At 40.8% G+C, this 72,089-nt stretch overlaps 1 pseudogene; it reads left to right on the top strand.

Annotated features, from left to right (window-relative positions):
* The first annotated feature begins 11,108 nt into the window (after positions 1–11,108).
* Positions 11,109–52,547, top strand: LOC139019324 (ribosomal L1 domain-containing protein 1-like; annotated as a pseudogene).
* The last annotated feature ends 19,542 nt before the right edge of the window (positions 52,548–72,089 follow it).

Below are 72,089 nucleotides of genomic sequence, written 5' to 3' on the forward strand. Positions count from 1 at the left end.
GCTGGCGATCGGGGCCATCTCACCCACTCCCGATCGGGGCCAGCCGGCTGCGTGGAGGGACCATGGGAGGTTGGCTGTGGGAGCACACTGACCACCAGGGGGCAGCTCCTGCATTGAGAGTCTTCCCCCTGGTGGTCAGTGTGCACCATAGCTACCTGCCGGTCATCCGATCATAAAGGTCAGTTAGGCTTTTATATATATAGATAGATGTGTTTTGTAAATATCTTTTCCCATGAAGTGGTTTGGCTTTTTATTCCCTTGTGAGTTGCTTTTGCAGCACAGAGTGTTCTAATTATTAAAAAGTCCAATTTATGACTTTTTTCCTTTCATGGTTATGCCTTTTGCGTTGTATTTAAGAAGTCATTCTTATATCCAAGGATGCCTAGATTTTTTATTATGCTAGCTTCTAGAAATTGTATTATTTTTCATTAAACATTTAGGTTTATAATCTATTTTAAATTAGTCTTTTGCTAAAAGGTGTAAGTCCTGTGTCTAAATTGAGTATTGTGTTTGTCCAATTGTTCCAGCACTATTTATTGAAAATAATATTCTTCATTCAAATTTGCTTTTGTTCCTTTGTCAAAGATTAGGTCACTGTAATTGTATGAATCTACTTCTGGGCTCTCTATTCTGTTCCATTGGTCTATTTGTATAAATATATATTTTTTCCAGTACTGCCCTATCATGATTATTACAGTGTTACAGTAATGCTTACATTTGGATAGTGTCAGTCCTTGGACTTTGTTCTTCTTCAACATTGTGTTTGAGATTTTGATTGCTTTTTCTTTGCATATAAACTTTAGAATTAGCTTATTAATTTGTTAATCTGCACAAAATAACTTGCTTCAATTTTGACTGGGATTGTGTTGAAGTTGTAGATGCAGTTGGGAAGAAGTGGCAGCTTAACAGTACTAAATTTTCTATTTTGGGGGGTTGCTATGTAAATGATGTTTATTTAATTTCAAATTCCAATTGTTCATTGCTGGTATGCAAAAAGGCAATGGACTTTTTTATGTCAGACTTATATATTGCCAGGACTCGGTGTTTCCTACACAAACAATCATGCCATCTGTGAACAAAGGCAGTTTTATTTCTTCATGTCCAATTTGTGTACCTGTTATTTCCTTTTCTTTTCTTATTGCATTAGCTAAGACTTCCATCATGATGTTGAGTAAGAGTGGTGAGAGAGGATACCCGTGACTTGTTTTGGACATGAGGAGAAAAGCATTCATTTTTCACCATTAAATATGACAATTGTTGTAGATTTATTTATCTATTTTTTAAATCAAGCTGAGGAGGAACCAGTTTTTTATTTCTTTGAAATCTATTGATTTCCTGTTTTCAATTTTATTGATTTCTGCCCTTTCACTATTTGTTTTATCCTGCTTGTTTTAGATTTAATTTGCTCCTATTCTACAAGTTTTCTAAAGTGGTAACTTATATTATTGATTTTTATATCATCTTTTTCCTAATATTCATATTTGATGCTATAAATTTCCCTCTAACACTATGTTCATAGCATCCCAGAATTTTGATAATTTGTATATTTATTTTTATCAAGTCCACAGTATAATTTATCTTGATAATTCTTTTTGTTTGTTTTGTTGTTGTTTGTTTGGTTTTTTTTTGGTCACAGGTCATTTAGAATGTTGCTGTGTAATCTCCAATTATTTGGAGATTTTCCAGCTGTCTTTCTGTTATTGATTTCTAGTTTAAGTCCAACTTGGTCCAAGACCACATGTTGAATAATTTTTATTTTTTAAATAATTTGCCATGGCCAGTATGGCTCAGTTGGTTGGAATGTAATGACCCTTGCACTGAAAGGTTGAAGGTTCGATTCCAGGTCAGGGCACATACCTAGCTTTTGGGTTCAATTCCTGCTTGGAGCATGTATAGGACACAATTAATCTCTCTCTCTCTCTCTCTCTCTCTCTCTCTCCCCACCCCCACTCTTCCTTCCTCTCTCTCTAAAATCAGTAAAAAACATATCCTAGTGTGAGGATTAAAAAAATATCTTAAGTCATGTTTTATGGTCAGAATATAGTATAGGCGGCGAACAGTCCATGTGAGCTTGAGAAGAATGCTTATTCTACTGCTCTCAAATGAAGTGTCCTACAGGTGTCAGCTAGGATCGCTGATTAATGTGCTGTTCAGCTCAACCACAGCCTTCCTGATTCTCTGCCTGCTGGGCCTGCGAATTACCAATGCAGGCTCCCAGGACAATGGTCCTTCCATCCCAGCAGCTTCGCCTTACATGTTTTGATACTTTCTTGTTGGGTTGTGCACATTAAGAATTGTTATACCTTCTTGGGTTTTTGCCACTTTTACAATATGAAAGCCCCTCTTTATCCACAATCATCTTTCTTGCTCTGAAGTTGGCTTTGTCTGAAATTAATATAGCTACTCCAGCTTCCTTTTTATTACTGTTGGTACTAGTATGATATATTTTCTCCATTTCTTATCTTTAGTCTGTCTCTAAAAAGTCACTCTATAGAGTTTCTATTTGAAACTGTGAAAAGTCATTTTTTTTTGTAGAGAACATCTAATTGGGTCTTATTTTTAAAAATACATTCTGACAATCTCTGTTTTTATTTTTTATTTTTTTAAATTTCTTTATTGATTAAGGTATTACATATTTGTCCTCATTCCCTCATTACCCCCCCCCCCAACCCCCCCCCATGCCCTCACCCCCCCCCCCCACCCCCGTTGTCTGTATTCATTGGTTAGGCACGAATACAAGTCCTTTGGTTGATCTCTCCCCCTTACTCCCACCCTCCCCTACCTTCCCTCTGTGGTTTGACAGTCTGATCGATGGTTCTTTGTCTCTGGATCTGTTTTTGTTTACCAGTTAATCAGCATATTTAGACCCTTCAAATTTAAAGTGATTATTGACATAGTTGAATTAGTATCTACCACTTTCTGTTTTATTTTATTGAATTTATTTTGGTGACATTGGTTTGTAAAACCATACAGGTTTCAAGTGTACAACTCAGTGAAACATCACCTGTACACTGCATCTTGCTTCCATTGTCCCAAGTAAAGTCTCCTTCCATTCTCATTCCCCCTCACCTTTGCCCGCCTCCATCTACTTCCCACCTCCCCCTTCCACCCCCTCTTTCCCTCTGGCTATCACCATAATGTGCTCTGTGTTTATATAATGTTTTTTGCTTGATCCCTTCACTTTCATTCAACTGGCTCCCTAAACCCCCTGCCCTCTGACCGCTGTCAGTCTGCTCCATGCATCCATGCCTCTGGTTCTATTATGTTCGTCAGTTTATTTTGTTCATTAAATTCCACATCTAAGTGAGATCATGTGATATTTGTCTTTCTCTAATCGGCTTACTTCACTTAGCATAATAATCTCCAGGTCCATCCATGCTGTCACAAAGGGTATGATTTCCTTTTTTTAAAATTTTTTATGGCCAGGCAGCATTCCCTTGTGTAAATGTACCATGGCTTTTTTAGCCACTTTATTTATTGCCCTTGTTCTTTGTTTCTTTTATTAACTTTTTACCCCACTTTTTTGACTTATCTGGTTTTTTTTTTATCATTTTATAAGACTTATTTTTCTTTCATTTTTTTGTAATATAAATTATAACACTTTTAAAACTTTTTTAGTGGTTGCCCAAGAATTTGCAATATACATTTATACTTAGTGTACGTCTACTTTCAAATAACACCATACTGCTTCACTGGCATTGTAGGTAATTTATAACGGAGTATTACCAATGCCTCCTACCCATTATTTTTTATTAATTTTTAAAAAAATATTTTATTTTATTGTTGATAGTATTACAGATGTCTCCCACTTCCACCCCCTTTACCTCCCTCCACCCAGTCCTCCCCGCCAAGGTATTCATCACCCTATTGCCCATGTCCATGGGCTATGCATATCTATCTATCTATATAGAAAAGCCTAAGTGACCATTATGACTGGCCAGTAGCTATGATGTGCACTGACCACCAAGTGGGCAGATGCTCAATGCATGAACTGTCCCTGGTAGTCAGTGTGCTCTCACAGCCAACTTCCTGTGACTGGCCAACCTCCCACAGCCCCTTCCCCCAGCCGGCCGGCCAACCTCCTGCAGTCCCTCCCCCGAGCCAGCCAACCTCCCGTGGACCCTCCCCCTGGCTGGCTGGCCAGCCCAGTTTGGGACTGGGCAAGACGGCCCCAATCGCCAGCCAGGCCAAGGGTACTCACCCATACATGAATTCGTGCACCAGGCCTCTAGTAAGTATGTAAGTTCTTTGGTTTCTCTCTCCTCATCCTCTGACCCCCACATGGAGGTATGTCAGTCTGTTCCATGCCTCCCTGCTTCAGGTCTTATTTTTTTGGTCAGTTAGTTTTGTTCATTAGATTCCATAAATAAGTGAGATCACGTGATATTTGTCTTTCTCAGATTGGCTTATTTCACTTAGCATAACAGTATCCAGATCCATTCTTTGTAATATTCTTGTCATTCATTTAACTTATCCACAAACTTCATACCAAGTACATTGTTGCCATTGTTATTTTAACCACACTGTTATCTTCTAGATCATTACAAATAAGAAAAATAGATTTTATTTTACCTTTATTATTTCTCAAACACTTTTCTGTATGTAGACCTAAGTTTCTTCCTTCCTTCCTTCCTTCCTTCCTTCCTTCCTTCCTTCCTTCCTTTCTTCCTTCCTCCTTCTCCTTCCTTCCTTCCTTCCTTCCTTCCTTCCTTCCTTCCTTCCTTCCTTCCTTCCTTCCTTCCTTTCTTCCTCTTTCTTTCTTTCTTTCTTTCTTTCTTTCTTTCTTTCTTTCTTTCTTTCTTTCTTTCTTCTTTCTTTCTTTTTTTGTATTCTCATCTGAAGATATTTTTCATTGATCTTTTAGGGAGAGTGGAAGAGAGAGGGAAAGACGGGGGGTAGAAAAATCAGTGTGAGAGAAACACATCAACTGGTTGCCTCCTACACACGCCCTGACCAGGGCCTGGGCCAGGGAAGAGCCTACAACCAAGGTACATGCCCTTGACCACAATCTAACTTGGGACACTTTGATCTATAGGCTGATGCTCTATCCACTGAGCCAAACTGGCTAGGACTGTAGAATGTCTTTTAATAATCATTGCAAAGTAGGTCTACTGTTGACAAATACATACAATTTTTATGTATCTAAGAAATCTTAATTTCTCTTCACCTGTGAAGGATAGTTTTGCTGGATACAGAATTTTGGTTTGGTGGCTTTTACCTCCCAATATATTTAATACTTTACTCCAATATTCCTGCTTGAATGATATCTGAAGGCAGTGTGTTGTAATTCTTATCTTTGTTTCTTTGTAGGTGAGATTTTTTCTCCTTTTTTTTCTTTCAATATTTTCTCTTTGTTTTTATTTTAAGTTTGAATATGATATCCCTAAGGTATATATATTTTGATATTTATCCAGTTGATATTCTTGCATTTTCTTGGATCTGTGATTTAGTGTCTGTCATTAAGTGTGGAAAATTCTCAGCCTTTATTTCTTTATTACTTCAAATAGGTTCTGCTTTTCTCTCTCTCTCTCTCTCTCTCTCTGTCTCTCTCTCTCTCCTTTATTTATTTACTAGGGGGTCCCTCAGCCCAGCCTGTGCCCTCTCACAGTCTGGGACCCCTCAGGGGATGACCACCTGCTGGCTTAGGACTGTGCCCCAGGGGATTGGGCCTAAGCTGGCAGTCAGACATCCCTCTGGCAGCCCGGCAGCCCTCGGGGGATGTCCACTTGCCAGCGGGGAGCAGGCCTAAGCTTCAGTTGGACATCCTTAGTGCTGCTGAGGAGGCGGAAGAGGCTCCCACCACCACCACTGTACTGGCAGCCGTCAGCCTGGCTTGTGGCTGAGCAGAGCTCCCCCTGTGGGAGCACACTGTCCACCATGGGGCAGCTCCTGAATTGAGTGTCTGCCCCCTGGTGGTCAGTGTGTGTCATAGTGACCAGTCATTCCCAGTCTTTTTGCTGTTAGGGTCAATTTGCATATTACCCTTTTATTATATAGGATAGAGGCCTGGTGCATGGGTGGGGGCCAGCTGGTTTTCCCCGAAGGGTGTCCTGGATCAGAGTGGGGGTCCCGCTGGGGTGCCTGGCCAGCCTGGGTTAGGGGCTGAGGGCCGTTTTCAGGCTGGCCACACCCCCTTCAGGGTGGGGGGTCCTGCTTGGGTGCCTGGCCCGTCTGGGTGAGGGGCTGATGGCTGTTTACAGGCTGGCCACAGCCCCCAGTCACCCAAGCTCCCAGTGGAGGCTGGCTGGAAGCAGGTATCTGGGATTTATTTATCTTCTATAATTGAAACTTTTTTTCCTTGAGTGGAGGCCACAGCCAGCCAGGGAAGGCAGGAAGCTAGGCTTCCTTCATCGTCAGGGCAACCAAGCCTCCTGCTTGCTCCAGCTCCGTGGCTGCTGGCTGCCATCTTGGTTGGGTTATTTTGCATATAGTCACTCTGATTGGCTGGTGGGAGTGGCTTGGGCATAGTGGAGGTGTGGTTAATTTGCATGTTTCTCTTTTATTAGATTAGATTTACTTTTTGGTAATACCATTATACATAACTTTTGCAGTTGTCCCACAGCTCTTAGGTATTCTGTTTCTTAATTTTTTCCCCCTTTGCTTTTCTATTTGGAAACTTTGTATTGACATATCTTTCAGATCACCAATTTCCCCCCTCAATTATGTCTATTTTTCTACTGAGCCCATCAAAGACATTCTTTATTTCTGTTATTGGTATATGTTTTTAGAATTTAACTTCAATTTTTTTTCTGAAGATTTTTTATTTCCTGTATATATTATCCATATATATTTTCATGTTAGACACTTTTCTATTAGAACACTTTTAAATTGCTGGTATCAAATTCTTGCATCCATATCTGAATAGGTTCTAATGTTGCTTCGTGTCTTCAAACTATATTATTTTGCCTATTAGCATGACTTGCAATTTTTTTTTGTTGAAAGCTGGGTAAAAATGGAGCTAAACAGGCCTTAATTGTGAGGTTTTATGTATCTAGCTAAAAGTTAATCCGTGTTTACTGTTTACTGTGCCTCTAGGTATGGGAGCTTAAAATTTCTTCTGGTGTTCTTATTTTTGCATTTCTTGTTTTCTAAGTGTTTCCCTAAAGAATTCTTAAATAAGACTTGAGATGTGCAGTGCCTTCAGCTCCAATCCTATTGTTATACAGGAGCCCTACTGATGTGGTGGTGAGGTATGGGGGAGGGGAAGCATTCAGTGGCCCTGTGGCGAGGGCTCAGTCTCAGTGAGCTACTCCTTTAATTGTGAACTTCAAAGTGCATCTCAGTTTTCCTCATCCTCAGTGAAACAGGAAGCCTGGAGAGGGTAGGAGTTAGGTGTTTCCCTTTCCCCAGGCTGATTAGGCTCTGGTATAACCCATTTCTGTTAGCTCATGTGATACTATACAGGCCTTTGTTAAGGAGAACAGAAGGCTCTGGGCATATTCCAAAATGGTTACTATTCTCCTCTGGCACCAAGTGTCAGGGAATTTTCTCTGATGTTCACTCAAAGAAAATGATGGGGCTCCTGGAGGTAAGTCTTATGAAAGTGTGGGATCACTTTTAAGTTTGCCTCCTTAGCCATTTTTATTTCTCAAGCTAGTCTGCACTTAGTTTTCAATAATTAGTCAATTACCCCATCAGGGTTTCTAGGAGTTGCTAGCTCCAGCACAGTTTTTGGCTTCAGCTCCCAGCAAACTGTGATTCTTTTTATTCCACTCAATCTCGTCAGTCTTCAGGGTGGTGGGTTGCCTCATGAGCTCTGTTTCCTGATAGATCAGAGATCTAAGATTAGTTTGTCCTGCCTTTTTATTGTTGAAATGATGGCAGGGATGCCTTTCAAAATTTTAAAGATCAGACTGGAAATTGGTAGTACTTTTACTTCTATTTTTTAATATGTATACATTAATGAAACATCCTATATAATAAAAGGCTAATATGCAAATTGTCCCCTCGGGAATTTGACCAACCATGAGTTTGACTGCTCACTATTACGTGTGCTGACCACCAGGGGGTGGCATGGAACAAAGGAAGGCCCCGCCTGGCAGCCAGCAGCCGGCAGCAGGGGGAAGGAAGGCCTGGATCGGCCCTGATTGCCAGCCAGGTCTAAGGACCATATCCATGTATAGATTTTGTGCACCGGGCCTCTAGTTGTATTATAAATCCACAAACACAATCTCCATGAAAACATATAAGTCCATTCTATAGTCATATGTATTATAGCAAAGTGATAAGGAGATGTGAGGAAATGATTTTGAAAATTCAAGTTAGTCTATCCTAAATATATTAGTGTATATGTAGAACAAGCTATGTATCACAAGGACCTCAGGAGAAGAAAGTATTACCTTTATGTGGTTCCTTGATTTATATAAATAATAAAGAGACTCTAAATAGTTCATAGTTTACACAATCACTGCCACATATATATGAAGGACCCAAGAACACCTTTATTGCTCTGACTTGACAGTTTCCTTACACAGATCTCTCTTCTGGGTCAGTCTGAGCATTGTCTGGAGTGAGAGAGAAATGAAGGAGGAGAAAGCCAGTAGTCCAGGACACTGACAACTTTCTTGCAGTGATCATTTATTTTCTATCTAATTAGCATTGGGGTGGAAGATGCTTCCCAGGTACCATGGACTTATACGTAAAATGTTTCTAGGTGGTCAAATCTGCTGCTCCAGAAAGTCTCCGAGGGAAGAAAGCAGATCTCCTGACAGAGCAAATCCAAGGAAGTGATAAAAGGGGAGACTTGCCCAATCTCATATTAAGTATCTTTTTGGATGACCTTTTAAATCTCTATTGACATGAACTTTAAAGCTGGAGAGTACGTGGCTTATACAAAAAATACCCATGTCGTGTATAATAATGCTCTTTAGTGCAGACCTAAATGCTTAAATATTTTATTTTTATGGCTTTTCTCTCCTGATTGAGGAAAACAGAAGAATTCATAATAGTAAATAAGAGTGACATACATTTTTTTCTGTAACAGGGTATATATGTTTCTAATTACAAAATGAGTGTGTAACTCATAAAATATATGAAACGGAGTCTAAGGTTTACTTTTGTACAATTAATAAAAATAATCTGAATAAAAATAAATTCCAACAGGGAGACCAATAGGGTTAACCTGAAGTCCAGATAAATGGCTAGATAAGTGCAGCTGAAAATTGCACAACTGCATCCTTTATTGTGTAAGTTTTTATAAAGTGTAAGTCATAAGTCAAATATAAATATTTATTATTATTTTGCAAAATGGTCATGTCTAGTACACTGTATAAAGCCAAAGTAACTATGATTAATGTACAATCATAATCCAGTGTGATTATGGCTTCCTGCTACCATTTACATATTGGCTTCAATTTATTAGCAAGCAACCACCTCTTACTTTTATTAGATTGAATAAATCATAATTTTAAATGCTAATAATCAATGTGAGTTTAACAAGACTCATATTGTTAAACTGTATGTATATGCTTATGATACCATTGTATTAGCTAGTTATTAATAACTAGGGGCCCAGTGCACGAATTCATGCACTCTGAAAGGAACTGTGGGCCGCAAGGCTGTGGTGGGCACAGGGGCGGGTCTTGGACCATCCTCTGCACCCCTGCCAGGCCCCTCCCACTGCAGTCCCTGGTCCCTGTCTGCTGGCAGCCCTGCTCCCACTGCCGCTGCTCTCACACGCTGACGGCGTCAGCCCCACTCGCTCCCACTGACAGCATGGAGTGATTGGGGCTGGTACCAGCAGCGGGTGCAAGCGGGGCCAGCGCTCTCAGCAGGTGCGAGTGGTGGCTGCTGCCCTGATTGCGCATCAGAAGCAGGGAAGGTGAAGAAGCCCTCAGGGGAGATCTGGGAGGACAGCCGCCACTCGCACCCGCTGAAGGCACCGAGTGATCGGGACTGGCGCTGGGCACCAGCAGTGGGTGCAAGCATCGACTCTGGTGCCAGCTGTGGGTGGTAGTGGGGCCAGCACTGACAGTGGGTGTGAGCAGCAGTTCTGGTGCTGGCAGTAGATACGAGTGGGCCATTGCTGGCAGCGGGTGTGAGAGGTGGCTGCTGGCTCTGATCGCCCCTCAGGAGCAGGGGGAAGTGGAGAAGCCCTGAGGGGCGATCGGCGCCAGCAGCCACTGCTTGCACCCGCTGACAGTGCCGAGCAATTGGGGCCAGCACCAGGAACCGGCAGCAGGTGAAAGTGCTGGCTTGGGACTGTGGCATGTGGGAGGGAGCAAATAATTTTCAGTAACCACTAGAATCTCACCCTGATGACAGCGACTGTACCCTGCTTTGGTATGGTGCCCCCATTCACCCTCTCCACCATCCCTCCATGGCCGATGCCCACCATGTTCTGCATTCTGCCACCTGCTGCCCACGCCCACCATGTTCCGTTTGCACCCCTGGTGGTCAGTGCACGTCATAGCAACTGGTTGTTCAGTTGTTTGGTTGTTCCGCCATTCAGTCTATTTGCATATTAGCCTTTTATTATATAGGAAGGAGGAGGATAGAAAAAGAACAGAGAGGGAAACTAAACATTATAGGCATGTCATTAGGCAAGTTCACCAGGAAGCTACAAATTTGCACTCCCCACGAAATCACCAGTCTATTCCCTGCAAAACACTGGACAAAGGAAGGGTAGACACGTGCGCAGGAAAGTAGGGGTGGCATAGGGAAGGTACTTGCCTGTCAGTCATACCTGCAAACAGAAACCATTGGCCAAAATGGGTATAGCCCCTGCAAGTGTGCAAAAATCAGGGGAGACATGATCTCTTTAACAAAGGAGCTCTCTGGCTGCTCTTAGCACTCTTGGCTGTGACTCTTGAGTTCCTTGCATTTGCCAGTATGGCCCGCGGCCCTGCAGATCCCACATGCAGTGGACTGGTGGACTGCAGTGGAGACACCACTGAGCCAGCCTCATGCTGGACTGGACCCAGCTCAACATGAAAGGGAAACTCTGGACACTGGTCTGATCTCAGCCCCAAGAAGCCCAGCTGCACTTCTTCTATGACTGACTAAGGCACATGGGACCTTGGAAACCCAGGGGTGTAATTCCATAGGAATACAACTTTCTATGATATCTCATCCTCCCGTGTGAGTCTCAGAACGTTCTTTTTCTTGGGATGTCGCAAGAAATCCACTGCCAGCAGAAACCAGGTAAGATGAGGCCCTCTCCCCTCTGATGACATATCCTCTCCTTAATTTCATCAGAGTAGTCATTGTATCAAGTCTTGTTACTAGGTACATAATAACTAATAAAATTCATAATAATTCTATTTTTTATCGAATTTCCTGTTGAAGCACTTTTTATAGCAAGGATGTGGCAATGATAAGAGGGAAAATGTAGTGGCATTTTGGGTGATATGAAGAAACTCTGGTCAGCTTCTTTCTATTTTCATTTCTGCATTAACCCATTAGATGACTTCACAGCAATCATTTTTTTAATATATATTTTATTTTAATTTTTACAGAGAGGAAGGGGGAGGGATAGAGAGTTAGAAACATCGATGAGAGAGAAACATCAATCAGTTGCCTCCTGCACATCTCCCACTGGGGATGTGCCCGCAACCAAGGTACATGCCCTTGACCAGAATTGAATGGGACCTTTCAGTTCACAGGCCGATGCTCTAGCCACTGAGCTAAACCAGTTAGAGCTACACCAATCATTTTTATTTCTCCTTCTAAATCTGTTTCCTTGTCTTTAAATTTAGTTGAACAAGTCTTTAAATTCTCGTCTGTTCAAAAGGCTGTCTGAATCTACCAGGTTGCTAAGATTTCTCCCATCTCCATGGCCACCAAGTTAATGTGTGCATTACTCATGTGGGCTTGAAATATAATTTATATTGAGGTTCACCAGAGAGTTAGGTTTCATTTCCATCACTTCCTTCCTTGAGTGCTGAACACATATAAAGTCCCAAAAAGTTAGTCTAAATGAGGAAATTAATTTGAAACAAAGTGAATGTGTTGGAAGTGCTATTGTTTAACATTATGGGTAGGTGGAGCTTGCACCCATTCTTGTCCTGCATTCAATGTAGTTTGATTTTATAAGACCCACTAAAAAAATGCAAACCTTTATTCCAATCGGCAGCACCACATACCCCTTGCGAGTGTTTCACACAGGTCAGCAGGGCTGTGACCTATTGGGGCACACTTCTATAGCGTGTTCTACACTCTCAATGAATAGTAACCCGTATTCATTGAACAATCTGCATCAAGCCAGGTTCTATGTTTCCATGTAGTAACTCACTATAAGCCCTGACAATTGACTATTTCCCCCATTTTATTGAGAAGGAAACACAGAGATAAAGGGTCTAATTTCTTGGCCCAAATTACTCAGCCTGCAAGTAAGAGAGCCAGGCTTTGAACTCATAGTCTGGTGCTGAAGTCCATAATTATAACTATTACTAGAGGCCCAGCATGCGAAATCGCGCATGGTAGCCCGCCGCTATTTGCAGCCCTGCCCACCTGCCCGGTGCTGCTCTCTGCACTCGCCACCCTGTCCACCCACTGCCTGCCTTGCTGTGATTGCGGGGGAGGGACCAAGAGGTGCTCAATGCACCTCATGGTGACCGGTCATTTGGTCGTCCTGGTCATCACAACACTGGCTTTTTATATAGAGAGATATTTCACCATTTCTCTGTATGTGATCTAAATACTCTGGTACCAACATATTCCATGAACTTATAAGTTAAACTCACTCAGGTAGTTATCTATGAATATACTTCTGGAGATTTTTTATTTTTTTAAACTGCAGTCTAAATTATGATGTTTTTTAAAATATAATTTTTATTGATTTCAGAGAGGAAGAGAGAGGGAGAAAGAGATAGAAACATCATTGATGAGAGAGAATCATTGATTGGCTGCCTCCTGCATGCCCCCTACTGGGGACCAAGCCCACAACCTGGGCATGTGCCCTTGACTGGAATCGAACCCAAAACCCTTCAGTCCACAGGCTGATGCTCTATCTACTGAGCCAAACCAATTAGGGCGAATTTTTTTTTTTAGTTTGAAATGGATGCAACTCACACTACAAAAGAAAAAAAGTTTCCTAATAAATACTTAAACATCGTATATAATAAAAGCCCAGTGACTGTTATGGCGTAACAACCAGAATGACCAACGACCAGATGACCAGTCGGTAGCTATGGGGAGCACTGACCCAGACCTTGCTGTCGGTGCCCTGACAGCCCCGAATCCCATTCACCAGCACTCCAGACCCTGACAGCAGGGAGGCGGGAGCCCCGTTCTTTGCGGAATTGGCCATTGGTCAGCTTGCTGTCTGCACCCTGACATCCCAGATTGCTGTTCACCCGCACCCCAGACCATGTTTTAATGTCCTTCTGATGCAGATAAATTATGGGATGAGAATGAATCTCATTTTATTGAAGATTTTTGTTGGAAATTAAACTGAGGAGAAGGTGCCTGTGTGAACTGTGAAATGCATGCCCTTAATGAAATTCAAAAAGTATTCACATTGCATGGAATGAAATTTTCACATTTCAAACTTTCAGACTATACTTTATTAATGAATACAACTACATGTGATGAATTGTATGAGCAACACAGGCAGAGGTTTTGATAAATTCTCTGAACATTGAACAGTTGGCAACCTTTCATACTATAACTTCTGCCATCAAAGATCAAACTGTACACCCCAAATGCTTTTTCTTGGATGGTCCAGGTGGTATTGAAAAAAACATACCTTTATAAAGTTTTAATACAGTATATTACAGGTCATGGTGGTACTGTTTTACCCACAGCATCTACAGGAATTGCTGCAAATTTACTTCTCCATGGAAGAACCTTTCATTCCCAATATAAATTACTGATTCCATTAAATGAAACTACAATTTCTAGACTCAATATAAAGAGTGAAGTTGCTAAAACCATTAAAAAGGCCAAACTTCTCATTATTGATGGATGCATCATGGCATCCAGTTATGCTACAAATGCCATAGACAGATTAAGAGAAATTATGCATTTGACTGTTGCATTTGGTGGGAAAGTTCTCCTTTTCGGAGGGTATTTTCAACAATGTCTCAGTATTGTGCTGCATGCTATGTGATCAGCCATAGTACAAACGAATTTAAAGTCCTGCAATGTTTGGGGATGTTTCAGAAAGTTGTCTCTTAAAACAAATATGAGATCAGAGGATTCTGCTTATAGTGAACTAGGGGCCGAGTGCACAGATTTGTGCACCTTGAAAGGAACTGTGGGCCACGAGACTAAGGTGGGACAGGGATGGGTCTCGGCCCATCCTCTGTGCCCCCGCCTGGCCCCTCCTGCTGCAGCCCCCAGTCCCCTGTCTGCTGGCAGTCCCACTCCCACCACCACTGCTTCCATGAGCTGACAGTGCAGGCCCCCCTCGCATCCGCTGATGGCATGGAGCGATTGGGGCCGGTGCTAGCAGCAGGTGTGAGTGGAGGCTGCTGCCCTGATCACCCCTCAGGAGCAGGGGGATGTGGAGAAGACCTCAGGGGCAATCAGGGTGGGCAGCTGCCTCTCACACCTGCTGGTGGCACAGAGCGATCAGGACCAGCACTGGTCACCAACAGTTGGTGCAAGCAGCAGCTTTGGTGCCGGCAGCAGGTGCAAGCACTGGGCAGGACCATGGTGCACAGGAGCAAAGAACTTTCAGTAACCACCAGAGGCTCTCCCCGATGACAGCGACTGGTGCCCAGGCTTAGGCTGGTGTCCCTGCTCACCTGCTCCACCATCCTGCTGAAGCCAATGCCTGCCATGTTCTGCACACACTCGCTGGTGGTCAGCGCACATCATAGCAGCTGGTTGTTTGGTTGTTCATTTGTTCCAGTTGTTCCGCCATTCAGTCTATTTGCATATTAGCCTTTTATTATATAGGCTAGTTAGTAAAACTTGGAGATGGCAAACATGATAGCAGTTTTTAGTTAGGAATGGATATTATTGAAATCCCCCATGAAAAGTTTGTAACCGATCTATTATTGAAGCTACCTTTGGAAATAGTATATCTATAGATAATATTAAATATATATCTAAACATGCAATTCTTTGTCTTAAAAATGAGCACATTCATAAATTAAATGAGAAAATTTTGGATATGCTCTATATATAATTGGAGAATTTCACACCTATTTGAGTGATGATTCCATCAATTCAATGGATGATGCCGAAAAGGAAAATTTTCCCATCGAATTTCTTAATAGTGTTACTCCTTTGGGAATGCTGTGTCATAAATTAAAATTGAATGTGGGTGCAATCATCATGTTACTAAGAAATATTAATAGTAAATGGGGTATTTGTTATGGTACTAGATTTATTATCAAAAGATTGCGACCTAACCAAATCGAAGCTGAAGTATTAACAGGATCTGCAGAAGGAGAGGTTGTTCTGATTCCAAGAATGGATTTGTCCCTTCTGACACTGGCCTCCCATTTAAATTAATTCTACGATGGTTTCCTGTGATGCCAGCATTTGCAATTACTATTAATAAATCACAAGGACAAACTCTAGACAGAGTAGGAATATTCCTACCTGAACCTGTTTTTGGACATGGTCAGTTGTATGTTGCTTTCTCTCAAGTTCAAAGAGTGTGTGATGTTAAAGGTAAAGTTGTAAATACTTCAACACAAGATAAATTAGTCAAGCACTCTGAAAGTGTTTTTACTCTTAATGTGGTATACAGGGAGATATTAGAATAAGTTTAATCAATTTATCAGTCATTGTTTGTATCAATGTTGTTTTTATATCATGTTTTTGTTGTTTTTATATCTTGTCTTTGTTGTTACATAATGTTGTTATTGTTTATTTATTAATAAATTTATGCATTATTTTCATATACATTTTACTAATTTTCTTTCACATCTGTCACTTCTATTATAGAGAAAGGGTGAATAGCAATATTAAAGTATTTCTTCTAATTAATTCCCTTTCAATGTGCACAATTTCATGCACCAGGCCACTAGAATATATCCCTAATATGCAAATAGACTGAACGGTGGAACAACTGAACCGAAAAACTGAACAACTGGTCGCTATTATGTGCACTGACCATCAGGGGGGCATGTGCAGAACATGGCGTGTATTGGCCATGGCAGGATGGTGTAGCTGGTGAGTGGGGCGCCAGACCAAGGTGGAGCAACAGTCGCTGTCATCAGGGCGAACCTCTGATGGCTACTGAAAATTCTTTGCTCATGCGTGCTGTAGTCTCGCCCAACACTCGCACCTGCTGCCAGCCCCGCTTGCACCTGCTGTTGGTGCTGGAGCTGCCACTCACACCCACTGCTGGCGCTGGCCCTGCTCGCACCTGCAGCTGGCACCAGAGCCACCACTTGCACCCGCTGCCATCGCCTGGCGCTGGTCCTGATTGCTCAGTGCCATCAGTAGGTGCAAGAAGCAGCTGCCTGTCCCTGTCGCCCTTGAGGGCTTCTCCACCTTCCCTTGCTCCTTGAGGGGTGATCGGGACAGCAGCTGCCACTCACACATGCTGCTGACACCGGCCCCAGTCGCTTCACACTGTCAGCAGGTGCGAGCAGGGCCAATGTCATCAACACGTGGGAGTGGCGGCGGCAGGAATGTGGCTGCAGCAGAGAGGGGACTGGGGCCATAGCGGGGTGGTGTGGAGGATGGGCTGAGACCCATCCCTGTGTCCACTGTAGTCTCATGGCCCACAGTTCCTTTCAAGGTGCACGAATTTGTGCACTGGGCCCCTAATAGTTATATAGATGCTAAACTTCAAATTATAGCTACTGCTTTTGTAAGGTTCATGTCCAATACTTTTCCTATAAATAATCCTTGAAAGCATTAGCTAAGCATAACCAAGTGAAGTATTCCAGTCCTTGTCCTTTTAGGCTCCATCACAACTCTTTGTGGTGTTTCTGCACCGTCTGGCAAATATTTCTGTGCCAGGATAATAACTATTAAGGTGGTCATTTGCTTATAGTGGGACTTTCACCACAACTCTGTACTATCCCGCACCTAGCACAGAGCATGGCACCAGTACACATATTTGTCTATAAACTTTGGATTCCTTAGGTTCACTTTAATCCATTGACTTGAGGTGCCATCTCCATATAAAACATGCCCGGAAATCTACTTTTCCTTTCTCAGAACTGAAGGGTTTTCCTTTATTCTTACATGCATTTTGCAAGTGTTAGCTATTGTTATCTCCTTAATGGTCTCTCTTTCTTCTATGTGGCCTTTCTCTGATGTCTTCTCTCCCTGAGCAAGTGTCATGGTACTAAAAGTGGTTTTAGATTTCCTGATAAGAAGACACAGTTTCATCCACTAAATATTTACTGAACACCTACAACACACTAAGAACTTTCAGGTTGAGTGTGACTCAGTGAAGGTTACATGTCTCAGAAAGAGTTGACAACCCTATGTTTCCTGTCTAGAGTTAGTCAATATTTGTTGCTCCTGTAATGCTTACCCACTTCATCCCTGGCATGCGTTGTTGCAATATAATGGTAGAGACCTGCTGGGGACACTAAGGAGAATTAATTAATCAATCAATTGCATGTTAACAATGGGTTTTCTGAAAGAGTCCACATTTTTATTAGAAGTACATTCTAACAATGTTTCCAAGTAATATTGAATATTTAATGCCCTGTGAAGCATCTCAGAGGAAACCTTTAATTGTGGTAATCTTAATATAAAATGAAGGGTGACTTTTAGAAAATGTATATTCTCCTGAATGGTAGATTGATTTTGTGAGGGAGTTGATGTTCAGGCATCTTTGGAACTGAGGGTTTCTTCTTTCCTGATATGGGTTTTATTTTATCCAGCTGGGAGTTATGTCTTGATATGCTTTACAGATAGTATTCAGTATCAGTAAGATCACATATGTGATCTGCGAGAAAGCATGCATAAGCCTCCAAATACATACCAAGATAAACCAAACCTTCTGGGGAAGGAGCATGAATATAATGAGAGTTGAAGAATGAAAAAATACCAAGCATTCCGATCCCTGTTGCTGTCCCAGTAGCTGGGGCCATTTCGGTGTTGGACTATCCTTTTAAAAGAAGAACAGTCTGACTTATGGAGTCTTTCAAGATTTTGTTGTGTGTAGGAAGCACCCTGAAAACAAGACCATGAAATGTCTGTTGCATGGCTCTCAAAACAAACCACGCTAACAAGGTTGACATATGAAAAGTGCTTTCTTACGTTGCCACTGACAATTCTGCTTTTGACTTAGAGACGTTACCCTTGGAAGATCTTTTTGCAGGAGCTCTCAGGACATGGTGACTGCTGCTCATATTTTCATCTTTCCCTCTTGTCTGGCATTAATAGATTTTATATAGTAATACATTTTATATAGCAAATAGAAGATACTGAAGGAAAAATATCCTATACTCGAGGCCTGGTGCACGAATTCGTGCACGGGTGGGTCTGGCCAGCCTGCCCCAATTGGGGCCAATCGGGCTGGCCAGGGGGAGGGGCCTCAGGCAGTTGGCTGGTGACCCCACCCCTGATGGGAGGGGCTATATGGGGGAGGGGCCACAGGCTGTTGGCAGGCCAGCCCCACCCCTGACCGGGGTGGGGGGTGCCAATCTAGGGCAAGGCTGGCCAGGGGGAGGGCCTGCCCACCCCCTGGTCGAACTCCCAGTTGAACTCCAGGTTGAGGGGACAATTTGCATATTAGCCTTTTATTATATAGGATAATAAAGAGCTAATATGCTAATTAGACTGGACAGCAGAATGACCTTCTGAAATGATGAGTGGGTGGGGCCATGGGGCAGCTGGGGCTGCGAGGGTTGAGCCCCTTGTATGGATTTTGTGCATCAGGCCTCTAGTTCTAAGATAAAAGAGAGTGTGTGCAACACTGGAGGGATAGTGTTTAATAAAAAAAACCACTATAAGATGAAAGGGAAAGTGAGGGTATGTGTTTATTCCCGTATAAGAAAAGAAGAAGGCCCACTTGGCATTGCTCAGTGGTTAGAGTGCCAGTCCTCCCAACAAAGGGTCTGGGGTTTGATACCTGGTTAAGGGAACATATCTGGATTGCTGGTTGGGTCCTTGGCACCAGTCAGGGTGTGATTGGGAGACAACCAATTGCTATATCTTCTCTCTCACATTGATGTGTCTCTCTCTCCTCTCTCCCTCTCTCTCCTTTCTCCCCCTTGCACTCCCTCTAAAAATCAATGGGACAGTGAGGGTTCCAAACAAATAAGCATTGTTCCTGGACTCTGTCACTTCTGGGGCAGTTCAAAACCTCTGCTCCAAGCTTAGTTACACCTGGTCATTCCCAGCAGTCTTGGCCCCACACTATCCCTTGTCTTTCTCTGCCTGCAGCTCCGAGTTCTGGGGCAGGGAGTAGGAAGATGAATTAGCAAAGAGAATGTGTACATGCACAGAGACAAAGTGAGAGGAAGAAAGCTGGAGGAGGAATGTGTGAGAGTGGCACAGTTTTGGATTTTGTTCAGAGGGTTTAGACTTCAAGAACCTGAAAGATCTTTCTACAGATATTCATGGTCCTTCCACTGGTGTTTTATAGAAGAAGTAAAGGAAATTCTATGAGGCTGTGGGAGTAGCTAAGGAAGACTGTAATGTAAATGTTCCATATTATATTCATCAATACATTTATTTAACTCTTTTAAATTTAAACATAAGTCAGTGCAATGGACAATATAAGTTGTGGCCCAGTGTATTAAATTAATCATTTAAAATAAAAGATCTGATCACTCAGTAATTAAAAACAAAATATTAAATGGTAAACCACTTGTGGTCCCAGAATTTTCAAAGAATCACTGTGTCATTTGTTTGTATAAAATATATTCATTTAAGAAAATTACAAATCATTTCTGAAAGGCCACTCAAGCCAAATACAGAGAGTCATGTGCCATGGAAGATGAAGATCAAGCCGAATGCAACACGGTTTGAAAGACCCAACGATCTTATTAACAATGTAAAGATGCAAATAGTTATCATATGAAATGTATTCTAACCTGAAATGTTGGAATTAATTTGTGACAAGTTTCATTCTTACAACTTGAAAGAACACTTTAAAGTGAGGTCTTATTCCTTTCCTCTTATGCTAAAATATGAGGTCATGTTGGAATCTTGACAACACAGCAATATGCTTATTAGCTTCACTCGGAATTAGGTTCCTGAAGGGTTTAATTTTTTTTCTAAAGTTTTTAAAAGACAATTTTTCTTTAATTGCCACATGTTTTGTCATTAAATAGAAATGCATAATACATAAATTAATATTGTTCTCAATGAAAAATGTACTTAATGATCATCATAATTGCTCACACTTATTGAGTCTTTGTTCAGCATAAACATTGGTATAAGAATGTGGGAGGTATTAGTTCACTTGGTACAGCAACACCATAAGTCCCTGGTATTAAACCCATTTTGCAGATTAAAAAACAGTGCCCCAGAAATATCATTTACATGTGGGTAGAAAACAAAATAAAGACTGTGGGTGGAAGAAATCACAATAATCCACAAGGAGTGACTGTTTAATTAAATATCTAATGAATTAGCATGTTATTTGCTATTCACTTGCTATGATGAACTTACACTGCTCAGTCCCTCAAACTGTATGTGCTGCATCTAAAGGTTCCAAACAAGTTAAATGAATAGAACAGACACATACCTTGTTCCTGCTAACCATCCTGTCATCTGTAATGGTGAATTAGTGAATTGTAAATACAACAAAGGCCCACCAAGGCCAAACACTGCGGGACAACAATGCCATTCACAGTTCTCATTCCCTCCTCACAGCTTTCCCTTACTGCACATGGGCTCCTGGGAGCTGCTCACAGAGTGATTGCAGCTGAAACAAAAATCTTTCTTTTATTATTATTTATTTATTGTCTAAAGTTGTACATATGTCTCCCTTTTCCCTGATTGACCCCCTTCCCAGCCATTCCCACCCCTGGCAAGCCCCCACCGCCCCAGTGTCTCTGTCCATTGGTTACACTAACATGCATGCATACAAGTCCTTTGGCTGTTCTCTAACCCCCCTTCCCTGCCATTTGTCTCTGGATCTATTCTTGTTCATCAAATTATGTTGATCATTATACCCCACAAATGAAGGAGATCATGTAATATTTATCTTTCTCCGACTGGCTTATTTTGCTTAGCATAATGTTCTCCAGCTCCATCCATGCTGTTGCAAATGGTAAGAGTTCCTTCTCTTTTATAGCAGCATAGTATTCCATTGTGTAGATGTACCACAGTTTTCTAATCCACTCATCTGCTGATGGGCACTTAGGCTGTTTTCAAATCTTAGCTTTTGTAAATTGTGCTGCTGTGAACATAGGGGTGCATATATCCTTTATGATTGGTGTTTCTGGTTTCTTGGGAGTGAGAATTTCCTAGAAGTGAGATTACTGGGCCTAATGGGAGTTCCATTTTTACCTTTTTGAGGAAACTCCATACTGTCTTCCATAGTGGCTGCACCACTCTGCATCCCCACCAGCAGTGCATGAGGGTTCCTTTCTCTCCACATCCTCACCAGCACTTGTCGTTTGTTGATTTGTTGATGATAGTCATTCTGATAGGTAGGAGATGGTATCTCATTGTTGTTTTGCCACGCTTCTCAAAACTGCCTGGTACTGGCACAAGAACAGACATATAGACCAATGGAATAGAACAGAGAACCCAGAAATTGACCCAAGCCATTATGTTTAATTAATATTTAACAAAGGAGGCAAGAGCATACAATGGAGTCAAGACAGTCTCTTCAATAAATGGTGCAGGGGAATTTGTTCTGATACATGCAAAAAATGAAACTAGATTGCCAACTTACACCATACACAAAAACAAACTCAAAATGGCTAAAGGACTTAAATGTAAGACGGGAAACCATAAAAATCCTACAAGACTCCATAGGCAGCAAAATATCAGACATATGTCGTAGCAATATCTTAGCGACACAGCTCATAGGGCAATGGAGACTAAAGAGAAAATAAACAAATGGGACTACATCAAAATAAAAAGCTTCTGCACAGCAAAAGAAACCATCAACAAAACAACAAGAAAGCCCACTCCATGGGAGAACATATTTGCCAATGTTATCTCCCATAAGGGTTTAATCTCCAAGATTTATACGGAACTCATATAACTTAACAAAAGGAAAAACCATCCAATTTAAAAATGGGCAAAGGACCTAAACAGACACTTCTTGAAAGTGGACATACAGAAGGCCAAGAGGAATATGAAAAAATACTCAAACTCACTAATCATCTGAGAGATGCAAATCAAAACAACAATGAGGTACTACCTCACACCTGTCAGAATGGCTATCATCAACAAATCAATAAATGATAAGTGCTGGCGAGAATGTGGAGAGAAAAAAAAAAAACCCTGTACACTACTGGTGGGAATGCAGACTGGTGTAGCCACTGTGGAAAACAGTATGGAGTTTCCTCAAAAAGTTAAAAATGGAATTCCTATTTCACTCAGTAATCCCACTTCTAGGAATATATCAGAAACACCAATCAGAAAGAATATATGCACCCCTATGTTCACAGCAGCACAATTTACAAAAGTTAAGATTTGGAAACAGCCTAAGTGCCCATCAGCAGATGAGTGAATTAGAAAACTGGTACATCTACACAATGAAATACTACGCTGCTGTAAAAAAGAAAGAACTCTTACAATTTGCAATAGCATGGATGGACCTGGAGAACATTATGCTAAGTGAAATAAGCCAGTCGGAGAAAGATTTGTGGATTATAATGAACAACATAATCTGATGAACAAAAATAGATCCAGAGACATAGAAGCATCAAACAGACCGTCAAACCTAAGAGGGAACGTAGGGGTGGGTGTGAAGGGGGTGGGGGGAGAAGGGGTAAGAGATCAACCAAAGGACTTGTATGCATGGATATGAGCATAACCAGTGAACACAGACAGTAGGAGGGTGTGGGCATGTGCTGGGGGTTGGGAGTGGCAGGGGAGAGTTTAATGGGGAAAAAGGAGACATATGTAATACTTTAAATAATAAAGAATTAAAATTAAAAATAATAAAGTTGGTTTTCTATAGACAACATATAGTATGTTTTTTAAATCTACTATGTTAGTCTCTCTCCTTTTTAATTTGTTATTTCAAATATTCACATTTAAAGCTACCTTTTTATATACTTAGATTGAGAACTACCATATTTATAACTGTTCTCTGTTTCACTTATTCTTTGTTTCTTTTTAAACTTCCTATCTTTTTTCTGCCTCCTTTGTTTTAATTGAGCATTTTAAGTGATTCAACCTCCTTTTTTGTCATATCAGTTATTCATCTTTAAAAAAATAGTATTTATACTAAATTGAAAATACACTTTAATTAACTTAGATTTACTTTTAATAATAATATCATTCTTCCTCATGTGTAGTGCAGATAAATTAGATTATTCCCAATTCTTCCTTCCAATCCCTGATACATTGCTATTATTCATAGACTTATTCATGTGCTATGATCATCCAATACATTGTTACTATGATTACTTTAAATAAATAAGCATCTATTATATCCCTTAATTTTAAGAAAAATGAAATATTTTATGTACCCTCAACTATTCCTTCTTCAGTGGTTTTCTTTTCATTATGTAGATTCAAGTTTCAGAGCAAATCCCTTTCCTACCTCATTAATAATTTAAAAAACTTTTCCTGCAAGACCGTCTGCTAGCAGTAAATCCCTCCATTTCTTTTTGAAAGTCTTTATTTTATCTTTGCTTTTGAAGGATAATTCACCAGATATAAAATTTAAGGAGATTGTCTTTTTCTTTCCGTAATTCAAATATTTCACACACTTCTTGCACACATGGTTTCTGCTGATACCTTTAATACAATTCTCCCTCTTATTCCTGTACTAGAGGCCCAGTGCACCAAAATTTGTGCACTTGGGGGAGCCCTCAGCCAGGCCTACACACTCTCGCAGTCCAGCACCCCTTGGGGAAGGTCCACCTGCTGGCTTAGGCCCGCTCCCCGGATTGGGCCTAAGCTGGCAGTCAGGCATCCCTCTGGAAGCCCAGGAACCCTCGGGGAATGTCCCACTGATGGCTCCTAAGCCTCAGTCGGACATCCTTAGCTCTGCTGAGGAGTCAGGAGAGGCTCTTGCGACTGCTGCTGCACTCGCAGTTGTCAGCCCGGCTTGTGGCTGAGTGGAGCTCCCCCTGTGGGAGCTCACTGACCACCAGGGGTCAGTTTCTGCATTGAGCATCTGCCCCCTGGTGGTCAGTGCATATTATAGCGACTGGTTGTTTCAGGTTGTTAGGCTGCTGGGGTGAATTTGCATATTACCCTTTTATTATATAGGATAAGCATCATTCCCCTCCCACAGCCAATTTCAGGATTTTCTCTTTGTTTTTTGTTTTCTGCAGTTTAAATAAAACATGCCTATGTGAACTTTTGGGGGATTTATTCTTCTTGGTGTTCTCGGAGATCCTGGATCTGGGGCTTGATGTATGTCATTACTTTTGGAAAGATTTCAAGTTCTCAGTTTCTTCTCTTTATTTTCTCTTTCTTCTCTGTTTGGTATTACAATTGGGCATATGTTACATCTGTTGATATTGTGCCACTGTTCTTGATGTTGATTCTTATCTCAGCTATGATTGCCACCTCAACCATGTCCAGTCCAATATTTCTGCTAAAATATTATTTTATTTCTTTTCTATTTTTATTAGAATGTTTCTCTTCTTACACTAGCTATATGTTATTTTTTGTTGTCTACTTTTTCCATTAGAACCCCTAACATATTTATTATCATTATTTTAAACTAGAGGCCCGATGCACGAAATTCATGCCCTCACAGCTGCTGTGGCTTGCCTCCCCCGAGGGGAAATAAGTCTCAGGTAAAGTTTTCCTTTCTCCCTTTGCCATGGAGAATTCTGTAGCTGTGTTCATAAAGACTGCTAATCCCTCCACCCTGCGAGTAATGAAGGGGTCTTTCTAGTTCTTCATGTCATAATGATGGGGCTCCTGCAGCTGAAGCTCATGACAGTTTAGGAGCTCATAAGACTGAAGCTTCCAGGAGTTTCTCGTTCTCATGCTAGTCAAGACTCCCCCTGCACCTATTTGTCAAAATCCCACTTAAGTGTTCCTACCAGTTTACGGCTCCATTGGCTTCTGCTCATTAGGCAGACAGCAGGGACTCTCTAGATTTGCCCGTTTTACCAGACTGTGGGGTAGTGTTTTGCCAGAAGCTCTCTAATGGGTCCAAGAAAAATTGCTGCTGCCAATTTGCTCAGCGTTTCTTATTGTAAGTATGAGAGTGGCGACTACCAGGGTCTTCACCTGTCAGCGCTGAAACAGGGAGTCTTGCCACTGTCTTTTTAAATTTCTACCTTCTTTTTATTAAAAGGTTAAGAACCTAACCTTCTTCTATTCTTAGAGGGAAAAGTACATAATCATTTTGTCTCATCTGCTTAGATAAATTCTTAATTTGGAATAATTTTAAAAAATATTCTTCTTGAACTATGTTACAGACTTTTGTTCAGACATATTTACAATTTTTATTAAAATATTATTTTATTATAAGTCCAAGTTCAACACCTCATCAGCCATAATTATCTGATAAACTATGAATTAGGAAATATAAGATTTTTAAGAGAAAAAAGAGTAAATCTGACATGTTTCTTATGGAAGCAAATGCAAGCAGAGCCTAAAATGTGCTTACCTGTTTGATTCTTCTGCTTGTTGTATGAGTGAATGTTCTCTCTTTCAAGGACTTGAGAGCGTCTCCTTAAAGAGCGGCTTGTTGGAACCGGTGTAAGAACTCCCTTCCGGTGAAATTCTTAGTTTCAGGTATGTGGCCAGGAGTGACACTGAGTTTACGTCTGTGGAAATGTTATACTTGGTAAAGTTACAAATGCAAAATAGTCTCATAAGGAATAGTCAATCCATAGAGTTTGTTACTTCACTCCTGAGGAGAGGGGGAGTGGAATCCAAGGGGAAAAAATGGTGAGGACGTCATTAATTTTGTTGTTGTTGTGAGTGTCATGTAATGTCCTTTTTAAGCTCCCCTCCTCCTTGCCCTGCAGCAAAACAAAATTAGAAATATTTGCGAAGGAATAAGAAAAGTGACTTACAACATATACACCATGTTTTTAATATTTCTTTTTTTGTTGTTGTTTTGTGGAAATTCATACAAAAATCTTCAATATGTTAGATAACCAATTTTAATAAAGTCTTGAAGGAAAACATGGGTAATTCTGTTTTCTATACTCACTGAATCAGAGGGATGAGAAGAGTCCTTAAACTGTACCATGTGACTCATCGAATCCAGTTGGGAAACTAGACACCTGTTTTCATGGCTTTCTGAGAGGTCTCACCTGGGCTCCAGTTTATCCACATTGGCATATTTAATCAATATTATTATAGCTTCCAATGCTTACAGGTAGAAAGGATGATAGCAAGAGTTACAAGTACTTTGTAATAGACTTTTTATATAACTTATTTCAAATAGCTTAAGACGCATACAAGTCGCAGGGAGCTTCCCCTGATATAGCAATTTTCTTTTTTAAAAATATATTATATTGATTTTTTTTACAGAGAGGAAGGGAGAGGAATAGAGAGTTAGAAACATCGATGAGAGAGAAACATCCATCAGCTGCCTCCTGCACATGCCCCACTGAGTATGTGCCCGCAACAAAGGTACATGCCCTTGACCGGAATAGAACCTGGGACCCTTGAGTCCACAGGCCGACACTCTGTCCACTGAGCCAAACCAGCTAGGGCTGATATAGCAATTTTCAATCTTTTTCATCTCATGGCTCACATAAATGAATTACTAAAATTCTTCAGCACACCAAAATATATGATGTCTTTTGCCGATCTGATAAAAAAAAATAGGTATAATTTTGATTTATTCACACTGGACAGCTATTGTTGTGTTGGCTGTTGTCATTTTTTAAATTTGACAGCCTAAGGGAAAAGTGGTCAGTGCCCCTGACTAAATAGTCAGGTATTGCTTGTTTTAAAAATTCTTGCAGCACACCAGTTGAAAATCACTGCCCTAATGTATTGTCACAATTAGAATATTCATGTTTGTTCTAACAGATTTTTATAAAAGCAGAATCTTTGCTAATCCCAGCCCACAAAAACAATTACTGCATAGCCATCGGTAATTTTTATTCTCTATGGTATGGTAGGAATCTTAAATAATAAATAAGACCAAAAGATACACAATTCTCATGCCTCCTGATCCCATGTTCCAAGACTATTTCGCTGTTGTAGGTTGGCTGTAGAGTGCTTTCTTCTTTGCTCACTGAGCTGTCAGATGGAATCTCCATGGAAAAAACATTGAGAGAACTCAGCTGATGAGCTCCCATGTGCAGCTGCAGGAGAACTACTGTCCCGTCTATGTTCAGGGACACAGTAGAGTGTTTCAGAGGAGCCAAGGGTATCATTTGATATATTACCGAATCCCAGATATTTCTTCAATGTCAACCCTTAGCGAGTCATAGCTTTCTGTTAACTCCCAGCACACCTTTTTCCTTTTGACTAATAAGGTATTTCATGAGAAGTAGGCAAATGTAATTTTACCACAGTGAGGATGGGCAGGATCATAGAGTTATTTCTTTACTATTTTTTTTGTAGGTCAAATATCAAAATTTCATATTGTCAAACAAATTGCAACTAGAAACATGAATGAGAAGAGTGGAATTCTAACGGAAAAGTATTCTTAAAATATTTTGACACTTTTTAATTTTCAGTGCCTTTTCAACATTAAGAAAAACACCACAAAGTTAAGATATTATTGGCATTACTGAGAAAAGTTCACACTAGCTGTGCTCCCCGCATACATTTCCTGGTGTTGCTAAATGCTGCTCGGTGTGAGTCGCTCTGATGCCATGTTACAAATGCTGCAATTTTAAAATTGGTTCTCTAGGTAATAGCATTTCTGACAAATTAATAATGTGATGCTTTGCTCGGCCCATGAGATTTTTCATTACATATCCCCCAACTGTTATTTACAATATGATGACAACACGTAATTTGTCAGGAAGTGAAGAACAGCGGGAGTAGCTCTAAGAGATGAACACAAACAAATCTTTAGCACAGGAGGAGTGGGCAGTGGTCATTCTGAAAACTCACCGGCCACTGCCTCCTTTTTCCTTTCTTCTGCATGTTTCACTCCTCTCCACTGACTCATCTATACATAGACTAGAGCAAAGATGAGATATATGTAAATATTAAAATGCTGTTTATGCTTTGGTATAATCATCAAAATATCTTGGAAAAAAATACTATGGTTCTTTCAAAGTTAGAACTCTAACATAACATAGACAAACAATGGATTCAATTACAGGTTTGCAAATGGTCAGTTGCCCCCCAAAATAGTGATTTATGCCGAGTGAGCAGTAAAAGATGCTGATTTCATTTTTCTTTCTACCGTGTGCTCCCAGCAAGAAGAGGAATGGCATTTTCTAAATAATTTATTTGGAAAGTTGACTGGCTGTACTGAGCTGGAAGCATAACAGTCCAATCTGCCACTACCTGCTGTGGGCCCTGGTGGGCACTCTTCAATATTGCAGAATGGATTGTGTAACTAATTGCCATGGTGTGAGATTGGAAATATAAATGCCAGCAGAAGAGGGAAAATTTCAAATTGTTATTATGTAGGAAAAGACAAAACCAATTGCAACTGAGAAGAAAAAAACTTGTAGTTGATTGAGGGAAAATAGGAATAGAAAAAAGTTAAGTGTGAGAATTAGCAGAAACTAAAAATACTTAGAATAAAAAATAAAATTAAGAGGTAATGAAAGGAAACCTAGTGTTTTAAAAGCTATAAAGAAAAAGTAGAAATGGTGAGGTAAAAAGCTTATAAATCTATAGCTTAAGATAAAATGTGGGGGTTTCTCTTATTTAATTATTTTAAATTTTTTTTTATTCAGGCATAATTGACAAATAATATAATATAATAAAAGACTTTGACTAGTACTCGCTAATACTCATGAATAATATCTTCAAACCCAAACCAGGAATAAAAGATAATGTAAAAGTGTGTTGACAAAATCTGAGAGGTATTTCTACTGAATGCCAAGCTTATGGAACAACCGCTTCTGAAAATTAATTTCCTAAACCACTCATGCTCCGCTGCCTGAATCAGAGCTAGCTTCCCTGTCTAAAGGTAAGCAGGGAGATCTTTCATTGATCCCGTTCCTTCTCCCGGTTGTCCTGTTGGGAAAGTTCAAGTCTTTATAGACAAACAGGAAGCTCTCTGCCTGTGTGCTAAGTGTGCTTTTCCAGTCGAAGTGCCCTGGCAATTTCTAATTAGTAACTCACTGGTGACAGACAGTGAAGACTTTCAGTGTCAGCAGCGGAGTGTTTGGAGAGTGGGGATTGAGTGGCATGGGAAACCAGCAGGGGGGCACTGCATGTAGGGGTGTGTATTTCCCACAAGAAAACGGGCAAGGAGAGAGGTAGGAGTTTGAAGTAGTCTGCGCTGAGTCTTATAAAACAGTCTCCTTACTCTCTCTTGGTAAGTGTCAGAGATCTGGGCAGTGGGATAAAGATGACCATCTGAGAACAGGAAGGCACTTGGCCAGGAGCTGGAAATCAACTCGCTGCCTATAGATGGCTGTGAGAAGGGGAATCCAGGAAAATGTGAGCAGATTGCTATTGGAATAGGAAGTCAATAGGTCTGTCGGTTTTGTCTGGTGAGATTTTACTTTCTTTAAGACTGAGTAGAAAAAATAGCCTCCCCAGGGCTTATAAAATATTGTAAAATAAGCAGATAAGCAAAGCATCATGCTGAGGATTCAGAGAGAAAAAAAAGACCAGTGGAAACAATTTATGGAAATCAGAGGGAAAAAATGTATTATAATATAATAGTAATAAATACTATTGCTATATTCAATAACATACAAGAGAAACAAACTGGAGCAGGAATGTGTGAACTAATTTAATTGGGGAGAAAAAGTTAATAATATGAGATGGAACAGAAGATTCACAAATAAAAGTGCAATATAAAAATTTAAATCTGTACCAGAGGCGTGATGAGCAGAATGGATAGTGTGGAAAGCTGAACGAGAAGCACAGAGGACAATGTGAGATGGTCCCTCTGAAGACAGGTGCAAACAAGTAAACCTTGGGATGCAAGATTAAAGGCACTGGAAGACAAACGAATGTTCGCATGTGTTCCTGCAGAAGCAGCTCAAGCACCTGAGGCACAAGCTATAAGAGAGCAAGAAAGCTTTCCCCAGTCCAAAACACTGCCTAGGAATAAAGGGTCAATAGAATGACACAGACCAGTCAAACTGAAGAAATATCCTAAGTGCACAACAATAGCAACAAAACCCCCAATTTACAAAACAAAAGCCAGCTTACCTGGCCTGGCACAGCGTTCTGATGGCCCAGCCTTCCCTGAGACGCTCCTCAGAGGACAATGAAAGCACAACTCTTACAATTCTGTAGAACAGATTCTGATACACAGTTTTGATACACAATTGGCATTGTATACAAACCAAATATCTCATTAGCACAGTTATTGCATGAGTAGGGAAAACTGAAACTATTTATAGAAATTTGATGGCTCAGTAAATGCACCACAGCATCTTTCTTGCAAAATATATATTTTTTCTTTTCTTAAGAACTTTACATTTTTAAATCCCTTATTTTTTTCTACATCATTTATATTTCACTATAACCAGATTATAACAATAAGCGTGAACCTATGCTATTATCTGGTTGAACCAAATGAAATCGCCCTGTTTTTAACATTTTTTTTTTTTTTACTATTAATAGGGCAAGTGCAAATGTTCAAATTTATAGTATTGAGCATATAATATTTATTCTTTGAATCAATTTTATAAATTCTTATAATTAGCTTACTATGTTGACGTTTATCTACATAATCTTTCTTTTTCCTTTTAATCAGCTTTCTTTTTTTATTTAAGTTTAATCTCATTGTCAGCAATAATCTCCAGGTCATCATGCATTCCATTTGCTGGGTGCACTATTTTTTTCTTAATACAACTCCATGTGTTGACTTTCCAGAATACCACCAACATCCCACACTTCCTATGTGAAAACTGGCAGATGCCCTGGCTTGTGACAGGCTGGCTGCTGGGCCTGGTACAGTCACTCCTGATGCTTGTCCCAGGTGAGGGAACGCCTCCCCACAAGGCCCACCTACCAATGTCTGCTTCCAGTCTCTCCAGGCTAGTTGTGTTGTCCCTGTCATTTCATTACATCCTAATATATAAAAACCCAGGGTCCATAACGACTGAACGGTCCATCCCCCGGCCCTCAGGCTCCATTGATCAGAGGATGGTTAACGGGAGAACCGGTGAATAGACTTTATTTTTAAAGAAGAAAAACAACCAGCAAATCCGGGGAAGATTTGAGGTGGAACACGGGCGCTGCAGAGATCCCGTGCCGCCAAGGTGAACACGGGCCCCGGTGATGGGATGACCACAGACCACTCCGAATATTTGATTTTTAAGGGTGTAGTGAAAAAGAAAAGACTATTTTAAAAGTCTCTCCGAGAGTGTATCTGAGACAGTAGGAAAACTGTCTCAGATGAATTCTTTCTCTGAAGCACAAGGACACATTGTATCAGGATTTTCAAACTGTTTTCCAGACAAGGTTGAGTTACTTTAGGGATTTTGCAAATAATCAGGTATATACTAGACAATGATATTTTAACTGCCCAGGGAGAGCATTTACCACCTTGATGTGTTTTATTGAATAGAGTTGAAAAGAAAAGAATCTTGCTGCTGAAAGCATTTGAACAATCTAGGTCCTGGATGCTCTCCCCAGGCCATCTGAGCAAGGGCAGAGCCCGGGGTGGAGCAGGCATCCTGAAACAGTTGAGTAATTAAATGAATTCAGGAAGTATGGGCTTGCGTTACACAGATTATTTACCTCCGGAATTTTAATATGCTTGTTTGGTGAAAATTCAGGAGAGGAACCATAGTATGTTGTCATCTTTAACTAAGGTAACAGTTGTATGTGCATTTGTTTTATTTATTTTTTGCAGGGCACTAATCTGCATTAGTCAGACAGTGAGTTCCTTATACTAACCTACACAATAATAATTATAGTATCAGATCTATTGAATGTATTATATTTTTAAGCACTGAATGCTTAGCAAATATTTAATTTTCATAGTAAAAAGGTGGTATTGTTTTCTGTTGTTTTTTTAAAATGAGGCCTAAAGATATTATAGAGTGTGCCTAAAGTTATAAAGTGATACAGTAAGTCACCAGCCTTTGAACCCCAACTTACTTGACTATTATTGTAAATTCAGTATATCGTTTATTTTGGTTTCTTCAAAATCTGGAATTGGCCCACAGTTCCCTCAGCTCCCTGCCTGGCCCATGGACTTTCAGCTCCTCATTTATTGGACAGGTATTATCACCTCATCGGGACGAACCCAGATGGCGCATATCTGTATATATAAAACCCTAATATGCAAATAGACCAAACGGCGGAACAACCAAACAACCAGTCGCTATGATGTGTGCTGACCACCAGGGGGTGGGCATGCAACATGGTGGGTGTCAGCAGCAGCCGGTCCTGGAGCCGTGGCTCTCACCCCCTGCCAGTGCCCGGCACCAGTAACAATTGCTTAGCACCATCAGCAGTGTGAGCTGTGGCTGCTGGCCCCCATTGCCCCTGAGGGTTTCTCCACCTCTCCCTGCTCCTAAGGGGAGATTAGGGCAGCAGCAGTTGCTTGCACCTGCTGCTGGCGCTGACCCCAATCGCTCTGCACCATCAGTGGGCACGAGTGGGGCCAGCGCTGTCATCACATGAGAGCAGTGGCAGCAGGAGTGGGGCTGCCGGCAGACAGGGGACTGGGGGCCGCAAGGGAGGGGCCAGGCGGGGGCACAGAGGATAGACCGAGTCCCACCTGCCCCTGTGCCCACTGCAGCCTCGTGGCCCACAGTTCCTTTCAAGGGGCATGAATTCGGAAACTGGGCCCCTAGTTGAATAGATAAAACTAGCATGTTTCTAACTCTGAAATGTCAACTTCTCTGAGTTTCCACAATTCATTTGCATCTTGGTTTCCTAAATTATTTTCCTTTTCTATTCTTAAGTTATTTTTCCTTTCAAAAGTCTTATCTATCTAAGCCAGTTTCTTGTTTTTTTTTTAACCTTTTGTCTTTTGAGTCTCCAACATTTTACTTTCTGTTTTCAACAGAATTAACTGTTTCTATTTCATTCTGTGTCCCCATGTTCTTGTGGGAGGTGGAAGGAGGCTCTTTGAATAAAAAAAGATCAAAATCATATCTTTGTAAAGTAAAAATAAAACTAGGACAATTATTTTTAAATGATTACATTTTCACTAGTGGCCCAGTGCACGAAATTTGGAGGGTGTGTTCCTCAGCCTGGCCTGCACCCTCTCCAATTTGGGACCCCTCGAAGGATGTCCTACTGCCAGTTTACAGGGATTGGGCCTAAACCAGCAGTTGGACATCCCTCTCGCAATCCAGGACTGCTGGCTCCTAACCACTCACCTGCCTGCCTGCCTGCCTGATTGCCTCTAACCACTCTGCCTGCCAGCCTGCTCGCCCCCAACTGCCCCCCCCCACTGCCGGCTTGCTTGCCCCCAAATGCCCCCCCACCAGCCTGATCACCCCAAACTGCCCCCCCCCCCCTGCTGGCCTGCTCACTCCAAACTGTCCCCCCCGCTGTCATGATCACCTCTAACTGACCACCACTGATGGCCTGCTTGCCCCCAACTGGCCCCCCTGATGGTCTGCTTACCCCCAAAGGCCCCGCCCCCCACCAGCCTGATCACCCACAACTGCCCTCCCCTCTTGGCCTCTAACCACCTCTACCTCGGCCCTGCCACCATGGCTTTGTCCAGAAGAACATCTGGAAGGTCTCCTGGAAGGTCTCCCAGTCTAATTAGCATATTACTCTTTTATTAGTATAGATATATTTGTCTGTAAATATGATTATGATTGCAGATATGAGTAGGACCAGGTAAAATTTTATAGAATGGGCCTTTTATTACAGATGGTTTGCCATGTATGCATTTTTTCTAAAGAAGTAAAAATTACTTTAAAAAATGTTTCAGGAAGACTGAGAAATTTACAGTATCTGCTTTTCTTCTAAGAAAGCTGTCACTTTTATGCCAGAGTGAGAATTATTTGTATGCTTTGTATGTCAGCATTGGGCCACTGTGACTGGGGGGCACTTAGCTTGACTTGGGAGTAATTATCTTGCTCACTGGCTGGGAGGGAGGGTGTATGGCGGAGGAGATAAATACTCGGTTCTGGATTATTCATAGATTGCTGACTTTCTGATTGATTGTGCAAGCTCCTCCTTTTATTGATGTCCACCTTCTATTGACAGACATCTACCCTGGGAGAGAAATGAGATGAAACTCTCTTTCTTTTCATTGTAAAAAGCATTCGAATTCCTAAGGTGTGATAAGGCCACCCAGCCATCCACAGTCAAGGTACATATTTTCCTGGAGGATGTTCCCACTCTTGAATAAATTAAAACAATTTTTTTCTTTTAATTTAAACTTTCTTCTATAACTGTTTTCTTGTTACTTAAAAGCTAGTTTTTTTTTAAACTGCTTCCAAAGCTTTTCAAGCTGTACATGTCCTTGGAATGAATTTATAAATAAGAATTGAGCCCGGCCTGTGTGACTCAGTGGTTTAGCATCGACCTATAAACCAGGAAGTCACAGTTTGATTCCAGGTCAGGCAACATGCCCGGGTTGTGGGCTTGATCCCCAGTACGGGGTGTGTAGGAGGCAGCCGATCAATGATTCTCTCTCATCATTGATGTTTCTATCTCTCTCCCTCTCCCTTCCTCTCTGAATCAGTAAGAATATATTTTAAAGAGAGAGAGAGAGAGAGAGGGAGTATATATGTTTGTAAATAAGAAAACATGTATTTGATGCTCTTAGAAAGTTTTATTTTCTTTCATTAAAACTTGTGCAGTATAGAAAACTCCATAGATTCTCTTAATTTGAAGAAAGTTAGAGGGAAAGGTACTAATTCAGAGTTCCTTGGGAAAACGTGTCACTTATATATTTTTTATGTTTATTTTTTTAAATCAAAAACTGAAATATTTTCTATTCAGAAAATATATTTGGATCTAAATATCTTCTATAATTTTAACCCTAAAATATCAATTTAAATATTTTAAAAATGGTTGGGATGTTTCCTTTTTTAAATAAGTTATGTTACTGGAGTTCTACATGTTACTGGATCACCTGGGATAATTTTCTGATTGGAAAATTAAGAATTATAGTCAGAGGGGAGGGCATGAGAATTTTTAAAGAACATATTCAATTTACTGTAGAAGCCGAGCCTCTCTTATCATGTGACTTGTTTTGTGTGTTTGTTAAACTATATTATCACATAAGCATTGCTGCTATTGGGACAAACAGTGACAGTTGATTCGGGTCATTTGAATGTCCACTGTCTGTTTTAATTTGTATGGTCATTTTGACTCTGTCATATGCTCAAACTTCAGTGGAAGTCCTGAAAACCTATTATTTTTGCCTGCTCCCTCCTTTAGGTTGGAAATATTCTTTATTACTCAGAGGGACCTTAACTTTGATGTAAGGGATTGTTTTTGTTGCCAACTGTTTTCTTCCTTGCCAAGTAAGAGAGTTGTTGTGAACTCTTCAGTGATGCCTTCCCCAGGATATTGGCAGATGTGGTTGGGAAAAGTCACTTCATCACACCTTTGCATGTAAGGTGCTGAGGTGCTGGGGTGCCACCTCGCCTGCACCCTGGCTCTCCGATCGCAATGCGGCTCTCTCTCCCTCCGATTGCCATGGCGACCATGAGGCCGCAGGCCAGGCAGCACCCCTAGACCCAGGGAGTGCTGCCTGGCCTGTGCCCCAGCTCTCTCTCTCTCCAATAGCCATGCGATCATGGACCGCAGGTGAGGCAGCACCCCCGGGCCCCAAGGGTGCCGCCTCGCCTGCAGCCTGGCTTTCCGATGGCGATCACCGGCTGGGGGACAGGCAAAGGTGGCCCCGGTTCTCCGATCCAGGGACCGGGGGCAGGGCAAAGGCGACCCTGGGGGAGCTAAACTGATGCCCTGCCACCCGGCTCTTGCCTGCTGCCTGGGTTTCCCATCACTGTTCTTCCGTTCTTCCCCTTTCGCCTCCCATTATTGCGCCTATGTATACAAATTAACCACCATCTTTCTTGGCAGTTAATTTGCATATCACCCTGATTAGCCAATGGGAAGCGTAGCGAAGGTACGGTCAATTACCCTTTTGTTTTTTATTAGATAGGATTTTAAAATAAGTATAGATTCATAGAAAGTTACAATCCCTTCTACCGTGATAAAACTTAATGGTTACAATTTAACGAAATACAATATCAAAACTAGAAATTTACATTGGTGAATGTGTGTGTAGCTCTGCAATCTTATCACGTGTAGGTTCACGTAACCGCCACTGCAATAAAAACACAGAATGGTCCCATGCATTTGGAGTGAATTTGAACCACTATGTGGCTAAGCTGTGGTCACAGTGGATATTTTTGAAGCGATCTTTTCTAGAACAGAGAACACAGTGAGCAGTGGCTTTTAAAGATCAGTCAGATGGAAGAGAAAGCTACTTAAGTTTAGAAAATATGGAGCTAAACTGTTACCTGGCATCAGAAACTAGAAAGAATCACCAGAAACTTTAGGGGGACAGAGCGTGCACCCTAAGGTTCCTTAAATTCCATGCAGGGGGAGATGAGAAATGAGTGGGACAGAGAGCCTAAGCTGAAACCCTCCAACCTGTGAAGTCATCTACCTGGCCTGCTCCCCCCACTCCCAACCGGTGCCTCCTGATGTTTTGGAAGCTGCATCTCTACCACTCTGATCACGGGTCTCTGAGCAGAGCCCTGACACCAGCAACTGACGCTGCGTCACCCATCAGGCCAGACCTGCGTGTGCACTCCTACCTACGCCTTGCGTCTCCCTCTGGGTCTGGAATATTACCTTGCTACCATTGGTTCTCCCATACTCTTAACCTTAACTACAGCTTGCTTTTGTTTGTTTATGGTATAATATGAACAATTATCAGTGTATGAATGTATTTTGTCTCACAGAGATTATAATACATATTTCAACTTTGTAAATTGTACTATGTTTTGAAAAATCATTGCGTTGCTGCATTCATTTGTAGCTTTAGAACTATTAGCTCTATTATATGAAAGACTGAGAACATTCTTTAGAAAATAATTACTAATGAATGCTCCTTTGCCTTCTAGGTACAAACACTCGGTTCCAGATTATCTGGTACAATTAACGTCAGGGCTTTTTTACATGAGCGAAAATATACAAGATAAAATGATCATGTTTTCAGATTTATTTACTTATGAGTCTAATAAATCATGATTGCTGTTTAAATGGTACATGAAGTAGGCACAAACACATAAATTTCAAAGGATGTTTATACCAAATTTTCACAATCCACTAAAAGATAAAAATATCTCCAAAATATATTTTGGGAGTCATTGTTTTAGTTGAAAGTAATATTTAGTGTATGAATGTGGTTCCCAGAAAAACTCCCTGGCCATAAAAATTATAATTAAAACAATTATAATTTAAAAAACTAATATGATAAAATATTGTTGGAGCTTTAAACATAAGAAATAAAGCATTTAACTGAAATTCTGAAACTTCAGCAAATATAACTTTTTAAAATTACAATCTCTTTTATAACTCGTTTTATCATAAATAATTTTACATTTAACAATCAAGTGTATTTTTGCGTTCTGAATTTATTATAATCTCTTCTTAAATAAGCAATTTTTTTGTTAAATTCTCAATTTTTAAGTTCATAACACTAATTTAAATATTGTACAATGTTTGGAAAGTTAGAAGTTTCTTCAAAGATATAAATATGTCCTGGTTTTCTATTATGAACTTCAGCAAATGTCCTGGTATACAATTAAGAACAGTTTTAAATGTCTCTAGATGGAACAAAAATGTTAGCAATGGCTCCTGTGTTTTACTTAATACTGTAGCCCGGTGCATGAAATTCGTGCATGGGGGGGGTGTCCCTCAGCCCGGCCTGCACCCTCTCCAATCTGGGACCCCTCAGGGGATGTTTGATTGCCCATTTAGGCTCCAGCCCTGTGGGATCGGGTCTAAACCAGCAGTCGGACATCCCTCTTACAATCCGGGACTGCTGGCTCCTAACTGCTCGCTTGCCTGCCTGCCTGATTGCCCCTAACCACTTCTGCCTGCCATCCTGGTTGCCCCCTAACTGCTCCCTGGCTGGCCTGACTGATGCCTAACTGCTCCCCTGCTGGCCCAATCACCCCCGACTGCCCTCCTCTGCCATCCTGATTGCCCACAACTGCCCTCCCCTGCTATGACCCACCTCCTCCATGCGAGGCGGTGGAGATGCTGGGACTGGCCTCTTCCAGGCCGTGAGGAGCTGCCGGACCCCCAGGCCTCACTGTGTGGAGTGGCCGCTGGGCCCCGTCTCTGCTGTGCCATCTTGTGGCAGCCATCTTGTGATGACGTTTCATGAGAGGGCCAACTAGGCTTTTATTCTCCCTTGACTTATAGGGAATAGTTTTCTTAAATCACACTATAGATTTCAGTTCTGCATTCATATTCATTTTTCTTGAAAGGAGTTCTTTGAGTACCTAAGACTCACATATGTTCTTCACTTAATACAGTGCCACAACATTATGAGATTTAGGAAAAATATTTTTGAGAATGACAACTTAGTAGAGACACCTCAAGGTCAATCAAGGTGTGTTGATTTGCCATCTCTGCTAAGTGATGGCAAGAAATTGCATAGCCAGCCCTTGGACAGGGACAATTGTGTGCCTAGATTTCTAGGGGTTATGCAAGGATAAGAATGTTTGCTAGAGAATTCATTCAGGCTTTCCATCGCTTTATCTTTCTGCTATTGGACATGTTCTAATACTGCTTTCTTTCTTTTATAGGTTATTAATATTAAGTGATATCTATATATAAAAGCCTAAGCAACCTTTACGACTAGAATGACTGGTCGAACAGTTACTATGATGAGCACTGACCACTAGAGGGCAGATGCTCAATGCAGGAGCTGCCCCCTGGTGGTCAGTAAGCTCCCATAGCCAACCTCCCATGGCCCCCCAAACCCCCATGCCCCCCCCCCCGCCCCGCCGCCACCGGCTGGCCAACCTCTTGTGTTCCCTCTCCCTGGCAGGCCAACCTCGCAGGCCCCCTTCCCCCAGACGGCCAACCTTCTGTAGCCCTGATCGGTCCCAAAAGAGACTGAGCAAGATGCACCAATCAGTCCTGATCTCCAGCCAGGCTAAGGGACCCCACCAGTGCACGAATTCATGCACCAGGCCTCTAGTGTTATAATAATAAAAAATGCTGACAATTTGGCTTTTCAAAATGGTGGCCAAATAGGTGGATGTGTCTTGAGCCTTCTCATGGAGCCGATAGAAGGAACAACTAAATCGAATAACATCCACTGGAATTGGCAAGTTTAACACAGCTGGTGAGACAATCCACGGCCGAAAAGGACTGAGGACGCCTGGAGAACAATAGGATCGAGCTTCTGGGCTAGAGAGAGAAGCACAGCCACAGGGATGAGAGGGTCAGGAGGAACCCGCTCTGCATCAAGTCTCTGTCCCTTGGGGACACGCATAACACTCCACCTTGGAAGGGGGTCCACAGGGCTTCTGGCAGCAGGGGGTTTAGATCTAAGTCCACAGCCATGAAAGCGAAAGGGTGTACCCAGAAAGGCGACCTGAAGAACCACCCTAGCTGAGTGGTATCAGGGGGAGAGAAACTTGCAGCGGTGAGGTTCTTCTGCCTTTATATTTTCCTTGCTTTTACTCCCTGAACCCAGTTAATAGGGCCTTTCAATTACAAACACTCAAAGAGGCTGTGGTGCCAGTGGAGGTGCAGTTTTTTGGAGGAAGGAGAGAGGCTGTGGAGAGGAGAGGACAGGGAGAGGTGACCAGGAATCCAGCACTGGGACATTCCTGACTCTCCACGCCTAAACAGTCATTTTTCTCCTGAAGAGCCAGCCCCTCCCAGCAGCACCCACAGGGCAACTAGTGCAGCTGCACGCAGCCTTGAGCTTTACAAGGGAAAGAAAGAATCTACAACCCTGGGGGACTGAGTTGAGGAGCCATTTGGTTCCAGAAACCAATAAAGCAACACCCACACCTAAAGCCATGACAGAAATAGATGCTTGTGTAAATAAGACTGAAAGAAGGCAGACAAGTGAATTAAAAAACTGTGGTACATCTACACAATGGAATACTACGCTGCTATAAAAAAGAAGAAACTTTTACCATTTGCAACAGCATGGATGGACCTGGAGAGCATTATGCTAAGTGAAATAAGCCAGTCGGAGAATGAAAAATATCACATGATCTCACTCACTTATAGAATATAATGAATAACATAAACTGATGAACAAAAATAGATCCAGAGACATAGAGGAATCAAAAAGACCATCAAACCTCAGAGGGAAGGCAGGGGAGGGTGGGGGGCAAGTAAGAGATCAACCGAAGGACTTGTATGCATGCATGTTAGCATAACCAATGTATACAGACACTGGGGCGGTGGGGACTTGTCCTGGGAGGTGGGAGTGGCTGGGGAGGGGTCAATGGGGGAAAAAGGAGACATGTGTAATACTTTAAACAATAAAAAAATACTGACAATTTATTTAGACACACAATTGATATTTTTAGTCATTCATTTTATATTGTTTTCCCATGATCATATTTTTTAATGTTATTTATTAATTGACTAGAGGCTCAGTGCACAAAATTCATGCACTCAGGAGGGGGTTCCTCAGCCTAGCCTGGGCCTCTTGCAGTCTGGGAACCCTCGGGGAATGTCCGACTGCCACGAAGGCAGGAGAGGCTCCCGCCACCACTGCTGCGCTCACCAGCCATGAGCCCAGCTTCTGGCTGAGCAGCACTCCCCCTGTGGGAATGCACTGACCACCAGGGGGCAGCTCCTGCTTTGAGCATCTTCCCCCTGGTGGTCAGTGCACATCATGGCGACCGGTTGTCCCCCTGTTTGGTCGATTTTCATATTAGCCTTTTATTGCATAGGATTAGAGAGAGAGAGTAGGGTGGGGAGAGAGAGAGAGATTTTTGTTCCTCTTATTTATGCATTCATTAGTTGATTTTTGTATGTGCCTTGACCAGAGGTTGAACCCCAAACCTTGGCTTATTGAGATGACCCTCTAACCAACTGAGCTACCCAGCCAGGGTCATGCTAGTATTTATTTTTAAAATGCACAAAATTTTAAAGCAAAAACAATAAAAGAAAATGAAAAGAAGCTCTTTTATGAATAAGATATTAAATAAATTAAAATATATTAAAAAAAATAAATAGTTATAGCAACTTACCTGTAATCATGCACAAATGGCATAAAAGAAAAGGTAGGCAGGTAGGATGCCACATTTTTTACATAAATATACAGAATATCCACTTAAATTTAGACTTCAGATATATAATAAATTGTTTAAGAATAAGTATGCCCCATGTTATATTTAAGATATTTTTTCATTTAAAAGTCCATTTTTGTTAAACTGAAATTTGAATTTTGCTGTACCTTCTCTCTTTTATCTGGCAACTCAAGATTGGGGACTCCTAGAATTCCAGTATTTTGACACCTAATGTAATCAATGTTTCAGTTAATTTTAAATTAACCCATGACTTCCTTGCTTCATTATCAGGAACACCATACAGTCAGCTAACCGAGATAACAAATTTTATTTTATTTTTTCACTACATTTAACTTTTAATTGACTTAAAGGTTGGGACAGAATCTCCCAGTTGCCTTAAGCAGTTTCATTTTTATAAGCCTTCCTCTCACATATTATTATATTCTCATCCACAACCATGTCTTTGCTTATGTATCTGAGTTTTATTCAAAGCCCTAGTACAGTAATGGCAACATCAGAGGTGACATGCGAACGAATTTTTTTGGTTGATTTTTCTTTGTTAAATGGCATTTAAATATATAAAAAAGTATCAAAAATATAAGTCTTTGTTTTACTATGGTTGCAAATATCAAAAAATTTCTATATGTGACACGGCACCAGAGTTAAGTTAGGGTTTTCAAAATGCTGACACGCTGAGCTTAAAAGGTTCGCCATCACTGCCCTAGTACTTGCTCACTATGTGATCTTGAATTTCATGTGAAAAACATGACTTTATCTCTTAAAATTTGAACTCAATCTTTTCCAATTTTTTTCACTTCTTGGCATTACTGTATTTTGTGAATACACACACACACACACACACACACACACACACACACACACCTCTATGAAAGCTAACCAGCTTTTTTTCACCATTTTAAAACTGGTTGTAAGAAGAAATATATCTCTATAATTGTTACCGCTTCATTATTTACATCATAGGGTTTATAAAAGTTTCTCCTACATAATGAAATGTTAGATGGCTTATCTGATTCAAATAACCAGACTTTAAAATTAGCTTAATTCATTATTATATATGAAGCATCCCCAAGAGCACAGCTGTGCAATTTAATTCCATTGAAACCTCCTCCCTCTTAGCAAAATATTTAGATACATAGACATATAGATTGAGAATCATAATAGGGCACAGAGGAAATAGACAATGATTAAAAGATGAATTTCACTTGCCACAACATATTTTCACGATTTTTCTCCCTATGAATCTACTGCCTTTGGGGTTTTGTGTGGCAGAGATAGCAGAGTACGTTGTAGCTGAAGTATGTTGTTGCTGATGTTTTAAACCCTGCCTTTCTCCCAATGAATTTCTTGCTTTTTAAATAAAAAGAATTCAGTCCTATCACCCATCACACATCAGTATTAGTGGACAGGCACCTTTCTTTCCTAATGTTATCATCCCCAGCCCATCCACCTGTCCAGCTCTAGCAGCTGTGTTAAAGGAACACAGATTTCTGGTCAAATGTCACTGATATCGATAGCACTTACTTAGCAGGTGCTTCAGCAATCCGGTTTAATGAATATAAGCTACACTTATTTCTTCTGCTGCTGCTGGCATGTTGAAAAAATAAAAGTAAAATGGTGGTAAGTGTGTCAAAGACCCCATCAGCACAGACTTCCTTGATAAGCTTTGATTTAAAGAGCTAAGAGACAAAACCCAAAATAACTACTAATGTGTATGTTCCTGCTACAGTGACAGTCAAAAAAGACTTAGGAAACTCATCTTCCTGAGTGACTGTGACCTCGTTGTTATTCAACTAGACACACCTGTGAAGTACATCCCCAAGGTGCAATTTGAAGTGATTATTTTAATCAAGAACTTCCAAATGGTAGCATCGTGAAGGATCACCACCTAAAACTTCAGAACTCCAATGCCACTTTCAGGCAGATTCATTTTTTTTTTTATTTTTTTGGCAAATGACAAATGAAAGTCAAAATCTGAATGTTCTTCCCTCCTTTAGGTTCATTAGGCTCTTCATCTAGTTTTGTTAAAGCTCATGGGTTTGGTTAGGTGACCTCGATTGTTAGCAATAAGTGATAAATAAAGTTATGAGTTGTTGCCAAATCTGGATGGGAGGGTCAACAAGCACACAGGTAACAAAACAATAATTATTCAAACTCTTTACAGTGAAGAAGTAGTAAATATTGCTATCATGGCTCATAAGAAAAGCAACATAAGTAACAACTCTCATGCTCTCTTTAATTCATCCAATCAATCACTTGTCCAAAACTATTATTTGAATATTTTGTTTGTACACATGTGTGTTGTATGTGTGTGGTAGGGATGAAGGTAGGCAATAGAGAGATGATAGTGAACATGAAGGTCACCACTTGGTCCTGATGGAGCCTGGTGGCGATTATGTGTTGACTTCTGTGAGTTTGTTTTAACTGGAGTAAATGTAAGTTTGGGTTTGAGGTGAATTGATTAACTCTTGATTCTATTTTATTCTTTTAAAATATATTTTTATTTATTTTGGAGAGGAAGGGAGAGGGTGAGATGGCCCCAATTGGCCCCGACTGCCATCCAGGCCGAGGGACCCCACCCATGCACCGGGCCTCTGGTTTCATTATAAGCAGCATAAAGAAACTAAAATAACCTTTGACATTTTTTGTGTGGAAATATCCTCAGCTAATTATCCAAGTTCATCTTTCTACAAGTTGTGCTTTCCATACAACTGCAGGACAGATTTCTGTTAAGCTTCCCACCACAAGGGTCTCTCTTTGTTCCGTGTCCAACAGCATGTTACTTTTTTCTGAGCTCTCAACAACACCACAAATGTCCATATCACACTAATAGTCCTGATCATGGCAATTTAGGTATTCCTTTAGGCAATGTAGTTTTTCTCTTTATGTTTCTTCATCGACCTAAAACTGTCTAAATTTTATTGAAACTCCTTTGGTATACCTCATAAAATAATCTACCCTTTCAACAAGTGATTTTATAGATACAGCTCTAACATAATGCAGACATGGTCTCTTTTTAAAGGAAAATTTGTATGTACTACTTCTTATAGTTATGACAGATATCAGAACTGACCAAGGCACTTTTTGTTTCTAAGCCCTAACACAGTATCATCATTCCAAGTAGTGCCATACAGGCCGTCATCAATGACCCTAAGTGTTGGCATGTGAAAAAATAATGTTTGCAAAATATGAGTGCCTCATTCTTTTATCTGGAATCATCACTGTAATATTAACCAGAAAGATGCCTAAAAATATAAAATCAAAACAATAAAGATGCCTTTCATTAACAATTGATGTAAACTCTCAATGTAAGTCCATATTATACAAAGAAAATACTTCCTATAATTTTTGCATATGACATTATTCCTTTTATTTTAAAAATTGTGCTCATTACTATATAAACTTAACCAATATAGGATACTACAAACAGTAAACCAAGATATACTTCCATTTCCTGCTATCCAGAAATGAACACTCTCAATATTTGTTCTAGATTATTTTGGATATCTCTCTCTCTTCACATATATAAATAAGGAAATAGATGAATAGATGAAATCCTAAATTTAAAAAATCCAAAACAATCACCTTTTTGATATAAAATACTAACTTTTATTTTATCTGAATAATAGGAAAAAAAGAATGAAAATGAAATTGAAGGTTGTAGAATATCTAATCAATCTTTATTTACCTAAATTTCTAAAATAATACTTCTGAAATAAAATGGAAATATTTGAAGGACTTAAGGTCATTTACTTTTGTTTGGAAATTATTTCAACTTTAGCAGTATTTGTGGTCTTCCTGTCAACAAAGTTAAATAATAAATCTAATTATATTTTCTTATACAATCTGGTCTTGTATTTTCAGATTTTTGCTACTTGTATGTTTATTTTTAGATTGTCAACATGTTTAATGCTAATAGTATAATGTGTATTAGGTTTTAGTCCATATTCACGTTTAGCCCTTTCCATAGAGTTTTCATTGTTTAGTTCTTTATTTGATCTTATCTTTTTGATGGTTGAATTTATTCTCAAATAATATTCTTTTATTTTATCCAGAAAAATACTGGTTTGAATTTTTTCTGATACATTCGTTGCTCATATATTTGTTGACACATCTAATATCTACAGACATCTAACATTATTGTGGAGAAGGCTTAAATATTTTATCAGTGAGACCATCTGGCCCTGGAATTTTCTCTGATAGAAAGATTTTAACTATGAATTCCATTTTTTTCATAGATTTGGAGCTAGCCAGGGTATTTATTTCTTCTTGCGTGAGCTTTGTTTTCTTTTTCTTTTGGGGAAGTCCTTCATTTCAAATAAGTTGTTGAGGTATTTTAACTTCAAGTTTATTGTTTTCTTATTTACAAATTTGGAGTCACTTCATTCTTATTTTCCTAGTTTCTTAAGAACATTTATTTGAGAATTTTTTACTTCTCTAATATAAGTAATTCCATAAATTTATTTTCATGTCCGTTTGTTGCTTTCCACACATTTTTAAATATCGTGCTGCTGTTTTATCACTCTCTTTATAATGCTAGCATCACTCAACATTTTCCATCTTCTATAGGTAAAGCCACTTATCATTAAAACAATTCTCATTAAATACTTAAAAACGATGTAGGATTAGTTGCCTAAAATCTTCCTCTGTTTTCTGGGGCAATTTTTCTTGTAGTGTACATTCTTGTTATGGCTTTTGTTTTAATTTCCTTTTATATTCTATTGATAGGTAGACATAGATAATAGAAATATAGACACATACTCATAGATACACACACATGTACACACATATATTATATATTTATCTTGGACATGACCATCCCTTCTATAATGCCCGACTAAAGTTTTCGGCATTTTAATTTGTTACTGTGTTGAAATCTGTTGGTTCTGGGTTTTTATCTTTAGTTCCTCCTTCAGTGGCCTTCTGGGAGGGTAGATTTTTTTTTGTATAGAAATATACTTTAATTATCATGGCTTTCCCACATAAATTGATTTGTTTTAAATAGGAGTCACTTGGCTGGACTCAATTTTTCCCATGGATTCTAGATCTTTCAGGACTGTAATTATTTTGTGGGTCACCTACTTCCTGACCAAATTCAAAGGCTTTTTGTGTCATGTTAGCATCTTTTCTTTTTTTGACCTTATTCTCACTGGATTTGGCACATTCTTCTCATTTTGTATTTGAAATTATTGATATTTTTGTTATTAATATGGTTTTACCTTAGAAATAGTATTAAAATAGCTAATATTAATTAAAGACAGTTATTATGTGTTAATGTTTATGTCTCTGTGTTTATGAAGTTGAATAGAAGATGAAAACCTAAGAAAGAGTTACTGTGCCAAGCTTTACTAGGAGTTCAACCTCAGAGCAGTTGGATGAGGAGGAAAGGGGTGAAGCTCAAGAAGGAGGCGAATGAAATGCAAAGTGGCTGCAGCTTCTAAGCACACCCACTGGCTCCTATCTCCTGGGCTCTTCGGGCTCTGGATGAGCTGCTAATGGAGCCTGCATAGGTGAGAGACAGGGACTCAGCTTCCACCCACCCGCAACCTCACCCGCAACCTCACCCGCAACCTCAGCCTCTGCTCCAGCGCCCAGCGCCCTGGCCCAGTGGGTAACGGCAGGTCAGAAAGGCCATGGGAGCTCTGTTGCCACATTCCAGGTCCAGGAAGAACGCCAATGAATTGCTTCTGAATGGCAAGGAAATTCTCTTTGTAATGTGGTGTGGAAAATTCAAGGAAATAATTGAGAGTCAAATTGTCCAGCCTCACAGTATTCTATCAGAGTTAACAGATATCTATTTATAAGAGAAATCCAATGTAACTCCTGAAAAGACGGGGCGTGCTTATAAGAAGCTTTCGAACAAGCACGAATTAAAACCATTTTCAAGATTATCCTGCTCTGATCTTTAGAAAAGGAGTATAAAACACCATCAAAATGAAAAGGGAACCCACTATAAAGGAGAACATATTTGCCAATGATACATCTGATAGGGGGTTAATATCCAAAATATATAAAGAACTCATAAACTCAACAAAAAGAAGACAAACAATCCAATTAAAAAATGGGCAGACCTCAATAGATATTTCTCCAAAGAGGACATACAAATGTCCAAGAGACATATTAAAAAAAATACTCCAAGTCACTAATCATCAGAGAAATGCAAATTAAAACCACAGTGAGATAGCACCTCACACCTGTCAGAATGTCTACCATCAGTAAAGTATCCTGCTGGCCAGGATGTGGAGAAAAGGGAACCCTTGTGCACTGCTGGAGGGAATGCAGACTGGTGCAGTCATAATGGAAAACAGTAAGGAGACTCCTCAAAAAATTAAAAATGGAACTTCTGTTTGACCCAGCGATCCCACTTCTGGCATTATATCCTAAAAAACCTGAAACACCAATCAGAAAGAATGCATGCAACCCCGTGTTCATAGGAGTTACAATAGCTAAGATCTGGAAACAGCTCACGTTCCCATCAGTAGATGAGTGGATAAAGAAGCTGTGGGACATTTACACAATGGAATACTATGTGGCTGTAAAAAATACACATCTCTTACCCTTTGGGACAGCATGGAGGGACCTGGAGAATATTAGGCTAAATGAAATAAGCCAGACAGAGAAAGATAAATATCACATGATCTCCCTTACTTGTGGAATCTAATGAACAAAATGAATTGACCAACAAAATAAGACCGGAAACATGAGGCCTGGAACAGACTGACCTACCTCGATGTGGGGATTAGGGGAGAAGAGATAAACCAAAGAACTTATATACAGGCAGTTACTCAGGTTTCATTGGACTTTAGGTATGTCGCCATCTCCCATTTACAGTATCTATAAAAAAATAACTACTTCCATCATTTCAACGTATGTACATATGTGCTTTATTTTTTTACTAGAGGCCCAGTGCACAAAAATTTGTGCACTCAGGAGGGGGGGGGGGGGAGTCCATCAGCCCCACCTGCGCCCATTTGCAGTCCAGGACCCCTTGGGGAATGTCCACCTGTTGACTTAGGCCCACTCCCCGGGGGATCAGGCCTAAGCTTGCAGTCAGACATCCTTCTGGCAGCTGGGGAGTCCTTGGGGGATGTCCGACTAAAGGCGTAGGCCCCAAGGGATTGGGCCTAAACTGTTAGTTGGACATTCTTAGTGCTGCCATGGAGGTGGGAGAGGCTCCTGCCACCACCTCTGCACTGGCCAACCATGAGCCAGCTTCTGGTTGAGTGGCACTACTCCTCGATCTGACCTAAACCCTAGAGATTAGTACTTCATTTTACAACTTTTTCTCGGTTTATAGGCAGCAGCAAACTCAGACCACACAGTTGGGTATGCAAGAAATGTTGCTTTCTTTATTGTTTAGTAACCAAACCTAACTTCAACTTCAGCCCCCATTCTGCCAAGTGAAAAAAAAACAACAAAATATTATTTAACTTAGGTTCCCCACCCCCTTCTCTGGAGTTGTACTTCCATGTCAGACAGTTTATATCTCAGGCAGAGGTGCCAAAGAACTGAGCAGGGTCAAGGACATCTGGACCTCAATCTGTCTGGGCTGGCCCCCACCCAGCTGCCCTTGACCCTCACCTCAGAGCTCAAGTCCATGCTGATCCCTGGAATATTCTCCTCACCTGGGCCTTGAGGCATCTTGAGTCCAATTCGCTCTCTCCCTCCCTCCCTGCCACCTTCTCTCTCTCACACAAAGAGGAATTGGGCTTTCTGGGGTGAGGTCCTCTGACACCTCATCAGCCCCGTTGCACGGACACCATCTTGGTGCCTTGGTCACGGCCACAAAGCTGTGTGCTGCTCTCAGACCCTCCGTCTCCTGCTGCCTTAGGGAGTGACTCAGCGGGAGGGGAGGGTCACAGTCCTTTTTACATGGCCGCCAACAAACACTCAGTGTTCCTTCCCTCTAGTTCTCCTTCTCCTCCTCACCCCAGTCCAGGCACGTCTATGTGCAGGGCAGGGGAGGGTGGGAGGCAGGGGTGTCTCTGACCCAGCACACAGGCTTCCAGATCCACTGCTCCCCGAGGAGGCCTTCCACTCTCTGGACCTCGACACCCAGAACCTGTCCCCTCTCAGCTGCAGGTCTTTGCCCGCAGTGGTCAAGTCTGTTGAGAGCAGTGGTTCTCAACCTTGGCTTCACATTAGAATCACCTGGGAATCTTTTTAAAATCCTGATTTCTAGGCCTCATCCTCCAGAAATTCTGTTTCTTTGTTACTAATGTTGTGGCCTCACCCCATAACAAAGAAACAATTTCTGGAGGATGAGGCCCTGAAATAAGGATTTTAAAAAGATTCCCAGGTGATTAGAATGTGCAGCCAAGGTTGAGAACCACTGGTTTAGAGCAGGGGTCCTCAAACTACGGCCTGCGGGCCACTTGCAAATACAAATATTGTTATTTGTTCCTGTTTTGTTTTTTTACTTCAAAATAAGATATGTGCAGTGTGCATAGGAATTTGTTCATAGTTTTTTTTTTAAACTATAGTCCGACCCTCCAGTGGTCTGAGGGACAGTGAACTGGCCCCCTGTTTAAAAAGTTTGAGGACCCCTGGTTTAGAGGCTTGAAGTCAAGAAGTGCCTCTTTGTTCTCTGCTTTCTGGAGGCGGTCAGCGTGGAACATTCCTGCCCTGGATTGGGGAGGGGTCTCTGGGTGTTAAGAATATCAGGAGGGGGAGCACAGACTCCTCCTAGAGCTCTGAGAGGGGAAAGGCAGCACCCCCTCACCTCTAACCCCAGGACATTTCTTTAGAAGCAGAAGCCTTGTCCCGTGCAGGGGCCTGTGCTGGCTGCCTCAGTTTCTCAGAGACAAAGAATTGGATGAACGTCTTTTCCCCACTGAAGTAACTGCTTCATTTGTTCGTTCTCTCATTTTTCATTTTTCATTAGCTGCTAAATTGCCCCTATGGCTGCAAACCTGTTGTGCCTGACTCAGCCAGCGAGGGGCTATGGGAGCTGTGCAGGGACAGGGGAAGTGGGATGGGGGCCCGGCCTGCAGGGAGGGTCAGTGGTGCCTGCCAGGCTATCTCAGAGGATGTGGCTTAGGTTATGTCCTGTCCTTTGGTGACTTTAGGAGGGGAGGCTGTGTCCTCTGCTCCCCACCTTGACTCAGGGGCGGAAGTTCTCCTTGCTCTCTGGCCTCATAACTCAGTGGATCATGGTGGCATGTGGCAGGCAGGTGGCTTCTGCGGCTGCACATGGGCTCCAGCCTGCGGCCCGGGACCTGGATCCGGGTCCCGGATGGCAGGCAGGTGGCTTCTGGGGTCGCACACTGGGCCTGGATGGCGGCTCAGGCCAGCTCGTGCTGTCCCACCCTGCCTGCAGTATGCAAATTAGCCGCCATCTTTGTTGGCAGTTAATTTGCATATCGTGCTGATTAGCTAATGGGAGGCGTACTGAAGGTATGGTCAATTACCATGTTTGTCTATTATTAGATAGGATTATTTACCACAAGTAAAGGTCAGGAATTGTTATCTTTCTTTTAATTTTTTTTCATTGTTTCACTTCATTACTGCTGTGCATGTGCTCCATGTGAGTGATGTAGGTGCTTAAGTAGGTGGGTTCCGACTGACAGTGAAAATTGCATTACGTCGCGCTGTAGGAACAGATCTCCGACACAACCCGAGGACCTGCTGTACTTATATGCACTGGGTAATTTCCACTTCCTCACTGATGCAAGAATCAGATGGCTCTGATCCTCACCCCTAGGAGACATTTCTGTAAGAGAAAGAAAGTTCCAGTACCTGAAAACCTTCAAGCTAAGAGTCTTTCCAGGGAGATCAACAAATTCATACAGGAACCTTCTTGCTCATCTCTAAAACTCGGTCCTTGCAGCAGTGACCACAGGTCCCACTGGAGTGCGGGTTCAGCACATCACCCCACATGTTGTTGTTGTCACGGAAAAGCTTTCACAGAAATTGCCAGGAATGGGAGAGCATGAAACGCTTGTATGTGAAAACAGAGATCAGTTGCCCTTCCCATCTTTTATTTTTTATTTGGTCTTTAAATATATTTGTATTTATTTCAGAGAGGAAGGGAGAGGGAGAGAGAGATAGAAACATCAATGATGAGAGAATCACTGATCAGCTGCCTCCTGCACTAGGGATTGAGCCTGCAACTAGGCATGTGCCCTGACCAGGAATTGAACCATGACCTCCTGGTTCATAGGTCGACGCTCAACCACTGAGCCATGCTGGCCAGGCTCTTTTTAATTGTTGACACTATTACAGATGTCCTCCATCCCCTTCCCCCTTCCTCCCCCTTCACCCAGCCTGTGCCCTCCTTCAATACATGGTTGTCTGTGTGCATGGGCTATGCACATATGCATATATGTTCTTCGGTTAATCTCTTCCTGTCCTCCTCTCCCCTCCCCACTGACACCTGTCAATCTGTTCCATGCATTCATGCCTCTGGTCCTACTTTGTTTGCCAGTTTATTTTGTTCATTATATTCTACATATAAGTGATATCACATGGTGTTTGTCTTTCTCTGACTGGCTTATTTCACTTAGCATGGTACTCTCCAGGTGTCTCCATGCTGTCTCAAAGTGTAAGAGTCCCTTCTTTTTTAGAGCTGCATAGTATTCCATTGTGTAAATGTACCATATATATTTTATCCACTCATCTAACGATGGGCACTTGGCTTCCCATCTTTTCTTCATTTGTCAGCAGCCAGGATAAAGTTAAAGGACTGTGCACTCCTAGTCAGAAGAAAAAAAGAAGCAAATAAAATACAAAAACAAAAAGAATATCATGAGGAACAAAAGGAGAAAAAAGAAATATAAGGATTACGAAACAAGCTAGGAAGACTACATCATCCCTAACTACTAGTGAACCTCCAGTAAAGGACCCTGGTCCCCAAAAGAAAGAGATCTCCCCCAAGCCTGAGAAGAAAGAGACCCACAGAATAAGAGCTCAATATAAAGTACAAGGTGAATTTGAAGAAGAAATTCCATGACTGGTTCCAATAAGAAGAACTCTTGCCAAAGAATATGCAAAAATACAAAAACATGCCACAAGAAGGAAGTCTCCAAAAAAGAGTCCTGGTCACAACACGTCTCATGAGATCCCAGAAGCAGCAGAGCCCAAGACCCCAGCTGAAGGCCCAGGGAAGAAACCAATAATCAAAGAAAAGATGGAGAAGGAAGGAAACTCTCTGCTGGAGGAAAAGACCCAAGATAGCTGCCCCAAAGGACAGAGGCCAAGTTCCTCACTACAGCTAATAAATCTGCAGGAAAAGTTCTCCACAGCTCCCACAATGGCCCCCAAACCCAGTGGACCTAAAAATCCGTGGCTCAACCAGGAGGAGAGCTTCTGAAAATTACACAGACCCTGACCACTGTCACAAACCTTCTCTAAGAGTGAGGCCTAGGCTGAAGCATGTTTAAAACCTCCACAAGTAATTCTGATATGTATTTGTGGGTGGAAAAATCAGTGGTTTGAATCCATGTTTTAAATTTCTCTTCTGTTTATTTGATAATATAATGGAAAATACAGTGTTTTTATTAAAGTAAAAAAAATGTAACAGCATTTAAAAACCTGGCTACTCCATTTCAGTGGGATGACTTCTTCGCAGGCCACATGGAACCATCCTGTCTCAGAAATGTCTGTTAGGGGTAAACATGACTTTACCTGTTTGTTCTTTTCCATTTCCTGTACTGGAATTGGTCAGAATTCTCCACATGGAGCATTGATTCCTAGGCTTCTTCAGGGAGGAGTGATAGACAATGTATGTGCCTAGATTGGGTCCAGCACAATGTCTCATATGACTTCTCTTCTCTAAGCCCCAAGTAAATCCCACAGAGGTGCTACTATTTTTTCTCCAGTTAGCTGAGAAATGTTACACAGCTGGTAGTCACAGGCGCTTATATTTAAATCTATGCACTGTGATTCCACCTCTGGACTCCTCTTCTAATATCATCTATTTAGAGTAAGATTCTGTGGAGATGATGTAACTGAAACCCAGGTTTGGATGTCTGCTACAACAAAAGCCAGACTCATGAGACAGGTGCTGGTGAGAAAGGAAAGAGGTTTATTTAAGGGTTAGCCACCTGAGAAGATGGGGGGATTTCTGTCTAAAGCCCACTTCCCCACCTCAGAGAAGGCAGAGTTTTTATAAGGTGGGAAAGGGAAAGTAGAACAAGGAAATCAATAGGAGGGGTTTGTAAAGTTCTGTACTTGCAGGCCATCACAGTTCAGTCTGGTAAGAACTTGGAAACTGGTCAAGTGATGCTCTGGTGTTCATGTTCCTGGTTTTGTTTGAAGGTTAGCAAATGTCCTGGAGTTGGAATTCCTAAAGGTCTGTATCTTCTGAAGTTAGTTCCTAAGATTCTTATACAAACACTAGAGCCCTGGTGCACAAAATTCGTGCACAGGGGGTCCCCTCAGCCCAGTTTTCACCCTCTCCAATCTGGGACACCTCAGAGGATGTCCGACTGCCGGTTTAGGCCCGATCCCGGGAATCAGACCTAAACTGGCAATCGGACATCCCTCTCACAATACTGGACCTCTGGATCCTAACCGCTCACTTGCCCGCCTGCCTGGTCACCCCTACCTGCCCCCCTACTGGCCTAGTCACCACTCACTGCCCCCACTGTCAGCTTGGTCACCCCCAACTGCACCCCCCCACTGGCCTGGTCATTCTTAACTGCCCCACCTGCCAGCCTGGTTGCCCCTTAAACCCCCCACCACCGATCTGGTCTCCCATGCAACCTGCTGTTCAGTCATTTGGTCATCCTTCACTAAACCCCTGCCAGCCTGGTTGCCCCACACAGCCTGCTGTTCAGTCGTTTGGTCACCCCTCACTGCCCCCCTGCTGGCCTGGTTGCCCCATGCAGCCTGCTGCTCAGTCTTTTGGTTGTCCCTCACTAACCCCCCTGCCAGCCTGGTCATAGGCAGCCATCTGGTGAGGGTGTGAGGGTTAATTTTCATATTACCTCTTTATTATATAGGACTAGAGGCCCTACGCATGAAATTCTGCAAGAGTAGACCTTCCTTCCCCCAGCTGCCAGCACCGGCTTCCCTCTTGCACCTGGGACTCAGGCTTCCCTCCTGCTGCCAGCAGGCACCTGGGACCTGGGCTTTCCTCGCAGCCCCGGCTTTGTCTGGAAGGTCGTCCAGAAGGATGCCCGGTCTAATTAGCATATTATGCTTTTATTATTATAGAGGCTATTTATCTACAAGCTACATATTAGTCAGAGTCAGCATTCACAGAAACATTGTCAAAAGAATGGTGAGGTGGGTTACAATTCCCCACTATTATCTGAAACAGAAATATCTTTACCTTACTGGCATTTAATACAGTCAAACCTCAGTTCTCAAATGTCCCCATTTCATATAATTTGGTTCTCAACGAAATTATGATAAAAAGCATCTCTCAGATAGCAAACAAAGGAAAGAGTGTGAATCTGCTTACCTCTAAACCTTGAGGTTGTCAACAAACAAATCAGGAAATTGTGCTGTGAATATGTTCGTGGTGTGTGTGTCTACGTGTGTTTGCCTTTGTTGCTGATGAAATGGACAATTAGCATAATTTTAAAACATAAAGAGGCCATCAGGTGTGCTGATGTTGCTAAGGGTGTGAATGTGTTCACAAAACAAAGATCACAGGCAACCAAAAAGGTAGAAAAACTGTTGTTAATTTGGATGAAGGAAACGTAGTTAGCTGGTGACAGCATTTTAGAGGCAGTGATATGTGAAAAGCGAAAATGCTGCACCCCTGGAACAAGTGTTGAAAGTCACTGGTTTAAGGCTAGTATAAGAAATGGTTCAGTAAATTTAAGAAAAGAGGTATTTGTTTATAGATTAAACAGTCCATTAGGAATGTACTGTATATAAGAAAGGTTAAAACAGGGAATCATTTAGGGTTCTGGAATGGATTAATTCAATTTGCCTAATTTCTAATACTACAAAAAGATTCTGTTTTTGAACACTTTGCTTCTTGAATAGCCTTCTGGAATGAATTAAGTTTGAGAGCTGAGGTTCCACTGTATTAATTAAACTTTAGTCAGTTTTGCTATGTCATAGGTGGATACATAGGTATATCAATACTAGCATCCTTACCAAAAAACAAAAATTCTGATTTCTCCTGAATTATGCTGTCTTTTCTAGTCCATCCTATATAATCCTATATAATAAAAGCCTAATACGCTAAGTGTCCGGTTGACCTGTCAACCATTCAACCAATCAAAACATAATATGCTAATGATATTCTAAGGCCACTCAACCACTCGCTATGATGTGCACTGACCACCAGGGGGCAGATGCTCCAACCAGTGGGTTATCTTGCTGCTGGGGTCCAGCCAATCGGGACTGAATGAGATGGGCTGGACATGCCCTGGAGCCCTCCCGCGGTCCCTCTCCAGCTGGCAAACTTCCTGCATCCTTCCCTGGCCCCGATCATGCACCGGTGGGACCATCAGCCTAGCCTGTGCCCTCTCGCAATCGAGGACCTCTTGGAGGATGTCCGACAGCTAGTTTTGGCCTGATCACACAGGCCAGGCTGAGGGACCCCACTGGTGAACGAATTCATGCACCGGGCCTCTAGTATGGTTATAAGTGATTATCTCTCACTTGCTGAAGATCTTTATAATATAGAGTTTGAAAGTTTTCAAATCTCAGGCCAAGTCCCTCTGAAGCCAATGTTAGACTCTCAATTCATCAAAACTTCCCTTTCTTCTTCTTTTAGGAATCATCATTCTGCAATCTTCTCACCCTCTGCTGGTTATCTTAAGATCCAATTTAGAAACATAAAGGTACACACTGTAAAATCCACAAGATGAGAATACCCATAAAATATCTATGTGTCCTGAATAATCTTTTCTCTTCACATCAGTTGTATATAGAGTGGGAGGGGTTTTAATAGATACTTCAAATTACAAATTGCAACATGTTATGGGTCTTAAAGGTGAATATATAAAACTGTCAAGAGTCCTGTGTTTCATCTCTAATGAAGAGGCTGTTTACTTGAAAGCTCAGAGAGTCAGACTGAATCCCTTAGCTTGAGAATCTGGGTACTGAATCTTCATCAGGTAAATATAATTGGATCAATTATATTTAAGAATGTTATTAGTTTATTTGAAAATTGTTTTTTTCTTTATTCATTTGTGTATACATCTTTGTTTCAGGGGAATTCAAATTTCTTAACCTTAGTTACTGAAATATATTTTGCTGCCTTTGCTGAGAATGTAACATTAATATTAAATTATTCTTACATAATTATAATGACATAGACAAGGTTATAATTTAGATAAATCCTTACAGATTGACCAAGATAAGAAAAATCATATGGTTCTTGAGTTTGTTCTCCTTTTACCAAGCTGGAAACTTGGGAGATTATTATGATTTAATGTACAGATTAGTTCACTCTGTCAGAACTTTTATTTTTGAAAAACATGTGTAAGTCTTATCTGTCATTTCCCTTAAACAGTAAGTAATGGCTTGAATGCTGCTAAGTTCTCTCAGCATGGAAGGGGGGCTGTTGTGGGGGAGAGAGTAGGGTTGGTGGGGGTGGGGTTGGAAGCTTTATTAGTTCTAGGTTTTCTAATAATAAAAATTTGGATTGTGTAAGTATTTGAAGAAATGCTCTTTGCTCTGCTAGTGGATTTATGGAAATAAATGATGCAAACAGACATCTAATTCTGGACAAAATTTTAAATAATACACTCCACAAATAGCATCACAAGTCATACAATTAGACTTATCTGAATGTTTTCTGTAGACTTTCCAGTAAAATGACAAAGTGGAAGAGGATCAGACTGTCCTCTGAATATTCATAATCAATTGTATGCCTGTCCTCTTTTGGTCAACACAAGGGTAGGGAGCTTGGCACTATTCAAATGCCCATCTACCTGCACCCGTGAGGCTGTAAAGAGAAGTTAAGAGTCTTATTCTTTTCACTTCTTTCTAGTTACATTTGAAGTTTCCTCTTTCAGTTACCTGAAAATATCTTATTTTTATGCACGTCCTGAATATAGTAAACATAAGGTTGACTATATAGATAGACTGAAACTAAATAACTGTTTTACCTATATAAGTATTTGACTCAAATACTTATATTGAAAACAAAAATTGCTTGTTAATGACAACTTAAGTGCCTAATTTTATCCTCATATAATTGGAAATAGAATTTAAAACAAATTGCTACAAATAGGGATTTACAGTGAAAATGTCAACTCAGCATTCCTTTTTTTCCTGAGATATCACATCTTTTAAGTGAAATCATCTGTAGAGCAGGAGTTAAGGGAGGAAAATGGAGGAATGGAGGGAATGCTTTCTGATAAATCAACTACATACTCAACATGAATCGTCAAATTTAATATTTTAAAAATTCATGAAGAAATAAGTGATGCCAAATGTGCTTTAAGGAGAATGTCTGTTGAAATGATATTAATGGTAAGGCAGAATATAGCAAGGTGAACCACACTGATAATATTAAATTACCCCAAGAGGTTCACCAGTCAGAATCCCTGTGCAGAAATCTGCTTGCCAACTGTCGTTCCTTTTCCCATTGGTTTAGTTAAGGGTTGAAGTTCTTCTTGAAGTTTCGTTTTTAATCATCAGATCCCGACCTTACAGTTTTCGCTGACTACTTTCCTTCAGGCTGTCTTTGCTCCTGTCAATTTAGGATTTCCAGGGAATTCTTCTTCTTTGAAATGCATATTCCAGGCTTGAAATGCTGGCATATGTACACTGTAGAGTAATTGTGGAGGCCAAATGTTTAATTACACATGACAGCTGGAGCGGTAGGAGTCCTCGGCTTGCTGGAAAACAACGGATGCCCTCTGCAGCCTTAAGAGAAGCAGAACTTTATATATATATTTATAATTCCACATGTTATCCACAAGATTTGTTTCTCAGTATTACCAGCTAAGGCTTTAATAAAAGTTCACCAATTCACACTTGAATACATTTAAGTAAATATAAAAGCATTTTTCTCAAACCTAACTGTACATGTTTACCACAAATGCAATTGAAAATTCTGAAGGCCTTTTATTGCCTCTAAAGGTTTAAAAATAAAGCCAGAAAATCCATATAAAGACAAGCCATAATTCATAGGAACACATTATGAAAGAGTTAGTAATAAAAAAGGTTTGATTGTCCTGACTGGTTTGGCTCAGTGGATAGAGCGTCGACCTGCGGACTGAAGGGTCCCAGGTTCGATTCCAGTCAAGGGCATTTACCTTGGTTGCGGGCACGTCCCAGTAGGGGATGTGCAGGAGGCAGCTGATCAATGTTTCTCTCTCATTGATGTTTCTAACTCTCTATCCCTCTCCCTTCCTCTCTGTAAAAAAATCAATTAAAAAAAGGTTTGATTTAAAAATGTGCAGTCTACAATTCATTAAATTATTATTAGTGTGTGCTCATCTTCTTGCAAGGTACACATTAGTGTATCTCTAACTTTTATATAATAACAATAGGGGAAGTAGTGCAAATATAATCAGAACATTTAGGATCCATACATTCTAATTAATTTTTTAAAAAAGTAGATTCATTGAATGGAAAATTTGCCAATAGAGATTTTCTCCCAAATATAACCCCTTTGAACATCATTAGATGATTGTGGGACATTATGTAATAATAAAAATAGTGATAGTTCACAGTTTCCAGCATTGTCTTATGCACTTAGGTGCTTCATTTAATCCTGATATCCAATATCTCTACACCGAGTTTGGTACTATTTGTGTCCCATTTTACAGATGAGAAAATACAAATTCCTGAATGCCTCTCTTTGTGTCACTATACATAGGACTTAACTTTGGGGTGGGGTGAAGGGACCAAGAGTGGCACTGTATTTATTCTACTATATTTACCAGCTTGAATTTGCTAACCAGGCTTTTATGTAATGAGGTGTGGGTTAGTATCTGGTGTTTGAGAAACAAAAAGCAACTATTTCTATTAATTCTCAATAAGTATGCATCCCCTCTGCAGTGCAAGCTAAAAGAGGACAGGATGAGCATGAGCAATGGGATAATTCTGATGGGACTGGAAAGACACCTCCTCTAATCCTTTCTTAATTGAATAAAGGAAAATTAAATTCTGGCACTGTCTGCAGTGCATTTGGCAATCATAGTTTGTCATCAAATTTCAGAGCTCACCTGCAAAATGAAGCATTTATTTAATTTTAAATAGTGACAATTATTCATTTGCCAACTCTAAAAGTATAAAAATGTACAAACCATTTCAAATTGTAATATGTAATTTAAAAATATATTCCATTTATATAATTGTATGGGGCCAGCTGGTATTTTAAGGTTTTGTGAGTAATTTCTTTAACTTATTTTAAACTAGAAATTGGAAAGATTTATTTCTCTCTCTTTCTTTCTTTTGCACCTTTAGTATATGGGGATTTGGTTTATTTTAAAACTAAATTTCAAAAGAATTAAATGGTAAACGAATAAATAAAAATAGTTCAAACTTTATTGTATGCCTTAGGTAAGGGCATACTTTCTCTTATACCAGTAAGAGATGCATCTCTCTGTATAGTCCATGGGAACTTCACCCAGGAATGTTACCTGGCAATGGGAATGAGAGAGTGAAAACATTTTATTGAACACATGTTGATGAAATAAATGATTTTTAAAAAATATTTTATTTTCAAGACACTATTGTCTTCAGAAAGAGAAAAAAAAAGTCTTTATAGCTGCCAGGAATTGAGATTCAACCATTAAAGACCATCACCAAGTGTAATTTAATTGAACTTATATTACGATAATAAAGAAAGAAACAAACCTAACTACCAAAGTTTTTTTATACCCTGAGCAGAGTTGGGAAAGAGCCTGATAAAACTGAAATATAAGAGAAGGAAGAAAATGGCAGCCAAACAGGTAGACATGTTATGCACCTTGTCCTGGAGCCAGACTGAAAAAATAACGAAATCAGAGAACATCCATCAGGGTTAACACATTAAACACAGCTGAGGATAGAATTTTCAACAAAGAAGTGCAGATAACACCTGGAGAATTGTCTGTGTAAATCTGTGTTCTGTTCCTTTTGTGTTGTGTCTTGTCTTTTTTTTTTAAAACATATTTTGTTGATTTTTTTTACAGAGAGGAAGGGAGAGGGATAGAGAGTTAGAAACATCGATGAGAGAGAAACATCGATCAGCTGCCTCCTACACACCCCCTACTGGGGATGTGCCCACAACCAAGGTACATGCCGTTGACCAGAATCGAACCTGGGACCCTTCAGTCCACAGGCCGACGCTCTATCCACTGAGCCAAACTGGTTAGGGCATGTGTCTTGTCTTGTTGTAGTTTGTGCTGTTAGGACACCGCCTGCACAATGGTTGGTACAACATAATAGAGAACAAGCCACATAACGAGATACCCTGACAGGAGCCTCCATCCATGAATGGGACAATAACATTCAAGACCCAACTACATCAAGAGAACACAAATATCTCAAGTAGGTGGCATCCCTAGACTACCCAGCCCAGAAGACCTGAGAGAGTGCACCACTGGGTTCCACAAAACATTTACTACATTAGACAAAGTAAAAAAATCTGGGTGGCATAGCAGTTTGATCTAATACAAAAAAAAAAATTACAAAGGAACAGCAAAAATGGGAAGACAAAGTAAAATAAATGATAGAAAAGAAGGAATCACCAGAAAAGGAACAAAATGAAATGGAGGCAAGCAATTTGTCAGAGAAGGAATTCAGAGTAATGGTTACATGGATGCTCAAAGGGCTGTACAAGAAATTCACCAACATGTGTAAAAAATCAAGTGGAAATGAAGACTGACATAGCTGCAATAAAGAATACCCTGACCCTAGATGGTTTTGCTCAGTGGATAGAGCATTGACCTGTGGACTGAAGGGTTCCAGGTTTGATTCCAGTCAAGGGTATATGCCTGGCTTGCAGACTCAATCCCCAGTAGGTAGAGTGCAGGAGGCAGCCAATTAATGATTCTCTCCCATCATTGATGTCTCTATCTTTCTCTCCCTCTCTCTTCCTCTCTGAAGTCAATAAAAATATATACATATATATATATTTTTTTTTTAAAAAGGACATCCTAGAAGGTTTCAACAGTAGACTGGAAGAAACAGAGGACTTAATAAGTGAGTTAGAAGACAAGGCAGAATAAAACACTCAAGCAGAGCAGCAACAAGGAAAACAAAAAACAAAGAAACAAAAAAAAACTTAAAAAGCAGAAGATCCTAAGGGAGCTTTGGGAAAACATGAAATGAAACAACATCCACATAATAGGGGTTCCAGAAGGTGATGAAGCTGAGCAAGGAATAGAAAACCTATTTGAAGAAATAATGACAGAAAACTTCCCTAAGTTTGGGGAGAAAAAAGTCACACAAGTCCGAGAAACACACAGAGTCCCAAACAAGATTAACCCAAAAAGACTGACATCAAGACACATCATCATTAAATTGGAAAACATCAATGACAAAGTAAGAATCTTAAGGACTGCCAGAGAGAGACAGACATTTACCTACAAGGGATCTCCCATTAGACTATCAACTCATTTCTTACAAAAAACACATCAGGCCAGGAGGAAATGGGATGAAGTATACAAAGTGATGCAAAGTAAGGGACTGAATCCAAGAATACTATACCCAGCAAGACCATCATTCAAAATAGAAGGGTAAATCAGGAGCTCTGCAGACAAAAAAGGCTAAGGGAGTTTATTACCACCAAGCCAGCAATGCAAGAAATGCTAAAGGGACTGCTGTAAAAAGAAGAAAGGGAAAAGGAACATAGGCTTAAAGAATAAAAATGGCAACAAACAAGTACCTATCAATAATAACCTTAATGTAAATGGATTAAATGTTCCAATCAAAAGACATACAGTGCCTGAATGGATAAGAAAACAAGACCCATATATATGCTGTCTACAAGAGAACCACCTCAGAACAAAGGACACACAGACACAGTGAAGGGATGGAAAAAAAAATTAAGGCAAATGGAAATGAAAAAAACAAAAAAACAAAACCTGTGGTAGTAATATTTATATCTGACAACAATGACCTCAAAGTGAAGGCCATAACAAGATGTAAGGAAGGCCACTTCATGATAGTAAAGAGATCCATTCAACCAGAGGATATAACTGGTAAACATATATGCACCATGCACCCATTACAGGAGCAACCAAATACAAATAAAACACCCAAAACAAACAAACAAAAAACACAAACAAAACAACAACAAAAAAGCTTCTGGAATATATCAAGGAAGAGATGGACAGCAATATAATCACAGTAGGGAACTTTAATACCCCATTGGCACCACTGGATAAATCCTCTAGACAAAAATCAGCAAAGAAACAGCAATCCTAAATGACTCACTAGATCAGATGGAATTAATTGAAATCTTCAGGAAATTTCACCTCAAAGCTATGAAATATACATTCTTCTTAAGTGCACATGGAACATTTTCAAAGATAGACCACATGTTAGGACACAGGCTAAGTTTCTACAAATTCAAGAAGATTGAGTCATATCAAGCATCTTCTCAGATCACAATGGCATAAAATTAGTAATCAACTACAATAAAAGCAATAAAAATCAATCAAACACATGGAGGCTAAATAGCATGCTATTAAACAATGGCTGGGTTACCAAAGACATCAAAGAAGAAATAAAAACATTCTAGAAACAAACAAAAACAAACAGCAATCCAAAATCTATGAACACAATGAAAGCAGTCCTGAGAGGGGAGGTTATAGCACCACAGGCAGACCTCAAAAAACAACAAAAATTGGTAATACGTTATCTAACCCTACAACTTTAAGAACTAGAAAGAGAGCAACAAGAATTAGAAAAGCCTAGAGTAAGTAGAAGGAAGGAAATAATGAAGATCAGAGCAGAAATAAATCATATAGAGTCCCCCCCCCCCAAAAAAAAACCCCACAAAAACAATATAAAAGATCAATAGAACCAAGAGTAGGTTCTTTGAAAAGAGAAACAAGATTGATGAACCTCTAGCAAGGCTCATGAAGAAACAAAGAGATAGGACCCATATAAACAAAATCAGAAATGAAAGAGGTAAAGTAACAACCGACCCCACAGAAATACAAAAAATTGTAAGAAAGTACTATGAAGAACTCTATTCCAAAAACCTGGACAACCTAGATGAAATGGAAATATTCCTAGAAAACGAAATATTCTAAAACTGAATCAGGAAGAATCAGAAAACCTGTATAGGCCTATAATTACCGATGCAATTGAAACAGTTACTAAATAAAACTCCCAGCAAACAAAAGCCCTGGTCTGGATGGCTTCACAGTGGAGTTTTACCAAACATTCAAAGAAGAACTAACACTGATCCTTCTCAGACTATTCCAAAAAATTGAAGAGGAAGGAACACTTCCAAGCTCTTTCTATGAAGCCAGTATTACCTTAATCCCATACCTAGGTAAAGACACTACAGAGAAAGAGAATTACAGTCCAATATCCCTAATGAACATAGATGCGAAAATCCTCAGCAAAATATTAGCAAATTGCATCCAGCAATGTATTAAAAAAATCATACTCCATGACCAAATTGGATTTATTCGGGGGACACAAGACTGGTACAAATCCACAAATCAATAAACATGATACATCACATAAAAATAATTGAAAGACGAAAACCACATGATCATATCAATTGATGCAGAAAAAGCATTTGACAAAATCCAACACCCTTTTTTGATAAAAACTCTCAGCAAAGTGGGAATAGAGGGATCATACCTCAAAATAATAAAAGCCTTATATGACAAAACTACAGTCAACAACATACTCAAAGGGTAAATAATAAAACCATTTCCCGTAAGAACAGAAACAAGACAGGGATGCCCACTTTCACTACTCCTATTTGACATAGTGTTGGAAGTGCTAGCCATAGTGTTCAGACAAGAAGAATAAATAAAAATCCGGTAAAAGTTTAACCTCTAAAATTTATAGGGAACTCATGCAACTTAACGAACGGAAAATAAACAATCCAATCAAAAAATGGGCGAAGGACCTAAAAAGACACTTTTCAAAGGTGGACATACAGAAGGCCAAGAAACATATGAAAACATGCTCAAGGTCACTAATCATCTAAGAGATGCAAATCAAAACAATAATGAGGTACCATCTCACACCTGTCAGAATGGCTATCATCAACAAATCAACAAATGACAAGGCCTGGTGCGGGTGCGAGGAAAAAGGAACCCTCGTACACTGCTGGTGGGAATGCAGACTGGTGCAGTCACTGTGGAGAACAGTATGGAGTTTCCTCAAAAAATTAAAAATGAAACTCCCATTTGACCCAGTAATCCCACTTCTAGGAATATATCCCAAGAAATCAGAAATACCATTCAGAAAGATTATATGCTCCCCTATGTTCATAGCAGCACAATTTGCAATAACTAAGATTTGGAAACAGCCTAAGTGCCCATCAGCAGATGAGTGGATTAAAAAACTGTGGTACATCTACACAATGGAATACTACACTGCTATAAAAAAGAAAGAACTCTTACCATTTGCAACAGCATGGATGGAGCTGGACAGCATTATGCTAAGTGAAATAAGCCAGTCAGAGAAAGATAAATATCACATGATCTCACTCATTTGTGGATTATAATGAACAACATAAACTGATGCACAAAAATAGATCCAGAGATATGAAAGTATCGAACTGTCAAACCTCAGAGAGAAGGCAGGGGAGGGGAGCAGTGGTTAAGAGTTCAACCAATGGACTTGTATGCATACATATACCAGTAAGGAGAACCCGTGGACACAGACAGTAGGGGGTGAGGGCATGTGCTTCGGGGATGGGAGCGGGAAGGGAGAGGTCAATGGGGGAAAAGGGAGACATATGTAATACTTTCAACAACAAAGAATTTAAATATAAAATTAAATAAATGGAAAATAAGCTGGGTCATTATCAGCTGGGCAGAATTTTCAGAAAAAAATGCTTTACCTTTCAAGGTTAAACTAGATAGGTTTTGATTCATTTTAAGAAATTAAATATTTAGTAGTAACCGATCTGAATACTTTAGTCCAATCTCTCCTCCCTAATGTGTTTCTAAATTTTCCAGGTATAAAATTATCTGGTAATGTAGACAGAATAATAAGTATGATCTTAGTCATCTGAATAGCAGAATCAGGCAAAGCTGCCAGGAGCTTCTCATACAACTATCAGTTCACGCAGACAGTCTCCATTTTCACTATTCTAGTGCCTTTGTTAATAGTGTTAACACAAGAAACATTCAAATCTGTGAAGAATTTTTCTGAGTTTATTTGAGGCAAACTGTCAACAAATGCTGGGAAGCAATCTCAATCTGTTGGAATAATGCTCCAGAGAATGGCAGTTTTCATCTATTTTTATACATTGCAATCAAAGGAGGGGACATAGGCGGGTTACATGAAATCCATTGGTGATGGATTAGAGAGAAGGGAGAAAGCAAAAGAGGGAAACCTTTGAGATTGGGTAAAAAATAAAATGATAGACACACACCGCTTTTACAGGATAGTTAACAGTCTACAATTAACTCGATAATAATGAGGGGTTTGTGGTCTCTGCAGGGGGGAGGGGTTCTGTGCTTTGAGGGGTCTGGAAAAAGGAAAATTACTTTGGCATTCCAATCATATGTTATCATAGATGCAAAAAGACAACTGACAGGGTCAGTTAAGATGAAGATTGGCTTTTCAGGGAAGCCAACTGCCTAGGACAGGGCTACCCACCATAAACTGCTTTTAGGTTTCAAAATATTGAATTTCAGACCATCCTCTGTAGTTGTTTAAGTCTCTGAGTTTGCGAGGCTGCCACACACGCCTTCCCTGAGCCTGTCAGGTTAGAATGTGGCCCCTTTTCATCCACTATAGCACATGTGCTTCAGGTGAATAACTCTACCTCTTGATAAAAATGTGAACACTAAATGTGATGGGTACATCTTTTTAAATTAGGAAAACACCTTTATTATTTTTGAAATGTTCCAATATTCAATGTAAAAACCATGATAGTGGCTTCTTCACTTCACAAATTATAGAAAATTACTTTCCCCATTCTTCACAGAAACCTCTCTCCCCCTTTCCACCCATTGGACAGGGCTCCATTATGGCTGAAAGAGGCAGGGAGGAGGGGCAGAGAATATGGCAAGTAGAACCAAGGCGCTCTGGGCAGCCAGAGGCTTTTCCTGCCCAGGCTGAGTCCCAAAGACCTGAGAGCCCTCTGAGGGAGGCTCAGTCCATGCGTATCTGTGACATACTGAGGCAGGCCTCTGTCTTGAAGGCTGATAGTGGCAGAGGGTCTATGGCTTGGCACTTGTGGCTGATGGATACATTTTAATTCCGTACATGTAATACTTAAGTATGTCAAAGTAAGCTGATTTTATGTAATTTTAATGTTTTTAAAATATAGGCAAAAGTTTAATATCCACTATTTGAGAGATCTATAATAATAAAATGGTAATATGCTAATTAGACTGGACAGCCAAACAACCTTTCAGACATCCTTCCGGATGACCTTCCGGATGAAGCCAGGGCTTCGAGGGCTGAGGGCAGCAGCTGTGGCTGCAAGGGCCGAGTCCCTTGCACGAATTTCACCCATCGGGCCTCTAGTATATAATACATATATATCAACATTTATTAGTAGAAAAAATATAGTCAAGTGCTGTGAAGCCCACTTGAAGGGTTTTAAATTCTATGCCCTAAAATAATGATCTTAAAATTTAGAAGTGGTTTTCAATTGACCAAACAATGGAAAGAATCAGTCAGAGAAAGAAACATTTGGATACCTTTGGGTTTTCAAGCTTTTATTGAAAATTATCTGAAAAAAAATAGTATTAGATCCATAGAGTCTTCACAACAAATGGTGTCACATATATATAGGCTTCTAGTAAGGAGACTGAATTGGTAACGTGTAGAGGACATACACGCAAAAAGTGACCACTTTGGAATAAAAAGACCTTTTATCTTTGTTATAGCACTGTTAAGCTAAGGAAATACTGGACTTTTGGCAAGTCACTTACTCTCTCTGTGACTTAATTTGCACATCCGTGCAGTAGAAAATATAAATACCTACCACATAGAATACCTTTTCCCCTCACTGGGACTGACCTGCTAGTTTTGGAGGCAATCAAATGGTTAATCTTACTGGTTCTCTGGCATAACTGAGGGTCATTTGCAGACTATTTTCTTTATGGTCCAACCAAGAGGGTGCCATTTCACTCTAGTCTGAAATGGTCAAGAAGAAACATAATCCCCTCTCCTCTCCTCTGGCTGGGGTGGTCACTCAGCCTCCAGCAGGACTATGATTTCACACAAAGTGAAATGTACAGTCACAGGCATTGGATTTCACTACGTTCACTTCCCACGAAGGACGGTCAGCTGCAGGAGGACTTGCCTTTGGATTTTCTCTTCACACTGAGTTAATTCTCCCCCCTCAGCTTCCTGCCTGGACTGTCTCTACTCCTCTCTTCAACTTCTTCAGACTAACTTGTTGGCCCCTCATAATGCTTCACAATCCCAACACAAGAATGTCCCCAGTCTTGGTTTCTTCCTAGGCCCCTAACGTTGAGCACTCCGGACCTCAGCCTCGGAAGCACAGGTTTCTACACCTGTCTGAACAGTCTCACTGACCTTGGTGGACTCTAGTTTTCCATCCAGTAAGAGAGAGGAGAGATGTGGGCCTATGGGTTCCCTTACTTAGTGACTCAGTGAGAAGACACACCATTGAAAACACTTAACTCTTTTGGAAGTCAACAAATCCTCTTGGACAAATAGGCACCCCTTTTAGGGATGACAAACTTAGTTTCATTTATCATTTTGGAACCTGGCAATGTCATGTACACACATGAAAAAACAAAGCTAAATTGCTCTCATGGTGCCACCAGCTCCTGGTTAATTCTGTTTAGTTAGCACCTTCCCTCCCCCACTGAGGGACAGAGATTGTCAGTTTTTCCAGCCACTATCATAGGCTATGATCGCACATGAACATAGCCAAGAGAGTTGCACGAATGAAATACTGTTATTGGGGAAATGAGGGCTAGTTTGCATCTGTATCCTCAAATCTAAGATGTCATTATTGTATAATAGACATCATTGTTTTATGTACCAGGAAGACAGAAAAACAATGCTGTCATTAACTCTGATAAAACAGTGATTTTTAAAATACATCCCAATTTCAGAATTCTTAGAATGAAATAAATTATGTATCTTGGAATCTATGAAAGATAGGAAATAAGGAAAATGCACATTTACCCAATGGAATACTAGCAAAGCAGACTTAGGTGACATGTAAACAGAATAAATTATTGTTACATAATATAAAATAGATTTTGTTTGAATATTATAATTGAGTTCATGTAGCTCTTTCCAGAACTGGCCAACTTATTTGTATAGAATATCAGCTTAATTTTTTTCACCTTAAATTCCTTTTCCTGAAATATTTTTTCCTGAGATAGGCTTACTTTTGCTACTAAAAACTTTTAAACTTATAAAAAAGGGTATTTTCTTTTTAGTAATAATAAAAGAAGTATGGTTGTGTGTGTGTGCGCGGGCGCGGGCGCAGGCATGTGTTTTAGGGAATCAAGGCATACATAAGGCCATAATGAAGCTATTATTCTGTTTGTGCCTATTTACTTAATAAGCTGATGGGTCCAGAAGGAGCCCTCTTGTCAGTATTCTCCTTAGTGTCCAATCCTAGGGTTTGCATTCAATCTGGGGTCTGCAGTAACTACTGTATAGATACTTAAGAATAACTTTACTATATTATTCCTGAAATACTAAGAAGTTATAGATGAGAATCATAAGTGGCGACTTTTTAGAAGTATACTAAAATGACAGTAAAAAAAGAACATCTAGTGACATGGCTATGGATTAACTAGAGAATATTAAAAGCCTTTGACATTTTAAGGACGGCTTTAAAAATAAAGAATGTGTTTAGACTTAGCATCATTCATTTTCTTAACAATTTTATGTTTCTTTTGAGATGAATGAATGTCTTATGTTTTATTTTTCTTATTTTTCAATAAAGGAAAAATAATTTCATCTCTATTTAACCTATCTCCAATCCTTAAAGATTAAAAAATACTCACTAGTTTCTTTGAAACCATTAAGTATACAGTAAAATTTTTTTACCTTGAGAGTACTGGCTGGGTGTTTAGGAATGTCATGTTTGTGAGTTTAAGGAATCCTCGCCTGGCCTCTAATTTACTATAGACTCAGAAATATATGTGTTGATCTACCTGCCCAACCTCAACAGGCCTGTGCATGAGAAAGAGCATGTGGAGTGACACAAAGAAGCAAAGCCGGACACCTGCCTGGTCACTGTTGACCCACCACACTTAATTACATTTTAGGTGATCTCTGAACCAGATTTCCACAGTTCCACAGGGATTTATGTGTTTTATCCAGCAAATACTACACCTGCATTCAATTAATGAAGCAAAACTCAACATTGTTATCTGATGAACTAAGCAACCAGAACCATTGAGAAAACTATTTTATTATTGTATTGACAAATTATCCCATTAACAACTGGCTACTACAAAAGTCAATTAAAATGTTGGCTGAGAAAATAGAATATAGTGGGATGAGTAGAAGTGGAAATTAAATAGTGAGTTAATAGGTTTTATAAAATATAGTTAATAAATTAGCAACGACCAGATCAAAACCAGAAATGTGTACTGAAAATAAGAATTCTGTATTATAACTGGGCATATGGAGCTGTTCAGGATTTAGCTCCATTTTATTTCATGCTGATGTACCTCTCAGTCCCTACATGAATATCAATGTTTCATTTTACTTTTCCTAATATCCATTTCTAATATTTCATTTTTAGTGATTCCTTACTATTATATTTGATAAACTATCTTATAAAACATTTAATATGTGAAATGAAAAAAAATTTGGATGTTTGAACCTTTGGCCATGAAACTGTGACTCACTCACATGCTTACATCAGTCATTTCTTATTCATTTAGATTATTGAGATAGACTTCATGGCCAAGGAAATGTAAGAGTGACTAATATTTTGACCTTAGAAATCAAAAATAATTATTGTCTTTTGGAAAGATTTACTTTCTAAAACCTGATGATTTGTTGACATTTACTTCTGCTCTCTAAATAATCCGCTTAAACTATTCTTCAATTAAAAGTTTGTAAAAGTAGATATGCTCTACAAAGACAACATTGTGTTTGAGATGTTTAAAGATAGTTTAACTGAACCTCAAAGTGTATTTTAGGAAAGAATAATAATAATCTACACTAATAAAAGAGAAACATGGTAATTAGCGTATGACCGCTACCCTTCCCATTGGCTAATCAGCATATCCTTATGCAAATTAATTGTCAGCCAAGATGGCGGCCGGCAGCCATGCACTGAAACGAACAGGGAGGCTTGCTTGCTCCAGTGACTGCGGACTCCAAAGTTCCCCGCCTCACTTGCCGGCCTCTCAGCTGCAACTCTAAGCAACTATGTTGCAAATATAGAAGCTAAACAAAACCCCAGAAACCGGCTTTCAGTCAGCCGGGCTTCAGCCAGCCAGACTGCAACATTGTATCAATGTTTTCAGCAGCGAGGCCTCAGAGCTAAAGCTGGCCCCGAATAAAAAAGAAAAAAAAGAAAAAAAGGAGCAGTTGGGAGCTTCAGTCACCCGCCAGCCTGAAAACGGCCCTCAGCCCCTCAGCCAGACTGGCCAGGCTCCCCAGTGGGGATCCCCACCCTGATCCAGGACACCCTTCAGGGCAAACCAGCCAGCCCCCACCCGTGCACCAGGCCTCTATTCTATATAGTAAACGGGTAATATGCCTCCCAGCACCAGGATCAGCGTGACAGGGGCAGCACCCAAACCCCCCTGATCGCCCTGCGGCTCTGTGTGTGACAGGGTGCAGCGCCCCAACCCCCTGATCGGCCCTGCTCTGTGGGTGATAGAGGGCGGCGCCCCAACCCCTGCCCCCTCCCCAGGGGCCCTGCTCTGTGTGTGATGGGGTAGAGCCATAACCTCCCCATTGGCCCTGCCCTGAGTGTGATGGTGCAGCGCCCCAACCTCCTGATCTGCCCTGCTCTGTGTGTGACAGGGGGCGGTGCCCCAACTCCCCTATCGGCCCTACTCTGTGAGTGACGGGGGGAGCTCCTCAACCCCCTGATTGGCCCTGCTCTGTGCATGACAGGGGGGAGCTCCTCAACCCCCCGATGGGCCCTGCTCTGTGTGTGACAGGGTACGGAGCCCCAACCCCCCTGATGGTCCCTGCTCTGTGAGTGACAGGGGGTAGCGCCCCAACCCCCTGATTGGCCCTGCTCTGTGAGTGACAAGGGGCAGCGCCCCAACCCCCTGATCCTCCCTGCTCTGTGCGTGACAGGGGGTGGCGCCGCAACCTCCCCATCGAGCCTGCCTTGAGTGTGACAGGGGGCGGTGTCCCAACCCCCCAATCAGCCCTACCCTGAGCGTGACTGAGGGTGGCATTGCAACCTCCCGATCTGCCCTGCTCTGTGCATGACAGGGCGATGCCCCAACTCCCCCAATCGGCCCTGCTCTGAGCCTGACCAGGGGCTGCACCTAGGGATTGGGCATGCCCTCTGCCACCCGGGAGCAGGCCTAAGCCAGCAGGTCGTTATCTCCTCAGGGGTCCCAGACTGCGAGAGGGCACAGGCCGGGCTGGGGGACCCCCCTCCCCGCCCCCCGAGTGCACAAATTTTTGTGCACCAGGCCTCTAGTCCTATCTAATAAAAGAGAAACATGGTAATTAGCCATACCTCCGCTACCCTTCCCATTGGCTAATCAGGGGATATGCAAATTAACTGCCAGCCAAGATGGTGGTTAACAGCCAACAAAGATGGCGGCTAATTTGCATACATAGGTGCAATGATGGGAGGCAAAAGGGGAAAGACAGAAGAATGGTGGCATA

The sequence above is a fragment of the Myotis yumanensis genome, unplaced genomic scaffold (genome assembly GCF_028538775.1).
Source record: "Myotis yumanensis isolate MYYU_CA2020_CCGP unplaced genomic scaffold, mMyoYum1.0.hap1 SCAF_11, whole genome shotgun sequence".
NCBI lineage: Eukaryota > Metazoa > Chordata > Mammalia > Chiroptera > Vespertilionidae > Myotis > Myotis yumanensis.